This window comes from Fringilla coelebs (assembly GCF_963513975.1).
Source record: "Fringilla coelebs genome assembly, chromosome: 4".
In the NCBI taxonomy this organism is placed as follows: Eukaryota; Metazoa; Chordata; class Aves; order Passeriformes; family Fringillidae; genus Fringilla; species Fringilla coelebs.
Genome location: NC_140032.1, coordinates 56,008,701 through 56,080,581, shown reverse-complemented (window position 1 = coordinate 56,080,581; position 71,881 = coordinate 56,008,701). Strand labels below are relative to the sequence as shown.

General features: G+C 42.6%; 2 protein-coding genes across 3 annotated transcripts in view; both read right to left on the bottom strand.

Moving 5' to 3' along the window:
- The window catches only part of PRKG2 (protein kinase cGMP-dependent 2), a gene marked incomplete at both ends in the record, with an annotated part of 20,302 nt that extends 13,430 nt beyond the window's left edge, over positions 1-6,872 (bottom strand). The window contains 3 exons of the mRNA XM_084204770.1: positions 1,788-1,901; positions 3,485-3,651; positions 6,379-6,872. Of these exons, the coding sequence (XP_084060896.1) occupies positions 1,788-1,901; positions 3,485-3,651; positions 6,379-6,872 (775 nt within the window). The remainder of the gene's footprint in view (positions 1-1,787; positions 1,902-3,484; positions 3,652-6,378) is intronic.
- A 12,991-nt stretch (positions 6,873-19,863) lies between these two features.
- Positions 19,864-47,071, bottom strand: RASGEF1B (RasGEF domain family member 1B). Of its 2 annotated transcripts, none has more exons than XM_084203840.1 (14): positions 46,962-47,071; positions 34,844-35,026; positions 33,243-33,365; positions 32,328-32,465; positions 29,596-29,811; positions 29,423-29,497; positions 28,024-28,119; positions 27,339-27,441; positions 26,549-26,628; positions 26,060-26,155; positions 24,541-24,636; positions 22,721-22,844; positions 22,007-22,079; positions 19,864-20,247 (listed from the first exon to the last, which is right to left on the bottom strand). In XM_084203840.1, the coding sequence occupies exons 2-14, from the start codon at positions 35,018-35,020 to the stop codon at positions 20,109-20,111; spliced, it is 1,536 nt and encodes a 511-aa protein (XP_084059966.1). In that variant the 5' UTR covers positions 35,021-35,026; positions 46,962-47,071; the 3' UTR covers positions 19,864-20,108. The 2 variants fall into 2 exon arrangements, with proteins under 2 accessions (XP_084059966.1, XP_084059967.1); XM_084203841.1 differs by having other exon boundaries at positions 20,104-21,210.
- Positions 47,072-71,881: the final 24,810 nt, after the last annotated feature.

The following is a 71,881-nucleotide window of genomic DNA, read 5'->3' as shown; positions in this document are numbered from 1 at the left end:
TCAGAGAACAAAAATGCCAGGTTTAAAATGAAGCACAGTCATTTCTCATTGTACATAATACACACATATGATCTGCCATCTATCAAAATAGATCAAAAAATATTTTTGGATGCTGGATGGGAGAACAAAGGTGTTACTTTGGTTTTATTTCTCTCCTAGATAACATCTTTCAGTTTACTTTGCACAAAGAAAACATGGCAAGTATCCAGCCTATTGCAAATTGGTATTTCCTGTATATTGCACCTCAACTAAATGAAGCAGTTATAGAGTTAGAAAATCGTCTGCAATCTCAAAGATGAGATTAAAAAAAGAGAGAAATTCAGAAACATTGGGGTAAATCACATTGCCCATTTCAAATACAGCCACTGCCTGTGAAGATGCTGCTGAGCAGCAGCAGCCACTGAGATGCTGTTTGGATGAAATCCTTCACTTGTGAGTTCTCACAGGCTGCAGGAAAAGGGTGTCAGGAGATCCAGCATCAGGAAAGGGCTTCACACGTGTGTTCACTACTCCTGCTCAGGTATGGCATTGTACTGCTCTGCCTCCACAAGGATCACAGGAAAGCTATTGGGGAGGGGTGGATTTCTGCAGTGTTTGCAAGTATTCAAATACCTTTTCTTGTCCATAACTGGACAATTCTTGTCCTACCTCAAAACCAATTAATGCTAGCAAAGGCCTAAAGCAGCTTGACATCTTATTATGTGGAAACACTACTTTATAATGCTAATACTATAGAGCAGGCAAAAAAGAAAAATAGGGAACATATTCAATTAGAACAGCATGTTAGTAAGAAAAATAATCACATTACTGATGCTGTTCTGTTTATCAGGCAGCAACAAAAACAGATTACATGTAATAACTTCCATCTGCAAAGCCAGCAATGATTTAGTGCCTAAACTGGGTGCAGGAAGAAAGACCAAAAGCTTTTACAGCAAACAACTTCTTGTTTTATTCCATTTTCTCCTTTTTAAGTCAACATGAACTCTTCATACTTACTGGTGGTACAAAGTCCCTGCAGATTTAGACAAGAAGAAAAATTAGTCTTCAAACAAAAGTATTATTTATGAAATGGTGGAGAGTGGAAAAATGATGAAGTTAACCATATTTAGTCACTTACTTGTTTTTCACAGAGCAATTACGGCATACTGCAAAGGGAATCGGGGGTATTTAATGGATGTACACCCCGTTTTATTCAGGAAGAGGAATAATTGTACCAGAGCAACACTTAACCACTCCATCCTGGTCAGTCCCCAAACTGCCAGCTGCAAATGGTCTAGGCAAGACTCAGTAACAAAGATGATACAGAACTAAAAGAAGTGCAAAAGCACCTTATTCCTGCACATTTTAAATTGAATTAGAATTGTACCCACTCCACTAAAAACACCATGGCTCTCATATGCTTTCAAACTCACTGCAAATTCATCCTTGGCACTGCATTTGACACAAGAACATAAGAGTCAGAGACCACCACTGCTACTAAAGCATCCACAATTGAAACACAATCCTGCCCTAGTTGTTAGTATGATACAGATCAGGCTAACCAGCACAATTTGGAAGTGCCTAATGGTTTATCAAGGGTTATGCCAGAGATGGAATGACATGGCACAGTATTTGAGTTCCCAATAAGAAAGAACTCAAGGAAGAAATACATGAGTTTACTGTAGATAACAAAGACATGCAAACATCTATTAAATGAAAACTTCAAAGGAAATCTGGGTATAACAGGGATCTCACAAAAATCCACAGGTTTCATTTTGAGCAAGGTTGCTGTATTTAACCTCAGGTACCTTTCACAGAAGCTGTCCGCGTGCAGTTGTATAAAATGGCCAGTTCACCAAATGCTGTCCACACAGGTATTGAGGAGAGTAGTTTATTCTGCTGAAAGACTTCCAGACTGCCCTCTGTCAAAAATCACCAGGATAATAGCTATTAAACTTGTGCTCAGCTGCACAGAGTGAATGGAAAACATATCTATATATTTCTGACTTTGCCACTCCCTGGAGCACAGGAATGGGAGCAACAGTGCAAAAAAGTGCTTTGAAACACACGTGCAAACCAGTAAAGATTTATTTTTTTAAATGTACGGCTAATCTACAGATGTGCTCTGTAAGGAAGGGCCATTCTAAATCCTGATGGATAAACTTCTGCTACAACAAGCCATTCACTTGTGGTTCAGATACTCTAGTGTGGTGTAAAGAAAGAAGTCTCAAAATAATGGTCACAGGAGAAATGACTCATGATTTATCTCTTCATACAGATGTATGAACATGTATATGCAGAATGCAAAGGAGAGGGCAGAAAAAGTAAAAGCACATTAAATCTTCATTCAAGAAGCTGTTCTAGTAAAAGTTAAAGAAAGTCTGAACCTCTTCACAGTTTACAGCCCCAAAAAACCTTCCCTTAAACATGTTATGAAAATTCTGTCCTCTTCTCTCCAAGGCCCACACCATTTCCTCAAGAAAGGTTCTAATGTGCCAGAAAGTTCAAGGTGCACATCTCCTTTATGATATTTCATCTGTTTTCAAAGTGTTATCATTTTGTCTTGTAATAATATGACCACACTGTCACAAATCCTGCCTCCTCTTTTTTCCTGTAACATTTCTGTTTTTCCTAACACAGTTACCATCATTTTTTTCCAACTAATCCATCCATATGAAACCAGAAAATTAGCTTTCCAACATATACCAGATTGCTGGCCTACCTGTTTAAATATTCCCACCTCAACAGAACACACAGTACATATAGTATGAGCTCTAATTCATATGAGTCTCTGAGACTTTTCGTGGTCCCCAGTTGATGAAATATGCAAATTCAACACAATTTTTTTTTTATGGTGAAAAGATGAAAGATCTTATTGCTGATAGGAGCAAATTTCAGGTGTTAAACTATAGCTGAACAGCAATTTGAAGCACAGTAGCAGTCAGCACAAATTATTTCAGACTTGTTGGCCTTATTTTAAGAAAATCTTCTTATCCTAAAGCTTTTTTCTTTTTTTTCCCCCCACAAAAAGCCAAGCAGGTCTTTTTTTTTTAAAAAAAAGCAGCCTCTCAGCTCTGAGAATAATGAATGCAGACCTCATCTTTCCATTTTCCATGCACAGAAAACTGGTGTCTTATGAATGTTGAGAAGAAAGTTCATTTCAGGAGTGGCTTCATGATTGAACAGTTCTCTGTATTTTAAATAATACCTGTTCCTCTGGAGAGGAAAGGGTTGACTACACCTAAAACAGAAAGGAGCTGCTGGCCTCTGGACTTTCAGAAATGGAAAAGGTAATGAAAAAACATTAAATCAAGACTTATGTTTCCAAGGTGCTTTTTATTGCTCTCACTCTGTTTCATAAAAGTCACTGGTAAAACTTGCATTGCCCTCCACAGGGACAAATTATTTAGAGGCACAAACACCCTCACTGTGATTTCCTGCAAAACCTTCCAAACCCCTTTCCTGTTTCTTGCCCTTGTGTGCTGTACAAGTAAGCGATACTCACCCTTGAGCACAAAGATGTGATTTCCTGGCTCTCCCTGTCTGATGACGTAGCTCCCTTGCTGGAACGTCCTCTCGTACATACATTCCACCATGTCTCGTGTCTGGTGAGGCTCCAGCCTCTTCAGGAACTGGTTTTTATTCAGGGCATCTGTGATGAGCTTCTTCTCACTGGTTGCAAACGAAAAACCACAAAGTTTAAAATGCCCAGCATGGCTGGGGTTTGTTATTCACCAAGCATTCAGTTCTCAAGAGGATTCCTCTCATTTCTAACACACTGCTCTGCCTGCCCTGTTTAGACCTTGTGGGATGTTAGCCTGGTTAGTGAGGGAATTGTTGGCGCTGTAGTCACCTAGTGGAACAATCCCATCGAACAATCTTGTTCTCACTGCTCCCTGAGACAGTCTGCATCATTTCCTCTTGCAGTAAATGCATATAAATGGGTGACTTGTAAAGACAAGAACTGTCTGTATTTGAGCTGCTGGTGGCACAGCCCAGTGGTTGGATTTTAAGAAGGAGAAAACATGGAAAATGAAACAATGAATGCATCTGTGGATAAGGGCTAACCAGCCAAAACAAAGCAGGCCATACACAATCTATGGCTTCTGATTGATTTGAGTATGTTCTGGCTCAAAGGCATCCTATAAAGCAGTACCTCAAGTCCTCACCAGAAATGAAAGCAATTAAACAACTTCTGCACTGATGGGGCTTTTATGGCCCTCCTGATAGTTTTCTTTTACTGCTGAAGTGAAGGATAAATTCTGCCTTTGAGTCCCCATGCTCTTAATGTTGACAAAGTCAAAACCCTGACAGATTTCTGAGGTATTTAAGGCCTCCTCTTGTTTTTATTCATAAAGCAATGGGAGGTTGTCATCAAAACTAGGTTATGTGGGAAAAATCTCCCGAGGACAATCCAGGAATGAACAAACCTAGAGCACGTAAATACACTTACATTGTTACTAGTCATGTAATGACTGAAAATAAGTAAAGGTGATGAGATGATGCAGGAAAATAAAACCAAGTAGCTATGGTGAGGACTGTGGTTTAGAAATAGGAATCATAACTTACCTTCTGCTAAAAGCAACAGGGTTAATGGAACATAAGCTCTAACTTAGTTTTCATCTAAAGCCAACCTTGCTAATTTGATTCATCCTGGCCTGGATCATGTGTCCAATACTGCAATAAAATACAGTAATTGCATATAACCTGATACGTGAAATGACGACAAAAGCTTCCAGAACTATGGAAGAGGAGACTATGCTTCTAAACTTTCATTAAAATCATCCATGCTGAGATACTCCAAACAAAAGTATGGCACTCAAACCCCTGCCACATGAATAGCATAAAATTGTGCCATTTGTTTAACAAATATTTCTAAATGGGACTGGTGACACTCTGGAACCAATGCAAATTCAAGAAGCGTGGAGCTTCCCCTCCTTCTGAGGCAGCTCCTTGCACAAGGGGCACTGTAAAGTTACCTTACACAGCAGTGGGGCTGCATTAAGTCCTTTCTCTGTAAAGGGGAAGCATCTACTGGTAGCAGCAACTCCAAACACCTCTACAGACACTGTTAGGCTGAGGGTCAGTATTTGCTAATTACAGCACACAGAATTCTGCAGACATGAAGGTTACACTTGGTCCTTATGAGTCTAAACTGCCTGAACTTGACCTACTACAGTATTTACAGACCAGGTAAGGAAACCAAATGTCTGTGCCTTTCATCATTTGGCTGTTTCAAGAGCAAGGTGATGGGGTCTTTCACAAGTGCATGTGTATCACAGGCTTATATAACTCAGAGACATAGCAATGCCCAGCACTGCAGATTTGTGGGGGGTTTTTTTTGGCTTATGTTTGCTTCCAAAATATTTGGAAGATCAAATAACACCATAACCACTATGACATTAAAAATGACGTGCATTATGTTCGGATTGCTTAAGCTGCAATACTTGCTTTGGCTCTGGCTGCAGAACTTTGCTAATCCATGCCTCTCCTCCTGGCTTTACTCCTCGCTGCTGTTACAATTCTGTCTCTGAAGGCACCTAGAAAACCATGTGGTGGACTGCAGTACAAGGATTGTGCCAAGGAGAAGACAGGTTACAAACAGAACACTCTTAAAACTATGATTTGAGCTACCCAGGTATTTGTGATAAAATATTAATGCAGTTCTCTTACTCTGGAAAAACACTGCCAGCTGAAGTTCTCAGCTCTTTGTGGTGACTCAGGCAGCCTTTCTGATTCATGAGGCAGCCTCCAAGGTGCAGTGCTGGACATGATGGATGAGAAAACATGCCTCATAACTCTCAGGTCTACTATGGTAAAGACTCAGATATGCAATGAATAATAAAGCTCCCCACAAATCTGAAGGCACTAAAGTCACTGGCTGAAGTCCAGGTAGTGTCTGGCTAACACCACGTTAAACAGACTCTCAGGTTATGTCTACACTGCAAGGTAAAAGAGGGTCTAAGTTATACTTAAGGATACCAGTCTGATATCTCTGTCTGCAAGGTCAGCTCTGACCACAGAGGTTTCTGGGTCTGTCAGAATCTAGAAGGTGTAATTGGATTCAAAGAGGAACAAGTAAGATTCAGTTCCAACACCATGATTGTTAGAAGCTGGAGGGAAGGAGGAAGCTGGCAATAAAGCTAAGTCCAAAAAAAACATGTAAGATTCTCATCTGAAACACAGAGGCTGCCCACCACTCTTCATCTGAAGTCTGTGGGACAGAGATGATTCTTGGTTAAAGCTACCCACAAACTCAACCACAGTCCATCACAGCTGCAAAGCCTACATGAAAAGGATGAGTACTTTAATCCTGACTTATCATGAGGAGGGGATATAATTACGATATAAGTAATAACCTTGTAACACAAACAAAGAAGCCCTCTGAAACGAGCTCACCTGGAATCCTTTCGTACTGTAGCTTTTTCAAGGGTAAACATAGTTTTCCTGCTCAAATCACACAGTCCTGTTGTTGGCTCTGCAGATACACCTTCCTTGGCTCCTCTCCTCCTGTCAGCAGAGACTTTAAATGGAGAAGGCTGAAGAGAGTGCTCTCCTTGAGTGCTAACAACATCCTGCAGCTTGTTCAGCTGTATGCACTTGCTCTGAAGCTCCTTGGTGAGTTCTGCTATGACCTTAGTCTGCATAGCCAGCTGTTCCTGAAGCTCAGCAACATGGCTTCGACTCTCTTGCAGCTGCTGATCTTTTCTCTTCAGCTCCTTTTCCAGTTCAAGTACCTTGCTGCAGAGGACATCAGCTGGCCCATTGATCACATTGATGCCTAGGCATGGGTCCATCAGAAACTTGTGGCTGGCAGCACAGCCAATAGCCAGGTTTGCCACGTGCCTATTCGGCTGCCTCAGGTGCTTGGGTTTCACTAATCTGTTCCCCATTTTGTCCAGAGACCTAGGTGGGAAAAAGAAATCTGCAGTTTTCTTTCATTCCCAAAGAAAAAATAAAATTAAGTCATGGAATGTTGAGCAGTGAATTTAGTAATTAGCTGGCAGCTGAATTTGCCATATGCAACTGTAGTAAACACAGCTGATTGCTTTCATCCTCTGCAGTCCTGCAAATCAGCAGAGTAAAGGGCAAGGAGAGGAGGCAGGGAGAGGTGGTAGAAACAAAGCAAAAGATCTCATGGCTACTACTTCATTTTAGTGAGTTGAAGAGATGTGTAAGCTCCTTTCAGCCTAACAAAGACAAAACAAACAGTAGGAAGGAGAAAAGCTTGTGCTTGACTGCCAAAGCAAGAAAATTGTTAGAAGCAAAAAATAATGGGTCACTTTCCCATTGAGAAATAATTATTGTGTAGACTAATTTAATTTAATAGACAGGCTAATTTAACCAGTGGGTGCATACCTGCCTGGCATAAAGGATATGTGATTAGTAAGTATCTGTGTTAACACACAGGCAGCTGGCATCATTTCTGCAGCTCACTTACTCATCTAAAACTGGCTTGTATTTGTTAGTACAACTGCTGTAACAGCTGCTACTGCTGTCAAGGAACAATTATCTTTTTATGGGGAATTACCCCTTTCCATTGGCTACTCATGAAAAGTGACCAGGAAAAAAAAATGGTCCTGGGCTCCTCTCAGAACACACCTATGGCTCAAACAAGCAACTTGTTGCAAACCAGCAGCCTTCAGTAGATTTGCAGTGAAGTGACCCCCCCTTCTTCCTTGGACACAATCTTTGGCATGTTTCATTGGATCACTTCAGGAGGAGCAAGGGATGATGCTGCTGTTGCAGTCAGGCATCAGCAGGCCCAAAGTAGCTGTTTGTCTGCCCCATGGATGAAGGACCCCTTTTTCAGGCTGCACCCTAAGTGATGTGGATTAAGATAATCTCCTTCACCATTTTATTGGAACTGGATAAGAACATGGCCCTGACAAGGTGTGTTGGTCAGATGACAAGGTCCAGCAATTTGCTTTTACTTGTTAGCATAACCATACTTTTAATAGATGCACAGTTCTGTTCTGGTTTACAGCCTTCAATGGGTCAGAACTGAACAGCTGACAAGGTACCTCACATGCCAAATCTGTTTTCTTTAACATCGTCTTTCTTCTCAGCTCAGTCTTGCTTATTGTGACTTTTAATAATATTTTTCTTTTGTGCCAATTTCACAGATGCATTTTGAACAGCTGGTGCTTCAGCCTGTTAACAGGGACACCTCAGTATGTCAGAAAGGAAGGCAAATCTGTACTGCACAGGAGAATTTAAACAAATTGCACATCAGAGTACCAAACCAAATCACTCTGAAGAGGGACCTGTGTGTCACTGCACATAGCTTAACCAAAGACCTTAGCTCAGCATGCAACCATATTTAGAAACCCCAAACAACAATCAACATAAACTAAAAGTTACAATACAGAGAGGAGATTATGGGAAACACATCATCACAGTGTAGCAGTCCTTGCTACTAAAAGCAGTGGCAGTCACTGCATTTCAAATAAAAGATATCCCACACCCTTTAAAATTATGTATGGCAGAGTGACTGCCCCAAGGCACAGAAAAACCTACTGTTTGGATTGTACCCAGAAACAGAACAGGTTTACTGTGTGATGTCTGAGGTTCATAATCTTCCAGCCTCACTGGGGTGACAATGTTAGCAGCTTCTGTCTTCCCATTGTATACGCACAGTTGTCAGTGGACAATGGAACAGGCAGCTGGATCTGACAGATCCCTGTTGCCACATCATGCCCTTAACTGGCCACTTGTGTAGGAAACTCATATATGTGACAGGAATCAATAAAAGACTGACAGGTGATTTTGGTAATTCAGCATTACAGTAGCCAATTCTAGCAGAAAACTTAAAGCCTTGCTCCTCCGAGGTCTGACCAGCTTTACCCACAGCTCCAGAGACAAAAGGCACAACAGGGCATTCACTGCGCTGTGTTTGCCCACAGGGCACCTCACACGCTCCTTCGAGGTCACTGAACAAACGGGGAACAAGCACCGGACAGACCCAAAACCCACCCGGGAGAGACGGAGGTGTCCGCGCCCGCCGCGGGATCCTCGGGGGATCCTCGGGGGATCCTCGGGAGATGCCCGGGGGATGCTCGGGGGATCCAGCGCCAGCCGAACCCGTGTCCGCCGGAGGCCCGCGGGGTGCCGGCGCTCCGGGCCAGAACCCCCCCGGTCCCGCCCCGGGAGGCCGCGGCTGCCCCGGCCCGGCCTGCCCCGGCCCCCGCCCGCCCGGAGCCGCGGGCTGCCCTCACCTGCGTGCCCAGGAGCCGGGGCGGGCTGGCGGCGGGCACGGAGCGCTGCTCCCCGCGGAGCCGGCTGGGCGCCGAGCCGCTCCCCTCACGGCGGCAGGGGCTGCGGCGGGCGGGAGAGGGGCGGCGGGGCCGGCCCGTCCCGCCCTCGGTCCCTCCCTCCCTCGGCCGTGCGGGGCTGAGGGGCTGTCCCCGCCCGGCCGGGCTCGGCAGCGCCGTCCCGATGGGCAGGGAGGAGCCGGGCTGCTGAAGGCAGCTCACCTGGCACAGAGGTAATGCGGGGCCCAGCTCAGGCCGACAGGTGTTTGTCCGGTTTGCTTTCTGCTGCTCGGTGTGCGGGTTCTGGCTGTCGGGCACGCAGCTGCAGAGATGCTGCAGCCCTTGTTCTTGCAAACTGACCCTCAAGCAGCGCTGCACAGCCTGCAAGGAGCTGGCCCATGCCCTAGGATAGATATATCCTCACTCAGGATGGAGCATTACTCATGTTCAGCGTTGACTCTTGGTAGAGTGCAGTGTTTCAAAAGGGCTGTTCTCTCCTAGCACATATCTTTATGTTGATTCAAAACATCTGTCTCCAAGGGTTGTTCACCCAAACAGCCTGACAAATCAGGGATGAAAGGATTTTACAACAGGCAAAGAGCTGCATGCGTACCTCTCCTAGGGATGCTGTCAAGAAAACTTGGTCTAACACCAACCTGTGGCCTCTAGGACACTGGCTCTCCAGTTTTCTTCTCTACAATTACCCTCTCCTTTTGGGACTGCCCACTTATAAATCTTCCTTTGGTTCTGACAGATCTCAGTGCTCCACAACCTCTGTCCATGTCTGGGATGAAGCAGCTCACATAAACTCTAACAGGACTGGCTCCCAAAAGAAAAAATTATTAAAAAATGCTGATCACACACATTTCACTGCTCAATAGCCTCAAACCAGAATTGTTACAGCCCTCAGTGAAGCATGTGATGAGAAAACTTGTCCCAGAGCAACCCCTTACACTCTGCAAGTGTGCTACTCTGGGATGCAGCAATGGCTCCAGCTCCCTGAGGCAGTTTGTCAGCACCCTCTCCTGTTGCAAAGTTCACAAGAAATGCAACCAGGAATCCAGAGCCTGCTCCCTATTTGTGGTGCTCCTATTTGTGGGGTCTTGCTCTCTGCTCTAAGGTGAAAAAGGCAATGGGAACACGGGGAGTTCACCTCCCAGGAGCCTTTGGAGATCAGCATTCCAGACCTGAAAGGACTGAGGTCAGCTGCAGGGCACTGTCTGGAGGGCCTCATACCTGTGTGGGCAGATCCAGCTGTCACACCTCTTCTAAAAATTCCTTAGATATCTTACAGAGCCTTTTTATCCCTTCAGAGCTTGTTTCAGGGTAGCAGTATGTTTGGGAAAAATTAGGGGTGCTTTGGTCAAGATAAATTAGAACTTCATTTGATACAAGCTAGCTTGAAAATTTGGAAAGCTTGCAACTTATTTTGGTGTTATTGTGAAAATAAAAGCTGTGCAATCATATCACACAAGGCCTATATCCCATAATAACCACCATCCTATCTGCAAACTGCAGCAGTAAACCCGTGAAGCACAACAGGGGTGGTCTGCTGTTAATCCTTTCCATTTGTACTGTTGTCTTAGAGAGAAATAGTTGAGACATTTATTGCCACAAAGTATTGAGGAGCAGGAGCTTGAAAACATGGGGATTTAGATTGTACCCTTCTGCTGCTTTCATGTTTTGTAGTAGAATAAAATTGATGGTAAATGTTTTTTGGTTGGTGGTGTTTTGGTTTCTGTTTTTTTTTGGTTTTTTTTTTTTTTTTTTTTTTTTTTTTTAGGTAGAAATCAAACAGGGATTAGAAAATAACAGTGTTTCTGCTTCTTTCATGCCTTGGGAAGTATTTCTTTATTTTAAGAATTTTCCTCTTAATTTTGTGACTAGGCTGTTGAGTCAGTAATCTAGAAGAGGGAGTACAACCTCAAACACAACACAGTCTCACTTGCTCACCATACTTCCAGAAAGAGTGTTTTCTTTGGGGTTGATCCCTTCTTCCCTTCCACCTCAAATAAAAGTTGTTTGGTTTTTTTTTTATTGTGGGTGTGGTGTTCTTGTGGTTTTGGCTCATCTAATAACGTAATTAAAAATCAAACAATCAGAAGAACATTCTTTGAAACCTAAAGCACATCAATAATCTAAGCTCCACTGCTGTCAAGGGAAAAAAAAAAAAAAAAGCAAGCATGTTTTGTTTGCTAAAATGAATAAATAGCAAAAGGTTTTGGTAGTTGTCATGCTGGCTTTGTGAGTTTGCCACCCAGCACCCCTGTCTGCACAGAACTGTAAATAGGTGTCTCAAGTCTGTGAATTGGCCTCTTGCACACTGGGTGAGAGAAGCATTTTTGGGACAACACCCTTGGCAAGAGGTGGTGCTGCAGTCCTGGGTTGAGGCTGGGATCCCAACAGTGGTTGCTCAGAAGGCAGCAGATAACAAGTGAGATCCTGCTTTTCTTTCTGTCCCCATTTGCAAAAAAAAAAATCCTTCTCCTCAGCCTTGTGGGAAAAATAGCTTCTCATCCTGCTAAAATGATCACTGGGCAAAGTTCACCATATTTTACTGCCTCTCTTTACAAGTGATTGACAGGTTGAATGTTGTAGGATGTCTTGAGCAGCCTCTTCATGCAGATATGATAATAAAGATTATGGCATACAAAAGAGGGACTGTGGTATTTTCAGGGTCCCCCGCTGAAGGGAGAAAAGTATGAATCTGACTCCATGTTCCTAGAAGGCTAATTTATTATTTTATGATATATTCTATTCTATTCTATTCTATTCTATTCTATTCTATTCTATTCTATTCTATTCTATTCTATTCTATTCTTCTAAAACTATACTAAAGAATAGAGAAAGGATACTTACAGAAGGCTTGACAAGATAATAATGGAAAACCCATGACTCTCTCCAGAGTCTCGACACAGCCTGACCATGATTGGTCATTAAGTCAAAACAATTCACATGTTGGATAAACAATCTCCAACCACGTTCCAAAGCAGAAAAACACAGGAGAAGCAAATGAGATAATATTGTTTTACTTTTTCTCTGAGGCTTCTCAGCTTTCCAGGAGAGAAATCCTGGCAAAGGGATTTTTCCAGAAAATATGACAGGGATAAGGGACTCTATGAAGGAAATGGCACTGCTTCTTAATTCCCAAACAGAAATCAGTCTTTAGATTACATGGAAGAATAGGTGGTATTAGGATTCAGTTGTGACCTAGCACACTTTGAAAAGCACACTCATTTTTTTCTCATTCAACTATCACATAATGCATTTTGAAGCATCCTGCTTTTTGCTTGCAAACCTCTTCTGGTCTTGACCCAGGTCTCATCCTTACATTGAAAAAGTTCTGTGGGACTGCCCATCAAGTCATAAGTTTGAACAGGCAGGTAAAACAGCCACAGCACTGCTTCCAAGCACTCCCTTTTCCTAAGCACTCTCCAAAGAGATCCATCTCAGCTCAACATCACTGGTGTGGGAATATATTCCTGCACTGTGGAATGAAAGCTCACCAGGAGGGCCTGAATCATCTCTGCCTTAGGGGTGTTGAGGCCTGGAATAAACCCTTACAGCTCCCTTCACACTTTCCCTCCCTGTCACTTTTTGTCTCTTTTCGTTTCTTTTCCCAGCTGCTCATCTCAGTGCTACATTTTGGTTTTCTGTTGGGTGCAGACATCTGGTGGTCGAGCTGGTGATGGCAGCCGAACAAGGGAAGCCAAACAAGGGAGGGCTGCAGGATCTTTTCTTCTTACACTTTGGCCCAGTGATAGGAAAAACAAATTCTGCTGTGCAGCAAGGATTTATGTTCAGTTTTGTTCCCCTTTTACCTTGTCACTCATTTTCTCCCTCGTCAAGCCTCAGGGACTGCTGGCGCTGGGCGTTTAGAAGAAAGAGCAGACTGTGCCCAACAGATTGCAAGTCACTTCTGCAATGCAAGTGTGCTCAGAGCAGGAGAGGAGGCTCTTCCAGCAGCACAAGAGACACCTCCCCGAGCAGTATCTGCTCCACAGATGCTCCACAGTGCAAAGAATGGCTTCAGTCAGCTCTGCCAGCTGCAGAAAACTGCACCCCACTGCTCCCTGAGACAGCCAGGAGCAGTTGGAAGCAGGAATATTTCCAGACAATGTGTGTGGTCCTTTCTGGACCACCTCCATCTGCCTGCAGACTCCAACCCTCTTTTTCTGGGATGCATTTTGTGTATGCTTTGGCTTTGTAGTGCAAGAAGGGAAAAGAGCTACACATCACTTTGTTTTAGAGCATGCTGAAGAACTGCTCACTTAAGACACAGATCCTTCAGGTGACACATCTGGAAGGGTATTCAAGCTCTCTCACTGAGATACAGTGCCATAGGACATATATATTTATTATATAAATTGAAAGAAATATGTAGGATCAGGGACTATTCCTTACTCCATCTGCTAAAGGTGGGATCAACCCTAATTTTACCTTTTCCAGGAAGCACAGCAAAGAGTGAGATCACCTCACCTGAGAGGAGATGAAGTGCTGGAGGTGCCTGGTCCTTTCCAGTGTCTTAAACTACATGTGCAACACCCTGGCTTGTAGGAGTGACATCAGGTGAATCTCTCAGTGTACAAAGCTCTTTTGCCCAAAGAGCCCAAGGCAAATGTAACTTGACACAAAAGACTGGTCTGAAGAACGAACAGATACTCCCCACTACCTCTGTTCAGTGTTTCTTCAAAACTTAGTGTGTTTCCAAGACAAGCAATTTCCTCAACTTCAGACAACTGTTTTAAGGCCATTTTGCTTTCAAATGTTTGCTGCTGGAAAAGCAGGAGCCAGCCTGTTGCCATGAGCTTACCTGCATTATATAATTTGCTCTATAACCAAGTAAATTCCAAATTGTAAACTCGATGACTCGTCTGCTTACAGGAGGTTGCGGAAGCAATGTGATATCAAACTGATAAATGAGTGGACTGAGAACAGCAGCAAGAATGTGATTGAAATCAACATGTGAAAGGCAGCACTTAGAACCAATGTTTTTGCAATTGACCAATGACAAGCCTGGGAGAAAGGGAAGAGATGGAGAATGAATTTATTCATAACCATTTTAATATGCTCATTGGGTTCATTCCCCAAGTATGTGAGTATTTGTTTCCAAAAATTAAATGTGTGCGTGATGGCAGGCTTGTTGCTTTTTTCTTTACAAAACCTAGAGTTCTTTTGGGGGTGTGCATGTCCCCATCTGCAGTTAAGAGGAAAAAAAGGAATTACAAGAATCATTGAATCATATACCACGCATGGCCAATACCAAGAGAAACATTCAATGAGTGCAATCTTGACTCAGTAGGATGTAAAATGACAGGGAGAAAATTCTGATAATGCTTTTCTTTTTTTTCATTCTGCATTTTACTTCATCTCAGTCTCAAAATGCCTGAACACTTTTCAGTTGGGCATTAACCAAAATAACATTGGTGCTGAGTCTCATTTCCTTTACTCCAAAGAAACCAGCTTTCCAGGTGGTTCAAAACAGGATGCAACCTGAATCACTGCTTGCTTTTAGCTTCATTTCAGTTACAAGGTAGCTATTCCAGGGAAAAAGCTGAGAGAAGTGAGGTTGTACAGGAAATGCGCCCCAGTAAAACTCATTATGATGCTTAATTCTCATTGGCTTCACACCATCTGTCGGCAGAAGTTGAAGAGTGTGGAGATAAAGCAGTTGCTGGCTTCTGGGTATGGTCACACTCTAAACACATCTTTTCTTGGGAACCTTCATTCATTTTTCCTCATCCCATCCCACCCGGATCTCTAGATTTGTTTCATTTGTATCACAAGAGGGCACCCTGCATCAGCCTAAAGTTTTCCATCCATATCTTGAAAGGCAGAAGCTGAAACCAGGGAAGTTGGTGGACTGAAAGGGCTTACAGGGAGAGAGAGGGGCACTGAAGGAACAGCCACAGGGACCAGCGGGCTGCACCTGCAATGTCAGTGTCCTCTCCTTGCGTGGGAGGGACAAACACCCACCCTCCTCTCCTCCCACTCAGAAGAGGACCTCTGCAAATTTTAAAACTCAATTCAAAAGTAGCAGACTACAGATAAGGGATTTAAATAGGACAGCCATGTTACTGAAAAGGCTCTCTCAGTCATGTTGGATAACTGGAGTGCCTTCTTCACTTCTTTTTACTGAAAACCAGCTAACTACTGATATACCAACTGGAACTCTTCACAAGACATTGTGCAACTATGACTTCCATGGCAGCTAATAAAAAGGAAGGAGTTTTCTTCTTTGAGAAGAAAAGCAGCATTTAAATAATCCAATCAAGTATGTGACTATTATATGAAATGTAATTTGTATAGAAAAATATATAGACCTAAATAAATTTCCACTTCACTTCTAAAGGTGGTGAATGACTATTTCTTAAGTATAACAAGCAGCTGATAGCACATCAAAAATACTTGTGCTGCGTCCTGAAAATCTGTATTATGAAAGCAACTATCTGGGATAAATCTGAATTTGATTTTGTACAAGGAAAGGAAAATTCTATCTGTTAAAAAGCTAACACTGTGATGCACTGTTCTCATCATACACTTACCTTTTTCTTGAAACTTAATCTACTAAGGACATACTCTGTGAATATTGCTCCAGAATATATTTTCATTAATCTTTTATGAAAAACAGCTCAACAGGTATTGCAATTTTAAGTTCTCACTAAACCTGTTGAAACAGAAATTCACAGATCAGGTCTCCTTAATGCTCAACCCTCCAAATTCAGATTGGATCTTCACATGAGATCTGTCTTCTGTGAGGTTGCTTGAAAGTATGTAATGCTGTAAGCATTTTTATGGGAGGCAAACTGCCTCTGAATTCCAATCCTGCTGGTTATCACATTGAGTCACACAGGGATCAAGGAGCATCACCTGCTGCTTCCTCTAGGCCTGATCCTGAACTGCCAAACAGAAAGAAGTACCACAAGAGTTGTATGTTTGCTCAAACAGAAATTAAGGAGAAACAGTAATGTTCTTCATTGTTAGCATCAGAATAGATTGTTACCTTAGCAACAGCAGTAGGAAGAAACACATTGGACATAGCCAATACTTGTTTTATCTCATGTTTCTACATGCTATTTTTCTAAACTTTTCTTGCTAATTGCTCAATGTTTTTGTAAACTTCTGCTGTCATTCTACTAGGTTACTCTGGCTGGCATTGGATGTTATCTTCTCTCAAGCCTGGTAGCAGATGCAGCACACCTCTGACTCCCTTCACAAGAGAATCACTGTGGGATTTCTGAGTGGAGCTCCTTAGGCAGCAAACCTGAAATTCAACATAGGCAAGTTGAACAAACTACTGTAACTTAAACTTTTATTGCTTGCACTTCCTTCTATCCAATCCTGTTGGCTACAATTATGTGACATGCCTCAGGAAAGGGGTGCCAATTCATTTCTTACCAGATTCTCTTTTCTATTACTCCATAGATCCTCTTCTAACTTTTTTAATGGAAAAGCAGAATTCAACTCCTCTGAACCATCTGGAGGAGAAAAGGACAAGGGAAAGTCTAACTCCTGAAATAATTTTCTCCCAGCCCTAATTATTTCTGACTTCCTACATATTACCTTTCTCCCAAGAAAAACTCATTTAAAAAGCAGTGAGGCATTCCATATGTAAATGCTAGTGAGTTCTCAGACACTAAGGACTTGTTAATGCCAGGAAAGTAATTTAATCTTTTGACCACAGGCCAGACTTGGGGGCCTGCAGAAGATCCTGCTGTAACACCAACAAATATTTTGCTTGGTTTATTGTTTCCTGGAATACACTGGCTCCAGATGCTGCTTTCCCCTGCAGCTGGAAGTCCACCTAAGAACCATTTCCCCTTCCAGCCACTGAGCTTCACACGACAGGGGAGAAAAACACTACAAGAAAGCAGATAATCTGGCCCCACAGAATCACTGGCACTCAGACTTCTTTGGCTACATAAATAGCTGATAAAAACCAGCTGCTTTGTTCACACCATCTTTTGCATTTTTCTTCCTGAAAAGTAATCTCCATGAAAGGAGGACACTGTATTTACTTGGCTTAGAGTGAGATCTCCTTTTGGGTCACACTGTAGCTAAAATTTTCTAATGAAGAAGAAAAAATCCTATTCTACAAGAGCTTCATGCAGCACAGTGTAATGATGATGAAGTGTCAGTGGGTATCAAATGATGACCTTGCTGGCACCAAACCCTCACTGAACTTTATCAGTTCTCGAAGTGTCAGATTAGCACATGCCTTCCCTTTAAGCAAGAAAAATCTGCTACCAAGATTAGACAGAGGAGCTGAGAGAAAAAGCAGACATTGGTGTACTACAAAAGGATCATTCTTCTTTTCCAGCAAAAATACTTCAGGAAGTCCACAAAGGAGCATACTACACACATGTAGTAAGTGTAAGTGCAGTGGTTTTGGTTTGCTAATTGAGATTTTTGGCTAACATACTAATAAATGTAGTGGGTTTAATGCTGGCCAAATGCCAGCGCACTTATTAGAATTATTTTTTTTTTTTTTTTTTGTTTTGAGATAAGAATTAGGAGGAGAGCAAAGCAGGCCTAAAGCTTTAAAGGGTATAAAGAAAACTTTATTAATAGAATTAAAAGACAGAATAATAAGAATTAGAATAAAACTTTTAGAATACTTTTTGTCTCCTATCCTTTTTTAAAATTGATAATGGAAAGAGACAATTTTTGGGACTTTTAATTATTTACTAATTTTAGAATAGTTTTTAAAACATTTAAAAAAAGATTTTAAAGGGGAGAGGGGTGTCTTTTGATATGCTATGGAGACTTTTCTAGAAGAAATAGATTTCTTGTGGTTTTAATGCCATAGCAAATTAGCTGCTAGGAAGAGGAAAAATTGGTTTGCAGTGTGAAAGTTTTTTTAATGCTTTCTAGTTGTCTTATTTGTTTTTATGGGTTATGATAACTTACAGGGTACTATTTTAAGGATGAGCTGTTTTAGCATAAAATTTCTTTTCATCTATCTCTGAGAAACAGAGATTTTCTTTTTTTATTTTTGGGGCAAGGTTTTTTATTTCTTTTTTTTTTTTTTTGTTTAAGCTCCTTGTTAGATCATAATTACTTCAACATCTGCTTGCTTCAGCACTAGTGCTTTTACTTATAGCTGTAGTTAGAATGTTACATCACTCTAAGGCATTTTACGAGTTACAAGAAAAAGAGTTTGATATATCAATTATATTTTTACTATAGTTTTATAAGAGAACTTAGGCTTAAGACTAAGGCATCTTTTCATTTTCTTCTTATCTGGGATTTTGACTTTTGTTATTGACTTCAGTGTTTTTATATTGTTTTCTATGTATTTTTATTTTTTCTTTTTTTCTTATGTACGTAGTAAGGAAAATCTCCCAGAATGACAGGGAATATTCCCTCGAGTAGCAGAAGTCTTGGAAAATGAATGATGCTTTGCCTAGTGGCCTATTTGTCTGTTTTAGTGCTAGATCAAGTAACAGTTTCAGCTCTGTCAAGAACATTTGTTCTGGGAAGGCTGACAAAATGCCCACGTGGATGTAAAGGTTCCTACTTGCTCTTTCAGACATGACAGCTGTAGATAGGCTCTTAAACACTTTTGCATTCATCTGACTGCTCTTTTCATGGTGACACCATGGAGATTTTTCCAACTGGGAGAGCAGGGAAATAGCTGGATAGTAAGGACAGGTATTGCTCTTGTGGGCTTAGCCAGACATCTATAGACTCTTTTGGACCAGCTGGTTCACATGGGTCTGAAAGAGGCAGAGATTTTGTCCCTACACCACAAGAAGAAAGTGCACCACAAAGAAATAAGTAATGTTTGAGCCATTTGGACAGGAGACATCGTTGTTCCCTCTGCCCCCATTAAGCACTGAGCATCTGGCAGCACTGAGCTGGGATTTTCAGTCCTGCCTGAACACTCAGCTTGTGGAGTTAATGAGTTCTTGTGACTCCTCATTTCTGAGAGTCTGTGATGTTTCCTCTGGGAGCTGCTCGACCATGGAAGAATGAGTCCTTTTCTCTCCCATTTGCTATGGACAGGTGTGAATGTCCTTTTACACATCAGTGGTTCAACCAACGGCCTGACACAGCTTGGGATGCTCAAAATTAAAGCCCAGCATGGCTTGGCTGCACCAAACCATGATGGAGCAGAGGGCACAGAGCATGGCAAGGCTCTAACATCAAACACTGAGTTAAATAATGGCTGAAGGAGCAGCTCTGGCCTGCCAGAGGTTTGGGATTTGCATTCCCCTCTCAAGCACCAGCCATAAGCCTCAGCAACAGGGGAGGGATGTAGAGGGGAGGATGGGAAAGACCTCACCTGATGAAAGCTGGCAGGCAAGCCTGTGCACAGCAGAAGCAGTTTTCTCCTTTCCAAGAGAGGTCCTCTTCTTCCTCCTTTACCCCAACATGGGGAATGGGAAAGAAGGAGAGGAAACCTTCTCTGTCAGGGCTTGAAACCCTGGTGAGAAGGGAATTCCTTGTGGAATATATAACTCAGAGACTTTCAGAACCTTGTTTCAGCAAACAGGCAGTAGTTAAGGACAGTATCCCCATTAACAAAGGCTACTTCAACATGTTACTATGGAATTAAAAATAAAAATATATGCCTAAAAAGGTAAAGACAGAACATAAAAACCACCTTACCTGAAAACTCAAGAGATACAGTGCAACAAATAAATATATTTATTCTTACTTTTTTCCTTTTTTTTTTTTAACGACAGCAGCAGAGTAATTGCAAATAGGTTTTTTTTGCCAAGTATGTACTTTGCTTATTGATTTTTGCATCCAGGGTGATCTACAGCTACAGCTTAGTTTTGTATTTCTATTTCAATCAGGTTTCTCCTAGGATAGAGTGACTAAGTATTCAGAGCTACTAAAAACTTATTAGGTGTGTAACACAGTGAACTACTTCACAGTCATAAACATAATCCCTAAAGCAAACACACAGGAAGACTGTTTTGCTCCTAGCTGGAGTTGAGAAGAAGACTTTTTTTCTTTCTGGCATCTTGCTGTTTCAAAGTGGATTGTGTTCTCCACTGTTACCCTTTCAAAAAAAAAACAGTTATAAAAATTACTTAATAAAAACATACTCTCATATTTCAACAGTTTTTATGCCAGTTTCTCAGTGACTATTCTAGAAAAGTCAGTTTGTTCAACCTAATATAAGAAGAAGGTCAAGTATGGAAAATCAAGAGTAAGAAAACCTCACAGTAAAAATAAGTGTGTCTGTAGCATGTAGTGGTTAGTTGTAAAGAAATGAACAAAAGAAAAAGCCTCCCTAGAAGTTGTAGAGCTACATAGCTACTACCTTTTTATAGCAGGTGTATTTTCTACCACAGCTTAGATTTTTATTACTTTATGTTTTTTTAAATAACTTAAAATAATGAGTTTGCCTGCCAGCAGCCAACTCAAAAACACATTGGAAAAAGACAAAAACCCCAGCCACCATTACAGTGGTAGGGAGAAATTCTCCTCAGCAGCCAATTTTTGTGTCCAGTCCTTTCCCTTCTTAGCAATCCCAAACTTCTGGGATATATTCAGCTTATTAGGAATGAGAGTTCTTCAACGCAGACTTGGGTTTCACTGAAAGGAATGGTGAACATTTCCCCTCTGTAGGCTCCTGTGAGTCCTTTTAGCAGGTCTGCAGAATCCTTGTAGCAGCAAGCTGCAGCAAAAGGAAAGGAGAGAATATTCCATCCAGGTGTGAAATGATTCATAGGCAGCATCTGAGATCTTCAAAGGATTCTCAATCAATACTTCAGCCTGAATCCCAGATGAGTGGGCTGTGATTTTATCTCATCTGTCAGATGGGAGAAGCTGCCTGTTTGTTCTTGAATTAACTTCTTTCATCTTTGCTGCCACAATATTGCAACTGACTGCACATCTTTCATCACTCTGAGTGCCACTCAGTGCACAGAAAAATAAACCAAGCCACGGCCCTTGGCAATCCGCGTAACGCAGCAACAGCAGACAGGGTGTGCTCTACACTCTGCCCAGAAGCGCTGACCTGAAAGGCAGAGGGAAATGCAAATGGGTAAAGGCAACCATTAGAATGATGTAAATCTTCTCTGACAGAGCGACTGGGATAAGGAAGCTGTGAAACTGAGGTTCCAGTTGCTACAGGTTTTCATCTTGTCCTGTGCCCTCATGTGAGTAACTCTCTTCCTGTCTTCTCCTTAAAATGAGCGGGATCAGTCAGATGGAACTGTTACATCCCCCACCTCAATGGTTCATGTATCCTTCCACAATCAGTAAAATCAAAGAGCTGCTGAGGCTGCATTCTAATAGCAGTAGAAGAAAAGCCAAAAATATGACTTTGCTGAATATTTTTCCCCAGCCTGAACTCTAAATTGTTAACTGGTTTCATTAATGCATTTGCCCCAGAGCAAAACAGGCAAACCTCAGCCCTGTCTGAAAGGCTGGTGCAGAAAGGGATGCAGAAGCTGTGAAAACATCTGTGTGGAATCCAGAGTGCTCTGTATAGTACTTGTGAGGAAGTGGGGATTTCTTGGGGGTTTAGAAAGTACTTTCTTCCTTCACTGAGCATCACGAGGAATTAAAATACAAAATTACTTATTCTAATTCCCATTTCCTAAGGGAAAGGAGGACTGAGAGGGTTTAAAATAAAGAGTGATTGTTCTGTTTTTTCCAAGAGTCCAAGAGATTGGGGTGGGGAGGAATTTACAACCACGCTGTATCCCATCTGTTGAAACATGTAACACTCCATTTGGTTTTAACTGCTCGATGCTTTCTCTGTATCCCATTCTATTTATTTATTGATCCGGGTAACCTCTGTCACAAACCTTAGTGTCTTCCATCTGTCCTTTTCAATGTGGTTCTCAGGACCTTCACTTTCATAGGAAGCCAAGTAAAGTGCTGCAATCAGAAGCAAATACATTATGTTAGGCCTACTGGCATTTTAAAATTTGCTCTCCCTGCAAAGCAGACTGAGTTAAATGAACTGAGGCATGTATTATCCATCCCTCAGTTTAGGGCTTCAGAATCCCATTAGGAAGTATAGCATTGCTTATAATTGCACCCAGACAATGCTAACAAACTGTGCATGAGAACAAAGACTACCCTGAGGGGGGGAAAAACCAACCAGCGGAAACTCAAAAGCATGAGGAGAAGAAAGCACTCAGGAGAAAATAAACTGAGCCCAGGGACATGGTGCTTTGTAAGCAGCCAGTGAAGTCCCTATTTTCTTCCTTTAGCAGCACCCTTTAGTGCAAAGTATCCTGAAAGTCCACATAAACACATTTCATGTGACATTTACAGGGACCTCATCACATTAGTTCATTCTATTTCAGAACCAATGCTGACTTTCACAGACTAAATGCACATAAAAGAAAAATCTTATCTTCTCTGTCATTTGTAAGGAGGAACATTTTTCACTTGCCAGACAGAGATGTCCTCAGGACAGTCTCTCCTTACTGTCAGGAAGCCACAAAATAACACAGAAAGAGATTAAGCAGTAGTCAGTGACACCATCCCTGCAGAAGTCCAGAGCTCCTTACCATCATCACTGAAGACTGGGACAGAGAGCAAGTACTGCAGAATCTTCCAATCCCTTTCAAAAGGACACTCCACTTGCTTCCATGTCATAAATTCACTGACTTGTTTTGCCAATTCCCAAAATTTCTGTCAGAATACAAGCAGAAGAGGTTGCTATACATTGAACAGCATTGCTTACCCTGAACATTTTTTTAGAAAGAGGGAGAGATCTTGGTTTGGACACCAAGGCTTTGATTGTCCTTGGCTTTTAAGATAGAATTGAACATGACCTGACTCAACACCTCAGCTTCTAACTTTTTTGTTCTTGTTTCAAGCTATGGTAACTTCCTACTCCTTCCCCTTGTTAAAATTGCTGTCGTGAATATAAATATAGTAGATCATGAAGTGCACTTAATTTTTTCTTTCAAGGAGCTGGTAACACTCCTTATGCCCAAATTTTAACTTCATTGATGCTTATGCTTTTTGTTTTGCAATTAAATACATAGTGATTTTCACATCAGATGCTTAATACTGGCATTTCAAAATCCAGATGTTTCCTGTCAGTTAGCAAATATTAAATGCTCTATTTGCTTGCTGGAAATGTATGCCAAAAAAAAACACTCCTCAGGTAGTGTACTGATGCCATTATTTGATAAGCTCTTTCAATTAAAGTTTAACATGCCCCAAGTGCAGGTGGATTCCTTGAGCAAAAGGGCACTGCACAGCCAAGTTCTAGAACCTAGAACCAAGTTCTAGGCTAATTCAGGCCTATGACTACAACTGACATGTACTGCACTTTTGTGTGGATGACCCAGGCTTCCTGAAAACTGAAAGTACCAGGAAACAAATCATTGGGTAACTCACCCTGTGTCAGATAACAAGCATGAAATCAGAGGCAGAAAAACTACTGGAAGTCAAGAGAGTCAAAACTCCCTCACTGCTGCTCTATCACATATTTCTTCAGAGACAATCTGGGACTTACATGCATGCAAATGCTGCCTATATATCTTGATAAAGGAAGAACCTTTTTTTTTATGTGAGGAATTAAAAGATAAAGCCCTAAAATACTAATTTGAATGTCACTGTCATATTTTCTGGAAAAATCTCTTTGCCCAGGATTCGTCTCCTGGGAAGCTGAGAAGCCTCAGAGAAAAATGAAAACAGTAATTATCTGATTTGCTTCTCCTGTGTTTTGCTGCCTTGGAATGTGGTTTGGAGATTGTTTACCCAACAGATGGTTGTTTGATTGGTTTCATGCGAATTGTTTTGACTTAATGACCAACCACAGCCAGGCTGTCGGGCCTCTGGAAGGAGTCACGAGTTCTTCATTATTATCTTTAAGCCTTCTAGCTGTATCCTTTCTCTATTTTATAGTATAGTTTAGTATAGTATTTTAAAATAATATATAATTATAATTATAATTATAATTATAATTATAATATAATATAATATAATATAATAATAAATTAGCCTTCTAAGAATATGGAGTCAGATTCATCATTTCCTCCCTTCGATGGGGAACCCTGAAAATACCACATTTGAACATTTTGTCATTAAATAGAACAAACAAGTGAATTGAAATGTTGAGACAAATTTGAGCATGGGGAAGAAGTCCTGACTTTTCTTACCCCCACTAAAAAAAACGGGAATGTTGAAAGTTTCTATAAACACTCCATCTTCGATAAAACTGCTTTTTCCTGACTACCTCTCAGCTCCCCTGAGAAGTAACAAATATACTCAAATTCCAGTCTATGTTTGCTCTCCCAGAACCCAGTGAAAATTGGACAGTGATCTGCTTAAGGGGCTGAGCCTGCATTAAAACCCCACTCAGTGCTCCCCTTACCTCAAAATTGACGTGACCATTGGGAAGGCGATTGGCACAACCCTCATTGAGGAAGTAAATATCTTTGATCAAGAGGCTGAAGAAAGGTATCACGATCTAGGGAGAGAGCAGCATTATTATCAGTCTGGTCCTGAATCAAGACACAATGGTCTACAGGAGAAAAATGAAAGGAAGTCAGGTGATACAAAAGGTAAGGACAATACAGAAGGACTGAGGATTCTACATCTTTACAAAAAAACTGGGCATTCACTACATCAAAAATACAAGTCTCTCCACAAAGTCCTCCATTTCTATGTCATGTCCTTCTTGTTTTCATTTTTTTCCTTCTTCCTTGCAGATTCCAGAAAATAAATGGTCAGAGGCACGTCCTTCTTACACATAATTCCTGCAGAGTATCTCATAGTGTAGCTTTCCCTCTTTTCAGGACTTGCTCGGTAAATGAGGGGAGAGGCACATTGAAGCATGGCAGGGAATATTGGGGTAGCAGCACTAATGGCTTGAGCTACAATTCCCTGAGCTCATGCAAGTCATGGAACCTTGGTACTGACTGGCTTAAAATTAAGCATTTCCTGCCAACTGAACAAAGTATTTTCTTTGGAGAATGCTGGAGAATTTTACTTTCTTAAAATGGTTCTATTTTAATTTTCATCCTATGGAAGTTTTCACAGCTACACATCCTTGTTACAACTGGGGATAAAACAAATACCACTTATTATTTCCATGGAACACTTCACCATATTTCAATATCTCTAAGTTCTTTCTTTGAAGTCTTAAAACTGACTTTTCTCTGAAAAGAAGCAAGCCTCTTACATTTAGACTACTGGTACTTTGAATGATATGTGAACAGATCCTTAGGACTCAGAAAGACATTCCATGTATAACAACACTATAGATCAGCAGACTGCATGTGGATTTGCTTCATCTGCCTGGTAGTTTATTCCATGAACTCCAAGACAATGTTTATTCAACACAGCATGAAGTCCTAATATCATAAGGAGTTGATGAGCAATTGCTTCCAAGTGGGGAGCAGCTGGGAAGCTATTTGCTTCCTTTCCACAAGAACCACCACTGAGATTCTGCATCTAAAGACTGTACACAGGAAGGGAACACCACAGCTCTGTCTAGATTCGAGGTTTAGAACACCTTTTATGAGTAAGTTTTAAAGCCTTTCCACCTTAAGCCATGAATTACTGGAAGTTTAGCACAAGCAGCAGCTTTAAGAACAAATTACTAGCAACCTCATGTCAGTCCTTAGCCTTTCTGTTTGTGGTATGGGTTTGTGAGACAGAGGTGTCTGTCAATCAGAAAGGAGCTGAGGCAATGTACTTATTTCACTTAAATAATCAAAGTGATCATTTAATGTTCAGACTTTCAGCCAGCACCAAACTGATCTGGCAGCTTTTTATAAGCCCACCAGGGGCAGAGTTGCTAAAAATGAGAATTCCAGGATAAAGGTTTACCATGCAACTTAACAAGCACATTTCCCTTTTGCCCACTGCCAAGTCATTTGCAAACACACCTTCTCTCTGTTGCTGTGAGCTGTCAGGGACCTCTGAGTTGCTCCACGCAGAGCAGTTCGGTAATTGTAAAAATTGCTGGATGGGTCCATCTGATGCTGCAAGGCATGAAAAGATGCAAATAATGAGGTACACACAATCCTTTTTCAACTGAGCAACTCTTAAATAGGAAAAGGTCTTCTGAACAGCCCCACAAATGCAGCTTTGTAGAGGACTGTGGTATCGCTCTGTCTGTTTGTTTGATCAGAAGAGAACCTTATTTTTAAAAATGCCCATTCAGCACAACAAGGGATCCAATACATTCTCTTGGATAAATCACAAACTCATATAGTGCTGCACCTGTGTGATCTTTGACAAAGGTCAGCTGGACAATATCTATTAAGAGCACAAATATACTAAATTAAATGTCATAATGAAGCTAAACTCACATTTTTGAGCAGTTAAAAGTAACATGGTATTAACAGCCTCCTGTCCAAATATTAGCCACTTACCTCAAGAATATCAAATTTGGCTGTCTTCACTTTTGCCCAGGTTTTCTTTAATCGAGACACAGGACTCATGTTCATGCCAGCTTGATATAAGAGAAAGAGATTTTTGGAGTATTTAAAAGAAAAAAAATCTTTCAGGTAGCTTGGACCAGTAAGTGTTTATAAAGCAAAGAATCTATTACGCATAACAAGTATTTTCAATGGAGCTACTCAAGAAATCAGAGTCACTATTTTCTTTAAATTCCAAAATAACCTTGGAAACAAAATCTTCATCTCTTACAGAATGAAAGCTCTAAAAAAATGCTATGACATCATTTAACATGGATTTGATAAAACACATATATACAACAGGAAAGTTCAAATGAGTGTTCTGAACACCATCTCTTACCATAATTCATTGAAAACTGCACCTAACTATGAAGTTTTCACATTTCAAATGAAAAAAAAAAATTCCCAGTATTTTCCTACCAGATATAAAGAGGTGTGGAATTTTTAAACCACTAGGATGTGACAGAAATGATGGAAGATGTTTTCATTCTCCATATTACAGGGAAAGTTACTATTCCAATTTAGCACTGAAGTTGGTTAAAAAAAGTGAGAACTGAGGTCTCTGAAGAGTTGCAAAGAAAACTTTGGTTTATACCAAGTTTATACTACATACATAGCACTACAACAGTGTTGAGCAACTTCATGCTGCTGATCAAGCTCAGCAGTAGACTTCTGTGTGAAGCACTCTGCTTCCTTAATCCAGATTTAAACAGGGATAAAACAATATCTCAGTACACATACTCACAAATAATAGCCATTAAGGAATTGAAGTTGCCAATGTTAAAACATTCCCGTGCCACGTCGATGAAATATTCTATCACTCTTGCTCTGTGCTTCTTCTTCACAGGCTGCAAGAGATGCATTTGTAGGGTTATGCTCAGCAGGAAACAGCACTTGGACACATCCCCAAGAAAATAAGACCCCTGTTAAAAGTCTTTTCTATATGTACCACAGCTTCACACTACCCTTTAGATGCAGAGGAAGTTACACTGTTGTGTTCAAAAGCATTCAGGACAGCAAGGATAAACCAGATCCCAGGCAGGCAGAGAGCAAGGACAACAGGCAAAGAGGCTCTGCCAAGAAGAAGGATATGAAGAACAGCAGAGCAGAGTAGAGGGTCAGCCAGAGGAGAGAATGTGCCTCAATTCACAAGGGCCTTCCAGAGAAGAGAACAGCAGGCCAGACACGCTCGTGTACCGAGAAGGGCTAACCCAGAATAAATCACCACTGTCACACGAACAGGGCTGAGGCACCAGCATAATGCTAAAAACACTGCACTTCTTTCCTCTTCAGACGTGCTCTGACTGCATCCAAATGTCAACAGTTACAGAACCAAGAGAACAGAAAGTCCAAAAGGCACCAAACTTGAAAAGGCTTCCCAGTTTTAGATAACTAAAGAAAACCCTTCAGCACAAGAAATCCTTGCTCACCATACAGATTTCTGTTGCAACCAAGTAACTGAGCCTGTTAAACCACTCCACGTAGGCTTCAAGATTCCGAGTCTTCTTTCGATCTCCGTAGCAGCTCTACAGACAGAAATAAAATAGCAACTTTTAGCACCATTTTTATCTCTTCCCTGGGAGATCTTTTGGCTTTCTGCCTTGCCATTCCAAAACATTGTCAAGTAACCAGGAATAACTCAAATTACCCAAAGTGACAAAAAACCTTAGAGGGAAAGTGGCAGTGGTACTATTCCAGCATGTGTAACTTCCTTCTGAGCTGCTGGCCAGGTAAAACGCTCCAGCAAACATGTGGAATGCTTTAAGTCCTACTGGGATGCTTTAAGGACCTAAGACAGACTTATGCAAACAATCAGGGACAAATATCTGCATAAAGCTCCCTTGAATATGCACACTGTTTCAGTCCTTACTCCTGTCCCTCTGACAGAGTAGATAAAGCATTAGGCTCTCTGCAAGTGCAGCAGGAAAACAGATGTGAAGCACATTATGTTTGGCTGTTGGCGATAAATGGACATACTGCATCCTAAGTTTGGGAGATCAGCTCTACCATTTTGATGGGATTATCCCTTTCCTGAGCAGTGCTATGCTGTATCACCTTGGAATCATTCCCACACCACATCTCAGGGCTGCCTAAAAAGGGGTAGACAGCAGTTTCAGTGATCTCTATCTGGAAAAACAATTTCAGAGATCATGTGACTGAACATCAAGTTGTAAACTTGCATCATTCTATTCTGTTGGTCAGTTTAAAGATAATTCAAGTTTTAATGGACTGACTCTGTCACAGTTTATTTACAGAGGTTAAGTCATCTTGAAAAACATAAAAAATTAAGTCATTTTGAAAACAGCACTCAAAGAGATGCCAACTCCATCATGGCTGGTTAAAAACACTGCATATTTGCCCTCCATCTCACACAGACCTAGAGCCCCCTAGATCTGTGTTTTTGTTATGTCTATTTGCTCTACCTGCAAATTCCCCATGTGCCACTTGGCTACAAAGAGTTCACTTTTCTAAAAAGAAAGAAGAGATGTTGAAAATGAGTAATGCAGAAGGCAAAGTGAAACTCAGCTTCTTCCAGCTGTAGGCCACATAAATGGCCTGGGGAAAACATTCACAGGATCAAATTCTCCCTTAGCTTAAGTCAGAAAACCCAGGAAATGTATTCATTTAAGTCAATTTGTTGGCTGAGTTCTCAAACCTCAGGAGCTGTACTCCAGAAAGAAAAAAAAAAAAATTAACAAAATGTTTAATGGGAATGTTACAGCTTGTTTTCTACTGGTCCTCATTTATTGCCAGACCTCACTCCCAGCTCATGGTGCACCTGATGGTAAATGATGCACTTCAGAGCTGCTCCAGATCTGCTCCCATTACCTTGTCATTATTCAAAGGATCCTTTTGCACAAATGCCTGGATAAATTCTTCTGGTCCAATATAATTGAGTCTCTCCTAAATAAAGCACAGAAGCAGCCAAGTCACATCCCCTGTTAACCCGCACTTCAAAAAGAGGGGAGGGATGAAGTCATGCCGGGGGTGTAACAACTCACGAGCTCTATGTGTGTCAGCTGCTGAGCTAACACATAGGGATCATTGCAGACTGTGATTATGTCCCTCTGCACGGACTGGGGCTTGGTCTTGAGGAGCGTGAGGCGATCTGTGGATGTGGTGGCATCGATTTTGGCAAGCACCTCCTCGTACTGGGCCACCGCGGCCAGCTTGCGCAGCAGGGTCTGCAGGAGCTGCTGCACGCTCTTCCGGTACACCTGCTTCAACATCAGACAGTCAGGAAACACTCCCAAAACGTGAGGAGACAGCATGAAAGTCTGCATGTCACTGCAACAGATGGATACCTGTGTTCTGTTGTCAAGATAAGCTCTATTATGTGGATTTGTAATATCAGACCAAAAGGAGGGTTTAAGCAGTGATTGTCTCACAGGCTCAATATCGACCCAGTCAGCTCAAAGAAAAGATGTGTTCAATACACTTCCTGAAAAGTACCAACCACCCCTGGAGGAAGTACAAGAAATGAAAATACTCCATCTTCTTCTGCTTAAGACCACAGAAAAAAACAAATACGTGGCCATTCAGTGACAAACAAAGGGCCTCCTTCTCTCTGCAGCAAATGACAACCAGTTTCACCAAGGTCAGAGCTCAAACTTGCAGTGAATCTGAGAAAAAGGAGTAGATAATAAAACCAAATCTTTTGCCTTTGCAGGCCTTTCCATGCAGTGATTTAAGTTACTAGGAGTGACAATTTAAAGTAGGAGCAAACTCAACTCTTAAGTGGATAGATATGTGTAACCAAGTTGGTCACTCTTCCAGATTCCACATATCATTCTAAAGCCATTAAACCAAAACCAAAGCAGCTTCAGAAAGGATCATCCAAAAACTATTGTCTGCACACTATAGTATGATCAGTCCAAGGCAGCAATATTTCCTTTATTCTGATGAATCTCCTTTTCTCCAAAGATTTTTTCCAAATATGTTCTTTTAAAGGAGCAATACATTACTGTGGTGAGAGGTTTTGGTTGTACTCTTACTACCAGCTCTTAAAAGAACTGGAGTACAATTATTCAGGAAGTGGAATAAAAAGCTATAAGTAGAACTGTAGTGAACGGGAGTAGGAAACTGCTTCTTTTGTATCCTTTAAGGTAATGACTCACAAAAATCCAAGTGGTCTGTAGAAAGGCAAGGTCAAGGAAGTTGCCATTTACTGTTCCAAGCAGTTCACAATAAAACAAGTCAATTTACTGCAGTGCCTGCTTTAACTTTGTCTTTCTAAAGGAAACATCAAAGTCAAAAAAACCTCAAAGCTACAGCTAGAAAGGATTTATAGTTCTCTGAGTAAGATTGCTCCCTTTGCACAGTTTCTAGCAGCTTTGTACATCTGCCTTTCCCTTCAGTAGACGATTTCACTGTTTAAACTGTCTGTAGTGCCAGAAATTTCATTGCAGACAACCCTTCCCTCTTCTCATTTAATTCTCCCATCCACCAACTCGACTTCCTCCAGGCTAAGCAGCTCTTTTTCTTTGTGCCAGTGAGTACTTTTCAAGTGGGTGTGAGCCTTCAATCACAACTACTTTGCCTGGAACTGAACTTCAATTTCCTACCTTGCTATGAAGAGTATATAGAAACAAAGCAACCCAGCACCCCTGGAGTGAGGGCATGCCTCTTCCCAGTCCAAACCTTCAGCTTGCACATCAAATTGGGTCTCTTTTTCATTTGTATTTCATACCACATCTCACTCTCTTGTCCCATCTTCTTCCGTCCCTCCCCACTTTGACAACATCAAAATGTATTTCAGCTTCCAAGTTCAGTTTAGGTTTCTTCTTTTTCATGCTTGTGTACAGCCTCTCAAGACCCTTCCAGGCCTTTGGCAGCACCCTCAGCTTCTCTGAGTCCAGCTTACCTCCACGCCTGTTAATGTGCTGTTTGCTGCCTCATCCACACCACTACTTAAAAGCTTATGTAAGGAACACTGCTCCCTGAGGAACACTGGAAATACAATGCCATTTAGCAATTGCTACTTGTGTTTATAGCTCTTCCAAATGCCACTCCAGTGTCTTTTGCAATCACAGTATTATGCCAGCTGCACAGGATTTACTTACTGAAACCTTGTTAATTCCCTTCCACTAAGTAAATATAACCTTTGGCTTTTGGCCGAGTTTATTTCAGTACTTAAAAGACAAGCATCAGTTAAGCATCAAAATATTTCATAATACCCATGTGGAACTTCCATCTGAAAAGTGGGATTTTGAGATTTCCTTATGTGCTCCATCCACAGGAAGGAATAGCACAGACTTCATCTGAGATGATACTTTAAGCTCAAGACAATTCCTCCTGGTCCAGTCCTCTTTTGGAAGCTTCTCCCCAAACCTGCTATAACTTTTCCATTGACCTACAGGTCAAAGGCCCAATTCCAACACACCTTACTCAAGAAATGATCAATGCTGATGGGGATTGCTCAGCTACTGTCCTAGCCAGCTTCTTCCAAGTAAAATGATAAATACTAACGTTCACCAAGTTGCGCCTGTCTGCACAAAATGGGATTATGTTATGGGCTTAGAGGTGGAGATAACCTTGCCCATGCTTTGGAGAAGATCTGCTTATGCTGTGTGGTTTCATCCTAGGCTTAGGTACCAGACAGAACTTTTTGCCTACCAGCACCTTGGTTATAAGTTTCCTAAGCACCCAGAGCCACACCATGCTATTAACAGCAATATCAAAGCAGTAATAGGAGTGCCTTTTTATCCAGTAACTTTGTGTGCAGACAACTTACCTCTTCCCCACTGGCTATTCTTTGGGCCAGCTCCTTTAGGTTCCTCATCATTCTTTCATCTCGGAAATCGTAAGGAAAAGTCTCTGTCCACTCAGTCAACAACTGCAGGATTTTTGGTGCAATCTTCTGGGTCCAGTTCTATTTGGAAACAGTGGTGAGGAATGTTACATGTAACAGCAATGCCGGAAATTTTTAGCTCAAAGGAAACAGAACTCTGCTCTGCAGGATACTGTGGAGCATAAGGGTACGAATGTCAGGTAAATTTTAATCTTAACTTCATTCAGCATTGGATTAAAGGCCAGAGCCAATGGCCATGGAAGCCAATGAAGAGACTCTCATTGGCTTAGCTGACCTGGAAATTAGGCTTCAGGTGGGTGGAAATGACTCCCCTCATTATTAGGAGTGCCTCAGTGCAAGGCATTGATTAGTGTTTCCTTAAGTTATGACTAACCCTCAACAAAGAAAGTGGTAAATTTCAGTTGTGCCATGACCTATGCATGCACTACACCTGACAGGCAGAAACCTATAGACAGGGAAGGGCTGGTGAGGAGATGTGGTGGTCAGAGGCTGCCTTGGGCACAGGGACCACGAAATGATTTTTGATTCTCCGTGAAGTAAGGGTGAGGGTCAACAAAACCTCTGCCTTGGTCTTTCAGAGGGCAGATTTTGGTCTGTTCAGGACCCTGTTTCACAGATTCTCTTGGTAAAACAAACAATGCAGCAGAAGCAGCAGCCCTTATGGAGGACAGGCTGAGCAGTGTGGAAATTCCCCATGAATCTCAGTGAATAAAGGGTCTAATTCTAATTGCTTGTGTCAGGTTTTCAGTCTGTTCTACCCCACTGAGGACTCTCCTGAACAGGAGCATTTTGGTTTGGGCAGGGACCTGGGAAGTCCCTGAGAGTGTGGGATCTCACCTTGTCCAGGCCAGGCTCACCGAGTCTCTGCTGCTCAGTGCACAGGTGGCAGACTTTGGCCATGAGCTCGTACGGGTGCATGAAGAGGCGGGAGCTGAGGAGGAAGGTGAAGATGTACGTCCTCTGTGAGCAAGAGGAAGACAGGGAAAGGCATAAATTATCAGCATTTTTTACATTTTCTTGAAACACCTACCTGAAAAATCTGCTATTTGTATTTGTATTTATTTGTATTTGTATTCTATCTACAGAAGAAAACTCTACCTGTGGCTGTGCCAAAAGCAATTACTACAGAGGTAAGCATTTAATTTAACACTTATCATGGCTCCAGAACCACTATTATAAGTTTGTGCTCGAGCCAAGTTATGCAAGATTAAACCAAAACAAGGCAGGGCAAAGGTGGTTTAGCTCTCCTATTGCACACAGCCTTATTGCAAGCTTATTACCTGAAATTACTTGGAATAAAATTTAAACTCATCTTGTCCTGCTCTAGAGTAAACCTTTGTTGCCTGGGTGAAAGCAGAGGGAAGTACATAGCTTAATTTTACAGAATAAAAATCAGTAACTGATTCTGAGGTTACAAGAAGAGGCTCCTTATTTTGCTTTGATTTTCCACGTATCATGATTTGAACTCATTGTGAGATGGATATTCAGAATATCCATTCCACTTTCCACTATGCCAGTAGTTAAGTATCTATGGCACCCACTCTATAAAGACTCCACAATGTTCTGGCTCTAGAGACTTGGAATAAATCATCAAGTTTGACCAACCAGTGTGTAAATTGCTACACATCTGAAGTTTACACTAAGCATTAAGCACTAGCTTAAGTACAGTTCTGTGCAGCTGTTACTTCTGACCCAAGTTAAAACAGATCCTGTCTTGGAAATGTGAACAACTCTATGACAATAACAGAAGCTGAATATATAAGCAGAGTTACGTCTTCAGCAGGAGCATGTTTACAAGCAGAGCTGCAGTTTCATCATCCACCGGTTATCCCCAGCTGCCACCCTTTCCTGCCACCTTTTGATACCATTCTTTTTTATCTTCTTTTCTAAGAATTATAGAAAATGTCTCAATGCCTGGATATGCCCACACAGGTCAGAAAGTCTCAAATGAAAAACCTCCTGTTGTCACATCCAGCCTCTGCTGATCCTAAATAGTGTGGTACTAGTTCAACATTTTGGTTGCTTATTGCAAGTACACGTCGACCTCAGATGAACAATGGGAAATATGCATTAAAAACCACTTGGTTTTGCAATAAATACTTTCATTCTGTCACAATGGTGGTCATGCCTTTCTCTTCAGCTTGCCTGGCAGCATTTTTGAGGGTCAATGGTACACACAGTCCATCAAGCAATAAGCCAGTCTAGGTGTGTGCTTTATAAATGAGTCACCAGGGTTGCTCACCTTACAATGGGAGTAATAAAGCTTTAGACTTCCTAGGCTGGATGAGTTATTGCAGGATGCACTCAGGTAAAGCACAGGTTATCACTGCTGGCCAGCCAGCTGACCCCCTTCCTTAGCCATGGATGTGACACAATCTGCTCTTGCTGCACGTTTCCCTTTGGGAGACACATCAGGCCTGGCCCCACAGTTAACTTACATCGGGATAGTAATCCACATTGGGTACCAGGTGCTGGATCAGAGCTTCCAGAGACCCTGACAGGAGATTGTTGTCGTGGTAATAGAGCCCTCCACAGTTGTCTTCTTTGGCCTGGTACAGGTTCCTGTTGTAGCTGCTGCTGTCAAACATTGCTGCAAAGGGAGGTGTCTGTGGCATCTTGCCCTGAGGAGACACACAGAAGAGATAAGGGATAATTCAGGGAAGGTACAGTGGTAAGGGGTTTTCTATCTTCCAGAGATAATACAGCACTGGAAAAAAAACTCAGTGCCACGCCATGGGTTACTTGCACACAGTAAAGATTGAACTGCTTTCAAGCCTGTGCAGACTCCCCAGGAAAGGGCCAGCACAGGATTTCACCACTGCCTGCCACAATCACCAGGTGCTTCTTTTATATCTTGCTGTTTCTTTATTAAACGACAGATAAGATGCCCAGGCTAAGAGTTAGAAGGAAGTACAAAAATCCTAACAGGCTTTGGGAACTCAGACTTTCTATAAAGCTTTTGGAGATGTGACATAACATTCACTTTGGGCAAATCCTGAGTGCAGCTCCCTAAGAGCAGCACTCTGAAGGTGAAGCAGGGTGTGTCATCCCAGGCTGACACACCTCCCAGTGCCAGTGCAGAAGGAGAGAGACTGAAGTGAAGCCCTGGAAAGGTTATGTGAGAGGACAGTCTCCTTGATGCAACACAACAGCCATGTAACTGCAATCCCAAACCTCCCATTTCCCAACTCCACCCTGTAAATTGGTGCTTGGTTTCCCCAATAACACTGTGACAGGCGTGACCCAGGCTAAAGCCTGATGCTTCAGTGCATCTGCCTCCACCTACTCTCTGAGTGGCTCTACAGAAATTTGGAAAAACTTGCCTGGGCATAGTTGCTTACCACTGTTGTCAGAGTTCACCAATGACATAAAAGATGAGACCAGATTCAGAGTTTTGTTAAACCTTCTCCCCAAATTCTGTGAAAATATCCAGCCCTGTGTTTCCCAGCCTTAGGAAAAATAAAGCAATTACTCATCAGTCTGCATCTCAGTGCCTGTGGAATCAAAATGTCTTTCCAAGGAAAAGATCAGTCAGTGCTGCAGGCTGTTTAGTCACTCAGAGCAGTGGGTAGGCAGCAAGGGGGCCATGACCACTCAAGAGCTCTTCTGGTAATGAAATATCTGAAAAGGCCAAAAGATACAATCTCTGATTGCTTGAGTGTTGAGTTATAAACTCCTTCCTTCTCCCTCCTTGCCTGCTTTCTGGGAGGAGCAGTTCTTGTCAGTTTAAGGAACTTAGGTTTTATAGCCTCGATGGGAAGCTAAGTTTGTGCCCAGTTTTAACCCCAAACATGCCAGTTTTAACTCTACTGCAGCAGTTACTGGTGGGAACCCAGGAAATTCCTCTGGCTGCCCTGGAGGGCTCAAGACCCTGCCAGGGGGCTCAGAGACCTTGACACAGAGCCCAAGATCCCTGTGCCTCTGATTTAGCCCTTGGAAAAAACAATTACCAACCTTTATATGAAGAATTACAAGCCACGACAGTTTAACTAGAACGACAGTGAATTTATCATGGGGTGAAAAATAGATTTTTGGGGTTTTTAGAATGGGGGTTCAGGGGGCAAGAGGGAGGAATCTGGGAGTGTCCAGCCTTTCTCCTTCTTGGCCTCCATCTTCTGCTGTGATGTTGGCACTTTTAGATTGGTTTAGAGTAGAAGCTCACTGTTTAACATAGGTGATAGGTATTGGGAAGTAATTGTAAACATTGTATACACAATTTTTAGTATAAAGACCTAACACCGCCCTGGCGCCCCGGGGCAGGCAGAGTGCCTCTGACTGTCCTGCTGAGCGGACCTCGGCTGGACAGGAGAAAGAATTTTATGGATAACGAACAATAAACAACCTTGAGACCGAGAACTGAAGAGCTCTGACCTCCAGGCTGAGAAAAGAGACTTTCTAACTAATCTTGGGGTCACTCTGACCAGCTAGAGACCCCGAGAGTTACTGGGTGCTGATGGGCATTCAGGGAGAGACAGATGAACTGCAAAAGGGGATGGCACTTTGTTTCTAACCCTACCACAACTTCAAGGCAAGGGAGATCAAACTAAGAAGACAATATCCACAGGCTGCTGTGCTCATGTGTCGACATGTGCACGAGAAAAGCATTAATGCCTCTGAGCCATCATTGTAAGAACAGATGCTGTTTCTTTTCTCTCCATTGTATCAAATCCTATTCGGGAAAAGGCTCTTTAAAGCCACAGACTTCAGTGAACACCAGCCTGTGAAGGCACCCCGTTTTGAGAACAACTAGTGATGTGACAGCCTGGAGATAAATAGAGTGCTGCCATCTGTGTGCTCCCCAGCCCACAATAAAGCACTTTTCAGAGAGAGCTCGGTGGAGATGAGAAGCTATTAAGTTATTAGCCAGATTCCTTAGCTTGGACCTGGAGCACCACACAGACTTGCTGCTGCTGCTGGCAGTGTGTCCAGACAATGGAGACATTCAAACCAGCACAAGCCTGAGTGGTTCAGTAAATAAACTGCAAAAGAAAGCCAAAAACAAAGGCAGAGAAGGACAGCGGAGAGAGCCTCCTGGCCTACATGACCTGTGCTAATTCCACCTTGAGAGGTGCCAAAAGATATCTGCATCAAAATGGGAAAGACTGAAAAGTCTCATAGTCAGAAAAGTGACATCAGACACTCTATGCAGCTGTTCAACCAGCGTTTCAATTCCATTCAGCCCGATGAACTGGGAGAAGAACAAAGTAAACACCCATGCCACAGTGTAAAGCACAGGACTGAACTTAACTGGGCTCCTGCACCAGGGAGCTCAAATTACTGGGCAGGTGAGGTGAACCCTGCCATGGCCATGCTGTGCACCAATAAAGCATCCTGATGCATGAAGACTCCTGGTCTTTCAGGTTCTTTGCAAGGCTAACCCAGTTTAAGGAACAAAACTTTACTGAGGAGCTGACAGGAACCTTCTACAGCATTTCCTAGGTTTTCATATCGTGCATGTAAAGCCACAGACTTCAACCAACTCCAAAATATTCTTCAGCCCACTGACACTGAAAGATGTCCTGTTTGCACCAAAATTCAGATTTTTTTTCAGCTACTGTAGCATGGTCTATTCAGTCAAAATGCAAGTGGTAGTGAACGGTGTATAAACACTGCAACCCACCAAATATATTGCAGCACTGTGGCACCAAGGTATTACTCCACAGGGAAGCGAGAAAGGCTAGTCTGCATCTGCCAAACAACTTGGCACTAATATTAGCACTTGTAAAAAACCAAGGCAAGCAGTTGTTTCAACCCAGATCTCGTACTAACCCAACCAGCCTAATTCAGGGTGAGACTGGAGGGGATTTAGCCAGACTAGCCAGCAATTAGTTTTGATTTTATACAATCCTCACAACACAAATCAGGCAGGTTGAAGACACAGTCTCCCAGAGCCTCATCAACAGGAAAGAAAAAATCATCAGGCCATTAATAGAGGTACTGATTTGTAACCATGAAATAAAATTCTCAAAAGTCTGTCCCAAAGGGTACATATTGTCTCACTTGTCTGGTATCTATTTCTGGAAGCTGCTTGAGAGAGAGGGCTCAGTCCTGCTTCAGTGAGACACCAAGTCGTGGTGATGTTCTGTGTGGTCAGAACTGGGTTTCACCTGGAAGTGAGCAGGACACAGGACACGTTCTCCATGCGATGAAAAGGGCTGATAGCAAAGTGTGACAGAGATAAATATAGCATGGCCAACGGGGTGATTCATACAACACATGTGCTTTTCCAGCATGACTCCTTTATTATCTTGACTTTGACTCCTCTGCTGTATTTTATTTGGAGGTGGAGGCACAAAGCAGCACGCTTAATTCTAATTAGAAGCTTCTTTAGCTAAAGCTTCAGCCGAACCCTGCCTTCAGAATAACTTGAGTGGAACTGAAATTTGGTTACAGAGCAGATAATGGTCCACAAATCCGTGGCATATAGAGCAGAGGTATCTTGGAACCTAAAAATATTGTTGACAAAGCACAGCAGGGCAAGATCTGACAAGCAGGAATTGGGAAAAAAGACAAGAAATATTATTCCAATGAAAAATGTCCTGGGAGTTAAAAACTGGAACTTTTTAACTGGGCTTTGGAAACATTTGGCTAGCAATCACATGGAAACCCATTTATCTCTTCTCTTTTTTTTTTTTTTCCCTAAGAATGAAAAGTGGGATTTTTTTCTGTTTTGCTTTGTTTTTTTTTTGGGTTTTTTTTGTTTTTTTAAATTAAAGATCTGACTTGAAGGAAAGAGCAATGAAATAATTTCCTGGCTTTACTAGTGATGTGCTGCTGTGTCAGAGAAAAGTCAAAAACTCTGCACTGTGGAAAGAGGAATACAACATTATTTTTCTGCATTTAGTATCATTATGAAGAACAGGAGATCTTGGGCACTGAGGTCCATATTCTGGCTGTGAGTAGCCTCTGACAAGAAAGAAGCTTCAACCTTCCCAGTAACAGCACTGTAAATAGGAAGTCCGAGCCAAAGACAATGTGCTCAAACCCACACCATCTCCTGCAGGAGCCAAGTTTCAGTCTGGCAAAACTAAAGGAATCAGACATTGCCAAGTGCTTTTCCAAAACCTTTATGTTAAAAAAAAAAAAAGTCTGCTTTCTACTACAAACAGTGGAAGGTTACACTGGTTTCTTTTAATTTATATTGAAGAGCTCAGGCTGAACATCAGATTCATAAAACAAACCCAATAATATGGGCAGCTGGTGTCCTTCACAGAAGCACCCACTGAAAAGTTCAGTAGTAGGCAGAAAAGGTGCTTTTAAAGCCACTGCCAAACATTTTCAGCTCCTCTGTTAGGTACAGTTTTCTCCCCCACTATATCCCTCCGGCAGAGGAATGGTCTGAGTCCCAAGGCACACCTCCCCTTAAAAGATGCAAACTTCAGAAACCCAATTACATCCCTTCAGAGCTGCTCCCTACACAATCAGAAACCCCAAACCACATTTAGCAGGTGGTTACCATCCACCATTGTTATTAAGGATGCCATCATCCTTGAAAGTGAGATATGGCAAAACAAAAGACTGGATTTCTGCAGGAGCCCAGCTCCAGAGAGGGCCCTCACTATCCCAACTCTTTCTTTTGTTAGCAACAAGCCTACAGGAGCCCTTACTGGTCCTTAGCTCTCTTAACCTCAGGAAGTTAGGGAACTTAGGGAACAATTTCCCCATATTCCTCCACTCTTACACCCCCTCCCCGTCTCCTCAGCCTGTCTTCCATGAAAAGCCAAGATCCTTCCATCCCAATGCTCCAGGAGCCACCACTGATGCCAGGGACATCACACCCATGCAGGCATGTGCATGTCTCTACTCTCCTTGTTTGTTCCCCATGCCATGTGTGTTTGTGTAGAGGCATCTGAGCCAGGCCCTTGATTAAGCTGACTGCAGCAGCTGGAATCCTTCTGCAGAGCTGGGGCATCCACCCAGGCTGCCCAAAACAAAAGCATGCCTGACACAGAGGCCGCCCATGGCATTCCACACAGCCCTTCCTGGTGCGGGTGCTTTGCTCACAAAGATTTTTTTATTTTTTTAGCACTGAAAGGTAAAGGGAAATTTTACAGCTCAAGCTACTGAGAAAATAAGAAACCTGAAAAACTCCCAGATGGGTGTTTCATGTGTCTTACTTGCAGAAATTAAGATCACAGGACTGTCCCAGCTCAAGCCTTCTTGCTTCCACTCTCTGTGATGAACTTGCCATACAATTCTCAGAGCGTGACTTCAGCACCAACCCTGAGTTATAGCTCCTTCCTAGAATTACTTATTAAGTGTATCTTTTAAGAGGCAAAGTATAGAATAATTTTTCATGCTCACATAGGAGATGAAAAGGGGAGTGGTATCAGCTTTTTCCAGACTGAAATCAAGAGGAAGATTAAGAACCCCTCATTAGGAATCCAGCCCAGAGGAAGAGGACCAAAACTATCCATGCTGGACAGCGTCATAGCAGTAGAAAATATATCTTGCACCGTTGCTGATGGGGCAAGAAAAGACCTGAGGTAGATGTAAGAAACCTGAGTGAACCTTAAAGTACTCTTTGGTTTTCACTAAAACAGCAGTGAATGAACAATTTTGCAAAGTTTTCCAAAAATCACCCAGGCAACAATAAGCTGCAAAGGAAAATGAAAAACGCCAGTAAGCAAAGAATAAAACAGGAACTGAATTTCAAGTAGAAGCATTTTCCTCCTGAATGTGCATTTTTCTTGGGTCTATAAATAGACCCAGCTGATGATTTGGGAAGGTCAGATGCGGCACTGCTGACTGATCACTCACGTATGAGAATTTTGGCACAGTAATTAAGTGAATCCTGAATGACTCGCAATTAACCTCCTTGGATACTGAACTGCAAAGGTGTGATGGGTATGAATACATTTGTGGGTTTACTTGGGAGCATTAGGAACATTGTGGGGCACTTAAGAATGGCTTGAATTTCTCCAAATCTGCAAGCACAGAAAAAGGGAAGGAAACAAACAAGTTCCTCTTTGTTGCTGATGTGCTGTAAATCCACGTCCTCTGCTTAAACCCCACAACTCAGCTCCCCTTCCATCCTCTCCCATCATCTTCTTCAGTAGGGCAGGAAGAGAGAGAGAGTCTAATGATGCTGAAAGTGGCTGTGACAGCATTGCTGCAGTGCCAGAGGAGCACATGCAGGCAGACTGCATCACGGCAAAAATCCCAGCTGCAGGAAAATTACTCAGTCCAGGGCGAGGCAGGACATGTGTTCCTCCCAAACAAAACACATGATACAATTTGTCCATGGTACTGGACACACAAAAGCAACAGCCTTGAAACACATGACACTAAAAGGATGCCACACCTATAACATATAATTTCTTAAAGCACTTGTCTCTTACCATGACCCCAGTGCTGCTGAGATTTCTGTCTGTAGGTTAAAAAACTAAAGAGACCACAATTATTGAAAAAGATATGAAGCATGCTTCATTACTGACTGATTAATCTTCTTGCTAAGTTCATTTTTAAGCTATTTTTAATTTTATGGGTAATTTCTTCATCTGGATGCTGTTCTTTTACCATTTGAATGCAAAATAAGGCTTTCCACATATAAGTGTGGGGATTTTGTACCCTGTACATCTTTTTGCTAATCCCAGTTTCAGAAGAGAAGTTTAAAACATGAATAAACAGGATAAGTATATAAGTGACATGATGAATTAGCACAGCAGTAATGAAATGTCAGAAGGCACGAGACATTCTAGAAAAGTTCAGCCCATTGCATTCTCCATAGTGACTCTTTAAAACTTGAGGGATTTACAGAATGAATGAAATGGAAAAAGATGCACAAGAGTCTCAGGCCAGCCCAAACGATTCAATGAAACACTTCCCATGTTAAAAAACAGACAACACAGAAATTTTGTACCAAAATTTCTGAGCAGACAGCTGGACTGAAAGCAAGAATACTAAAGCCTTCCACTTCTTTACCTTACCTGAAGCAGGGTGGGGACTTTAGAAGCAAAGCATTCCCCTTATTGGACCCAGTGAAGCACAGCACAGTTTTGCTATTTGTTCTTAAATACTACAGCCTTAAAACACTAAAATCCCACCTCTCTACTCAGCCAGCTGCAGACTGGTTTGTCAGGGCTGCCATCCACCAGCAAGATGCAGAGCTCCAGAGCCTGGAGGAGTTCACCAGCCTAGCTCCCACACTGCTGAGGGGCAGCTGGGATGCTGCTCCTCACTCAGCTGATGGGTTGCTGCAGTTCTGAGGTCAGGAGTTTGAAGGCAAGTGAGCAGCAGCGATGTTTTATTCCAAAACATCACACTGTAAAACGAGTGATTCAGCAGCTGATTCACGGGGGCTGAGATGTCCAGGAATGGGGTGTGGGGTGGGGTGGACAGATGGGGCCTGTGATGCCACCATGCTATGCTGTCCCCCTAGTGAATCAGAACTCTGACATGGGTCCTGTAGCTCTGTATCTACAGAGCTCTGCACTCTGCATCATTTCTGTAGCATGCTTTGTGCCTCCCGCATGCTTTAAACTGACAAAACTGAAATTTGACGTTTTCAAGAAAAATGGGAGCAATTTCCCCCATGCTACCACCAGAAGAGAATCACAGTGGTATTAGACTTTCACTAACCTTGGGCAGTGTGATCCAATCTATGTGACAGGGATGTGTACCCTGGGATGTGACAGGGATGTAATCCTCACCCCCCAGGTGATCCAAGCCAGAAGATCCACCTTCTCTACCTGCATGGGCAGGAGCTAAGCACGGTTCTGGACCACTTCAGAGTGATAACTGACTTCAGCAAGAGCTCTTCACACATCCATCCACAGAAAACAGAATTATTATGGCATTATTTCAGTGCTTACACCTGGCACCTGGTAGTTTGGATCTGTTTCTGACTCTGCTTCAAGCTCCTCACGTGGCTTTAGTCACTCAGTTTCTCGTTACTGCATTCCTCTGCTTGACAGTACAAAGAGGGATAAGTATGGGGTTATTTCCTTTCATGAAGCATTAAGATCTTTTTTCAAAAGATGCACAGAAGGTGTATCTTATATTACTGCCAGGAGCATGGTACTAGCCTTAAGCATGAAGCTCTCCTGACATGGTTCCTTCATCAAAGCAAGATATCTTCTGAATCCCAAAACTGTTGCTCTTTGCAGACACCCATGCTTGGCCTTTTGGTGCTACCTCCAGTACTCTTCAAGAGAAAACACCTTTCCCTTTTGCAATCATAATAGGCAGCCAAGTTATAATTTACAACAGCAAGCTGTTGTAGTGTTAAATAACAGTACTGAATTTAATTTAACTGTTTCTACCTAAAACCTCATTGCCAAATGTCTCTGCCATTTAGATGATGCAGAAAAATTGCTGGTTTTAGGGCAAACAATTCATATGATCTTTTTTTCCCCCAGTCACTGAGTCCTTAAGTTTCCATGAACAGCACAGAATTTTTACTGACACTTCAATATACAGCAGGTTGAAAGCTTCACACCTTCTGCAACAAAAATACTTCAGTTCAAGTATTAACTGATCACCCCACCATCACAACAACAGCAAAAAAAATACACTTTCCAGTGTCTAGATCGAAGTTAAAAATGGATGGCTGCCCTTTGTCAGCTAAGAGAGGAAGTACAGCTCCGTATCTGCACCAGGTACACTTGCCTCACCCACTGATATCTAGGCTGGGTATCAGCTTCTAGAACAGAGCTGGGTCTGAGGGACAGAGGACTTGTAAACAGTTGTCTGCAATCAGCTTGCCTGACTCCTTGGGAAATCAAAGGGGAGCATCTTACAGCCACAATGACTGCAAAGATCTTTTCCCCAGTCTGGGCAGGGCTATAGCAGACTGGTTTGTGTCAGCCCTTGAGACCAGCAGCAGTTCCCGTGCCCGACTCACGGTGGACCCCCGGGCTTTGCAATCGATGGTCAAACGCTCCCTGCCCTGAAACAATTACAGCTATTGAGTCACCACCCAGCAGGTATGATATTGAGCAAATGTACACCACGCTGGGCCGCGAAAAGATCATTACAAACGTGGCCTGACAGCGTCTGAATCCCTGCAGGATGTTTAAGGGAGGATCAACTCTAGTCCTGATGGACAAGTACTGTCAGTTCAGCACGCTACATTCATGCAGAAAGCACCTGGCCCTGTATCAATGAGAGCAATTACCTCCGAGAATACCCCACTCCCCAGGCTGACTCAAGCCTCTTCACCCTCTGCCTTACTGCTCATGAATCCCAAGGTCTCACAGCTCCCAGGCTCCTCTCTGCAGGTGTGTTACCTGGCATTTCTGGCCCTATTTCCAGGTGTGACAAGAAGCAGGCAGAGTACCTGACCCCATGGGAAGGGCAGGTGACCTGGGGAACATTTTATTCTCCGTGGGAGAAGATGCATTTTGAGGAATCAAACCCAAAATAGCCAGAATGCATGGATCTGAGTCATTCAGTGCTATTCTGGAGCCGCCTAGGGAGAGTGAGCTGGATTGTTGTCATGATCCTGCACATTTTCCATCTAAAAATACAGCCATACTAAATGCCACCCATTCAGGTTCCTCACAGTAGCAATTCAGTTTTTAATATTACTTCTTACAGCAGGAGAAATTAGCAGCAGCTTTCAGCTGGAGTCTTTGCCTCCTGTTTGTAAATTAATGTATTGTCTTGCTGTGGCTGCAAAATGCTATCTGGAAGCTTTGTTTACAAGCTCATTTTCTACCAAAGTGTTTATTAGATGATGCGGCTCAGTCCCTCATAGCCATGCCAAGCAAAGGGCGCTTGTCAGTGCTTGCAGAGTACACCTGTGTGTTTACTAACATTCGGGAAAATGCTCGAGTATGTGCAATCACAGATTGTGCCTCCTCCCCTGAAATGCAGGCAATCTATCCCAAAGAGCCCTTGGGATATGCCAGCAGACCCTCACAGTGATGTACAGCACAGACTGGCAGTGTGATCCACGCACAGCTCCTTCCTGTCTTCACCCCAAGAAAACCTCACTTTTTAACCACGCAGTTAGAAGAGTAAAGCCCCACACTGTCAGCTTCTCATATTCCCTCACTGATCACGCTCCGGGGCTGAGCTGTGCCTGTCCCTTCTGTCACGGTGTGACAGCAGCTCGGAGCAGGCACGGTGACCCGGCACTCCCCGAGGAATGTTTAGGTAACCCGCACAACCAGCAACACACAGAGCTGTCCCCCAAAACCTCGGCAGAAAGAAACCACAAAGAATGTACACCAACAGGCATTCAGCACACCATACAAAAAAAGCCTTTTACTCAGTGCGTGGCACAGCTGTGAGCTTAACCCCGACTAAATCAGTAATTTCTTTCCTCTTTCACAAAGATTTAACAAATCCTACAGTGGCCCGTTTCAGTCCCGCTGTTCCAAGGAGGGATATCCCCACTGCTTATCCAAAATCAGAGCTTGGTCTCAGCTATTAGTTCTCTCCGGGACAGCTCATCAGTTAGCTACTACTCTTGAGTATATTTAGCATTGATTTTCAGCTGATTAACAGCTCCTCTCCAAGGCATCTCGTTGGGAAGCCGTAAGATAAGCCTGAAGAAGCCGTACTTCAAAAAGCTCTTCTCAGCTTTCAAAATAAAGAGACAGCCTGGAGACCCAGTCCTGCCTGCCCAAGTCCCGGTTTCTCACAGATGGCACAGATGACATCTCAGCCCACCAAGGCGCTAATCTCACTGAAAGCAACCCCCTCAACATTCCTGGCTTAGACATAGCCGCCCGAGGTACAGAGCACCTCTTTGTTCCCGGCTCTTTGGATTTTTCAGGCCATTCTTGCCCTTTGAGAGGAGCCAGCCCTCCTCCGCTCCGTTCAGGAGAACTCCTCTGGGAGAGCCCCTCATCCCCCTGTGTTATATTTAGCTTTAGATCGGGAGGCACTGCTTGTTGGGGCGGCCTTAGTTTACAGTCCGGACTGACGCACTGGTCTTGGGTCATTTAACACTGATTTGGGGTCACTTAACAGTCCTTACTCTCTCCTCGTACCCCTGAACTGCTACCACCCCACACAGCGCAGGAGCCTGAAGTTTTATCGCACTTACACTCGGCAGATGCCCAGCGAAAAACACACACACACACACACACCGCCTACGCCCCCATTTTACTCAGCCCTACAAACACAGTCTGGTAAATCAGCGCTTTTTTATCCTTCCCACCCAAGAAAACCAGCAATCGGTAGGACTGACGGCTGTAAAGAAAAACAGGGAAAGCTTCTCCAAGGATTACAGCCACGGGGAAAAAAAAGCGCACACATCGCGCAGTTTTAGGACTCTGTTCTATCTTACTACAGGGAAGGGGACAAGGAGAAGGGGACAAGGAGAAGGACCCATCACTGCTGAGTTGAAGACCCTCCCTTCCCCAGTACGCCGATACCCCCCAAAAAGTAGCTCTGTCCGTCCAGAAGTGAGTGGCCAGGAAGGAGATTAAACACCAGCAGGAATGAGACCGTCCTGCTGCCGGGGCTGGCAAAGAAGACAGAGATGGATGGATGGATGGATGGATGGATGGATGGATGGATGGATGGATGGATGGATGGATGGATGGATGGATGGATGGACGGATGGACCGACAAGACGCACCGCAGACTCGCGGACTGTACCTGGAAGTGGCAGGCGCTCCCGGCCCCAGACGCTGCCTTATGGCTCTCACGCACTCATCATCCACGGCACGGCACGGCACAGCACAGCACGGCTCGGCTCGGCTCGGCTCCCCACGGACTGTGCCGGCGGCGGGCGGAGCGCCGGGAAGCGCTGGGAAGCGCCGCTCCCGCCCCGCCCCGCCCGGCGCAGCGCCGGTGCCGCGGGAGGCGGAGCGCGGTACGGTCCGCCCGCCCTCGGAGGCACCGCGGGCAGCGGGCAGCCCCGGGAAGGTGTTCCCAGTGATGCTGCCAGCCCCGGGAAGGTGTTCCCAGTGATGCTGCCAGCCCTGGCCTCAGCTGGTGTGCCGCTGGCCCGGCACCGTTCCGCTGGCAGCGGTGGGGAGAAAGTCGTTCTTATAGATGGGCCGGAACGGGACATACACACGCACACACACGCACACACACACACACACACACACACACAGAGACACACGTGGAATGCCTCCTCTGAGTCTCCCAGGTTGTATTTCCAACAGAGGATTTCTTTCCTCAGCCCGGTGCTGTTTCTTCTCTCTCCTCAGTTCTCATCCAGTTCCCTGTGCAGCTCATACACGGTTATCTTCAAAAAGGTCTTGCACAGGTCCGCTACAACTCCTCACCCACCGCCCTTCGTTGTTTCTGCAACTCGGTTTACAAGCTTGGATCTGGTGCCCCGTTGCTCTTGGATGGAGTGACAAACACTTTGCTTCTTTGTGTTCTCTCCAGAGCACTCTGGGTTTTCTCCAGTTCTTGCACAGCACTCTCAGTCAGCACTTTCCCAGGATGAAAAGTCCAGGGTCCAAATCTTGGACAAGCCTTGTTATCCTCCACCAGTGTTTTTGCAGTGCCTCTAAACCTTCTGAGATGAGGGAAATGGAGCTGCATCTGCACAGTTCAAGGTGCAACTGAACCTCAGATTTAGGCAGCAATGCTCCAACTTTCCCTGCTCTCTACCCCCTTCCTAACATTTATTGATCCATGCTCAATTTGCTTTTTTTGACCCCTCAGAACATCCAGCCAAGGTCTTCCTAGGGAGTGGCAGCAGCCAGGTCAGATCCTGCACTGGACAAGTGAGCCTAACTACATGCATCAGATATTTCACTTATTGAAGGAAAATAAGTGATAGTTAAAGGCTTGAGAGACAGAGATGTCTCTAGCTACTATTTCTACATTCAAGAGCAGTAGGAGCTTGAATAAACCTCACACCCTGTGGCCAGGATGATTTTGAAGGCAATCATGCAATCCTGCCTACCTGCCTTCCTATTTCTTTAAATAGAAGCTATAGAAAGAAATACCTGTAAAAACTAGTTTAAAGGCAGTTGTGCTGTCTATGTAACTAATAGTAAAAGGCACCCCAACACAAAAGGCCTTTTGTGCATGCAGCTTTCTCTCTCTGGAATTAGGACTTACACACCCACGTGGTCTCACTGTGGATTCTAGAAATTACTTGCAAGTCTTTCTGTTCTGGATTCACACAAAAGCCTGCTCTGTCCCTTTGGACAGTGTCACATATAATGTGAAATAAAACAAAATGACATTGCAATGGTATTTCTGAAAGAAGATGACATCCTGCCAAGTCATGGGTCCCAGCACTTGCACACATATCCTGGTACTTTTCCCATTTTGGTGAATATGTCAGTGAATGGTGCTATCCGAGGATGGTGATGTATTTTCTTCAGGCTCTGCTTTGTGGTGGTTCTGCCTCCAATTCTTCTCTGTGACAGGTTTATCAATGCAGTAGACTTTCTTGATTCCTGTTTACCCCTACAATTCCCTTCTTCAGACAGCCCTTGTTGCTATACATACAAGAAATCTTCTAAAAAAGATTTAGACTTCATCCAGGTAAAGAAGCTTCCATTTTATTTTCTATTTTCTTGCCCCTCTCAGATGCAAGGGCAAACATTGCTTTCCACTCCCCTTGTCTCCTGTGTTCTCAGACAACACGTTTGATTAAAGTGGAAATATTTTACTGAAGTCATTGCAAGTACAGGCACGTTTATTCTGCTTTGTTTTGGTGCAGGCTGTCAAGAGTGAAGGCAGCCCTTGGGCTCCCTGGCAGGGAGGAAAATCCCAGGGAAGTGACTCTGTGTGGTGCTGCTCAGGCCTCCTTTGCATAGTGCAGGTGGTTATGAGTCACTTGGCCAGGGTTGAGAGGAGATCAAAACTTGGAAGGAGTAAAGAATTACAGTTATGAGTCAACACTGCAAGCGCAGAACATGCCTGGTTGGTGCTGCTCAGATGTTTTGCTTGTTTATTTTCCCATTTTGATACGGTGCTCCTCATAACAGCAATGCAGATTAAGGGAATTAAGCACAAATAAAGCCTAAAAAACAACACGGGGTATGATTAAACCAATTCAACCAATTCTTGCCAAAGAAGTTCTCCTAAAATCCAGGCCTAGTCCTCATGGATCTGCCAGTATGAAACCCAGCATCTAGGCTGGGCTTTAATGTGAGACCATCCACCATGGCAGAAATATGGGCTGCAGCCCTGGACTGCAAACCAGGTCTCTGCTTTGTCCGTGGATTTGGGCTGTGGAAAATGTCATCCACAGCCCCACCTGATCTCTATTATTACTATAAAACATCAGCATGTGAGAACAGAATGTGTTACTTAAAAAAAAAAAAAAAAAAGATTTTAGGAGGGAAGAGTACTTCTCTGTGTCGTAGACATCCCTGGGCAAGCAAACTACAATTCTGGCTGATTGTGACCAGGCTTCTGGCTTTTTAGACCCATTCCAGAAAAGGTGAGTTTGACAGCAATGCCCATATCAACTGCTGAAGGAGTGAGTGCTTTAAAGTTTTGGTACTTTCATAGAATAAAAATGCATTTTTTCAAGATATTTCTGTTTACTTTTCTGGTGTCTAATAAGTGAGTTAATATGCTTCAAATCAGCATATTCAGACTATTCCATCTCTCTTTCAGACACAAGAGCTACAAGTTATAAAGAACGGAGAGTAGGGGGAAAGCAAATTTAATGGTGTCATAAATAACTTGAGGAAATGCAGCTTTAGAAAACCCACCAAGCCTGGACATAGTGAAAATAGAGTTGTTATTATATATGTACACATATGTACATATATATATATATGTATATATATGTGTGTGTGTGTATATATCTATGTATATATGTATATATACACATATAAAAATATATATGTGTATATATGTATATTATATATATATTATATATATAAAAATATACATATACATATACATATACATATACATATACACACACATATATATAATATACATACACACACACACACACACACACACACACATATATATATATATATATATATAACTCTCTGGAACTTGTGTTGTGGCCTAACTTCTGTTACATGGTTGAAAATCTGTGTACTGGTAAAACAACCTGCACCCTCCCCATCTCCAGATTTATCCTGACCTCTGTTGTAATGACACTTTGATTTTAGCTGTTTCCAGCTTTGTCAGAATTTAAGCAATTGGGGCTCAAAGTGTTGGTGGCAAGTTCCTGCTTCAGGCAAGGACAAAATTCAGAAAATACTGCTTGTGTTATGTGCCCCAGCCCAACACTGATCATTTCCAAGTGACAAATCAGAAACCATGTCCCTCAGTTTGTCCAGCAATCATTTGCTGGCCAAGCAAGCATGGTAAAACAGTTAAATGACAGTGAACTTTAAACATCAAGAGAGAACATTCTCTCTTGTTTCAGCAAGTAACTGTCTGGACAGTTCTCTGTCAGAGCAATGTAAAACAATTGGCCAAACTAGCTGCTGTCTGCCTCCTGTGACTCCAAAAGGTCACCCAAGAGTAATAATTAAGAGAAAACAGCCAGTACCCATCCAGTACCCATATTTTTTTTTTTTTCATTTTAGGACTTGTTGCTGTGCAAATAAATCAGCCCTTACCCTGTGGTTTGTAGCAGTTCCCTACACAAAGCAGAAAGACATCAGGTTTCATTTTAGCCCTATGTTTATTCAGCTTGAACTTGAACTAGGATCATATTAAAAACAGATTACAAACCATTTAAGAGCTCTTAATGCTTGCCAAAACTAGCCTGTGGTTTTAAATGAGATGCAAGGCAAAGTAAATGAAAAGTAGTATTGAAGTCACTGTGGAGAAGTCATGTTACCTAAAACATGCACAACATATTTGGCATTTCAAAAAGTACTCAGCAGAACTCTGTACACAAAGAGTACTCTTGTGCAAATGGATGGAAGGGAAGGATTTAGAATGTGAAGTCAATTGTTTGAAATTCAAAAGTAAGCAATTGTCTGAAATTCAAAAGCCTGACAACACTAGTACACGTTTAAACCTGTGCACAGAACTGCTGAAATCATTGGGACACCTGCAGAATTTCACACATCTGTTAAATTTCATGCAGACTCAGATACCAAAGCTCTTGACCACTCCGAATCTTCAAAAAACCGCTGCAATTCACTCTGTAAAAATGCAGAGCAGATGAATCAGTCTAGCAGATCACTTAATCTTTGCCTTGGTTTCAGGTTTGAAACGAAGTGTGAAGATACAGGAATTCAGGCAACATTCTCCAGTGTTTAGATGCAGTAGTGTGGCAGTGCAGGGGTTGGTTGTGTGTGGGCACTAGAGATGTAAAAGCACTCAGGGCACTTGAATGCTGGGCATACAGCAGTCCCTGTAGCAGATCTGTTGTAATGACACTTTGATTTTAGCTGTTTACAGCTTTGGCAGAATTTAAGCAATTGGAGCTCAAAGTGTTGGTGGCAAGTTCCTGCTCCAGGCTAGGACAAAATTCAGAAAATATTATTTATGCTCTTCTGAAAAGGTGGTGGACAAAAATCTGTTGTTATTGCTCATCTTACTGTATTGACTATAGCTTCCTGATTTCTTTCTGTTACCTACTGAAGGAAAATCTGTGCAAAACTTTGGACAGGGTCTTGAAATTTGGAAGAATACAGTCCCTCTAATTTTCCTTACATGTTTTGCCTTTAATGCAAGAACTGCCCAAATTCAGACAAGCTCTGTGCCTGCCCTGTGAGCACATGTAACAATTTGTCAGCATGATTCTCACAGACCTTCTCATGATGGACAAAATCAGTCACACGTTTTAGGGGCTGAGCTGGACTTGCACTGCAGTGATCCCCTTCAGTGCAGTGGGCAGCAGAGCTGAGGAGATAGAGAGACTCTTATATTCTCTGTACTCTCCATGTTAGCACCAAGACAGTCTGAAAGGGAGGGGGAAAGTTGATCCTGGCTCAGTGTGGCTTAATCCCAGTTTTTATCACTAAAAGATGCTGGTTTTAATTGCAATCACTTGCATTATCAGCGACCTCTATTTAATTGTCCCAATGGAATAAATTGTCCAGGATGAAATAATTAAGTCTCCCTTTTATTTCTACAAAAGTTCCCCAAAGTGTCTCAATTAATGAGTCTGCAAATTTGAAAAATATTCCAGCTTGTTTTACAGACAAAGAAATGGGGGCGTTTTCAGAGGCAGATGATGCAGCATGTGCACACCTAACACTGAAAACAGAATCCTGATCCCCAGGTCCTTTGTGGCTTGGGAGGTCAGAACCTCGTGGACTGGGACATGTGCCTAAAAGCAGATTATCTAGAAGAAATAACATACTTTGCACAATCATGGCCTTTAATTATGGATAAACCCACTCGTTTAGGACCTCGCCTCTTTTTATACACATGATGTACAAATTTGGGAGAAAGGGGAGTACCACTAAATATAATCCATCTTCTTTCCTGATGGAGAAGTGGAAATGCTTCCAAACGTGTCAATGCCATCTGCCCCAAGCTTTAGAAGACCTAAACTGCTCCTTTAGTAGCATTATCCCAAAGCTGGATGTTGGGATCTTTTTTGCTGTTTAAATGTTGATTCGCCATGGCTGTCGCTGGAAGCTTCTCCCTCGCTTCCTCAAGACCGGGAAACATTTGCAGTTTCTCCTGCCTCCCCATCCTCTCCTCTTTCAGTCTGGCATCCTGTCACCTGCTGACAGCAATCACACTGTGAATGGCAAGTCATTTGCTTATTGACAGCCTCCCATTTACTGTGACACCTGCCAGCAGTCTCTGACCCCTGAATAAACATTAAGACATTAACAACCTGACACAGGTTCAAGGGTTTGAATAATAATGTCCTGCAGACTCACTACACTCACACAGGCAGCCAAAAAAACCCCCTTTGCACTAAAGTTTGCCATCCTGGGTGCTGGGGGAGGCTTGCTGGAGGAGTGGCTGCAGCCACAGAGTGCCTGCATGGATGAGCAGACGCACTTTGCTATTCCAGACAGCGAGACCTCATCTCTGGCCAGTGAAGCTTTGAACGTCTTTGCCTCTGCTGCAGTATTGGGATCTGGGCTATAAAAACGGACTCAATGGTTTAGGGAAACAACAGGATAGAGTAAAGAGGAGAAAAGGATGTCTGCAGGAAAAAACTCTCAAAACAAAACAAAAGCAACACCACTACCCTATCCCTCAAAAGCAAACCTCGAATTAAAACAAATAAACCACCTCCTCCCATACCCACAGCCAATCCTTCCTCTGAATTTTGGGATGTTCATAAACCCTTGCTGAACTGCTCTGGAACTGAAGGGCTCTGAACTGCTTTTGGAGCGCAGAGTCTTGTGCTGCAAGGGTCATGAGGATGAAACTGTGTCCATTTCAATGGATTATCAAACGGAGAAAGTGATCCCACTATGTTTGTTTTCAGTTTTTACTAGCGCTGGGTTTGTTTCTCCTGTGTGTCTGCCTGGCACGTGGTCAGTCTGGGACTCTGCTATAATGGATGCTCTATTAGCTTGAAAGACATTCTCTTCTGTCACTTCCAGCCATCCCAACCGTGTCCCAGTAAGTCAGGGAGGAAATGAATCCTTTCAACTTGTGACAGCCACGGCTCTTAGGAGCTGTAATTGCAAACCTCAAAGCCCTGGTTAGAAGGAAGAAGCTTCTGTACCGAATGACTTGCAGGAAACCTGGTCTGACTCCCAGATGTTTAATAAACTTAGCAGTGCCCTCTCAAAATCTCTGGCTAGAGTTCAATCGTCTCTGCCCACAACCAGTGCACAAAGGATTCAAAGGCTTTGTAAACCACAGCTTTTGTTTTGAAGAATGGGTAAAGTCTGCTCGCACATTTCCCTGGGCATGCTGTTTGGTGAGGGAAGCTGGGATGTTTTCCACCTTTGTGTGCAACAAAATGGACTCTTGCACTTCAACAGAAAAGATGCTGAAGAAAAACGTAGAAAATTAAGACTTTATTACATGTAAGGTGTTAGTTCAGCTGCTGGTCAGTGCAGAAAAAGGACGATCTATTCCTAATGAAAGCAATTTGACAGTCTAAGTGAAAGGAATTTGGTGGGTAACCTCTGTCAAGTGCAGGGAATGGATTTATATTTTCCAAACTCTTACCACAGCATCTAGCAGCTATGTGGGGAATGGCTTTTGTATTCCCTAAGTATTTGTAAGATACTGAAAATCCCTCCCAAATCAGAACATAAGTATGAAATCACCCCAAAAATCTCATGTTCATGAGCCAACAGTCCTGGAAATATTTCAGACTGAAATTTCTATTTATATAGTTTTTAAATGTGTAAATTTCAAGTTTAAATTTTAGCATTATTTAAGATCTTGTTTAAGTGTGAAAAAAAAAGGTTGGCTTGGGAAAAAAAAATCCCCGCTTTTTAATATTCAGAAATAACTAAGTAGAAGAAAAGAAGCTCAGATGTTTTCCAATTCTGTCCCTGAAAGAAGGCTATCAGTTGTTTTTGCAGGAACTACCTTTTTTTTGTTTTTCCCCCCCCTTTTTTTTTTTTTTTTTTTTAAATAACAGTGTTCAGTTTTGCAAATTTGTCTGGTCAAGAGGGGGAAAATCTGTCAGTGGAAAATTTCTTACTCTTTCCACTTAATTGAAAGGTTGCCTGCTGTGTCCCCAGCTGTCCCCTTCCAGCTTCCAATGAAGAGGGGGATTACAAAGCTCTGAAGAATAAAACCTTCCTGGAGCTGCCCCCCTGCCCCCAACAGAGCAGCCACTACTCCTAAAGCAAGAAAAATAGCTGGCACTCAGCCTTCCCCCCCTTTATTTAGCATGGTGTGTATCATCTCCCAGAAAGCTGGGAGCTGCTGTTCCTGAGCTCATAGACTGCAGGGCAGGACATCCAAGGCAGAAAACAAAGCTGAGCAAAGCTCATCTTCTCCAGCTACAGGCAGAAGTATCTGTCTGGGTAGGTGTCTCTTCCTGCACAAATCTGCTCAGATTTTCCTTTCCTAAAAAATAAACCCAGCAGTGGTGGGGGAGAAAATAGAAACTGTTATTATTGATGCTTTTTCTGTTGTTATTCTCAGTAAATTTAAAGACTTGCATTCAGTCAATACTTTTGGTGGGCAGCAAAAGTCTGGAAGGAAACAACAGAGGCTTCACTGACATCGTTTGACTTTTCAGTTTTTTATTCTATTAAGCAAGCAACAGTAATTTGAAAACTGTTCACATGTAACAGAAATGGCTTCAAAACTGCCATTCTTGAAGCAGAATAAATAGTGACTGCTTCAGTTCTTGTCTAAATATGGTTTAGGATGGTTTTACACCCATTATGGGCTGCGGCTCTCTGCTGTCAGTTCACTCCTTCTCCCCGGCAGTTTGCTTTTCCCCCTCTTCCAGTGTCATAGAAAGGAAAGGCACTCTGCCAGAAACCAAGATTCAGACTCTGCAAACTGTTCTGCACGCACTCAACATTAATAAGAGCTGACCTGAGGTAGAGTCTCACTAAACATTTAAACTGTGCTTCAAATGGAGCCCATCAATGCAGGTATGTAGGACACAGGCTGAAAAGAAGGAGGTTTACATTTAAAACTGCTGTTTCTTCCTCAGATTTACAGTAATGTTTAAATATTATTGCTTTGTTGTCATCTCTACTTAGCAGAGCTGTGCTACTTAATAAGAGCATAACCTCAGCCAAGTGAGATGCTTCTCATCACCTCTGACTTCATTGTTGGGATGAACATCACTGCACAGCAGGCAAATTCATCAGAAGACTAATTTTAAAGCAAGAGAGGGTCTGAATCGAATTATTATTATTATTATTTTAAAATAAATCCCTACCTCTTTCTTGTACTTAAACAATAATACAACCATGGTGTCAGAATTCAGAAACATGACAGTAGCTAAATATAGGAAGCATTTTTATGAAAGCATCTGAAAACGAGACTCCAGAAACCAGAAGTGCCACATTTTCAATTTTGCTGGAGTTCTGGGATAACTCTGTTCTCACCTTTCATAATGCAACAAAAGCTAGAATTGTCCCTCCATTTTTGAGCAATTCAGTTCAATTTCCCAACCTCAAGGGTTTTAGCAGAAGGGTTGTGGCTTGAAATTTTTTTCTTTCTTGCATTGAAAGAAATTTTATTAAGCAAAAATCTAACATTTCCTCCATCTGGTTTTATCTAAGCTTCATAGTTTTTGGATGAAGCCTGTATATATGACCAAAATATACATTTAAAGCTCAAAAAGGCGCACAAAAAGAACCCTATTTTTGCATCAAGGTATTCCAGCTCATTTGTCAATTTTTGGTGAGAATTTGGAGGCAGAGGTTCTAGGTGTTATCCACTTCACCCTCCTCACAACCTATACAGTAGGCCTTGTTTTAGACATAGGAAAGTGCAGCTGGCAAAACACATCTGCTCTGGTTTTTTTTGGATGGTGTAGCTTTTATTTTTAAAGCTATTTCTATTTAATATTTCAAAGAAAATGAAATATTTTCACAAAACAATTTCCATTTGTTTCTAGATAAAGAGGTTTAATATACATTGATTTTTTAGCCATTAGTCAAATAACCAATTCTATATCAGCATAGTTCTCTATTTATGAAGAATATGCATTACTTATTGCACTGATCTAGAGCCTGGTCTATACCTTCCCTTTTCCAGCACAGGGAAGAAATAAGAAGTTTAGAAATATGTACAGATTGCTGAGGAAAATCTCTGTAAGACAGTATTTCCTCCTTCAAAATTACTCACCAGTCTTTGAGGACAGGATTAATTTAAGAGTAGGCTTAGATGCAATTCATAATGCTAAATGAGCAGGTGGCATTCTAAATAGTCAGGCAGAAGTTTCTCCCTCTCTTGGCAAACACAAATGTTTGATGTGAACAAAGCCAAATGGGTTTTGTTTTTTGCTGAACACTCCACTCTGGCTCCCATTTCCAAGGTTTCCTTCCCTTGGGACATATGGGCCTTCAGTTACTCACTCACTCACTCACTCACACAGATTAGAGGTTATCCTTAAAAGTGTTCTGACTAAGGTAGCACAAGGCTCTAAGGGTTTCCACTGCTTAAGAAATGCCCTCAAATATTATGCTTCCAAAAAGGGAAGGAGGGAGGGCCTTTGGATAAACAGGGGGGACTGGCTGAAAGAGGAGTCCAACCACAAAAGTAACAACCAAACTCCAGGATGCAGAAAATAATTAAGGAGGATTGTAGTTCCTAAGAGGAAATCAGAGATCACTATGTACAACTTTCACTAAACCCTTTTATTGCAGTTTAAGCTCTGTGCAGCTGTGCTGTAACCAAACAGGAGGAGCACCAGCAAGGAACAGTGTGAAATCCATGTGCATAAAAATCTCCTAAAACCCTTTGGTTCACCAACATGGAAAAGGACCAAGCCTGTACTGAGCAGCTTCAGAAGCACAGGCAGGTAGATGATAACATGCTGTTTTCCAAGAGTATATAACAGATTACTGGATTTCAGGGTTTTTTTTCACAAGCTTTGTCCACTCTGCAGAAGATATCAAAACAGAACTGCAGAAAACCACCGCCACATGGTGTGTGTCTGTCAGGAAACACGGTGAAAGGAAAGGATGCTTCACTAAACCTTGGGGACAGTGTTGCCAACGCATCCTGATGAACCAGAGCAAGGTGGGAAGTCCTCTCCCTGCCCACAATGCTTCCTACAGCTGTATGTGCATCATTTCCCTTCTATGCCCATTCCCCTTTTCCAGTTTCCTGCAGGATAAGCCTTTCAGTGCAAAACCAGCTTATTTCTGTGTAGCTGGGCAATCCACAATTCCACAGTAAGGGGCATCATCATGCAGACAGAGTTTGGTGTGCTTTCAAATATAGAACCAGAAATCAAAACCATCTCCTGAGGCAGTTTTTAACAGTTAGCAGAATGTTCATGAGCATCCTTTGTAAATGCAGCCACCACACTTCACTGCATCACATGGGCTGCACAGTACCAGCAGGACACAAGCTCTTGAAATAAAAACAATGCTGGCAAAGTGGTGTGGTGTTATATCATCAGTGAATAATTATCATGATAGTTTTAAATAAGTTGAAGAAGGAATTTACTCTGGATTCTGTCATTCTTCAGTTTTGTGGAGTTTGAGGTGAAAATCCCAGAATTCCTATTTCAATGAACATCATGGAGAATAATTACTGTCATAAAACAAACCTCCTGGCTTGATTTCTGTGGCATTTCTTTTCAGAAACATTTACCAACAGGTCTCTCCCGCACTCTACAGAAGAGATTCTGTTTTCATCTGCCTGCACATGTCCTCTGCTACAACACTGACAGTTTTCCCATCCTCACCCTTGAAATCTTGCAGATGATGCATATAAAGGGAATCAGAGCTTGTTCTTGTGTTGCTGAATGACATAATATGGGCTAATTTGGGCTGAGAGATCAGTCACTGAAGGGTGAACTTTAGTCTCATTTTAAAGAAGCCTCAGGTGTGAAGAATTCCAATATCTTATAAGCTAGAACCAGTAGTAAGATGTGAAGAGGTTCAACTGGTGTTAAAACTGATAAAACAACTGGGTCCTGGGGGCTGAAGGAATATTCTCTCCTCTTCTCCCTTCCATAGTTCTAGTACTACCACTGCCCTGAGTGGAAGAGAAACTGCAATCTTGAAAACATTGTTTACTGGAAGTCTTTTGTTGTAGGAGCTCGTAACTTTAACTGTCTGCCAGTGCTGCAGCAGATCCCCCATCTGCAGTGCTGCTGATATAAAAATTAGTTCAGAGAGCCGACATGTTGGCTAGAGGCGCTATTTAATGTGGTTGCCAGAAATCCCTTCATAAAAATTCATGACTCCAGCAGCTGGTCCTGGTTGCCATGAGACTTCTTGTGTGTTCTTCCTCGGAAGGCAGAGAAACCAAAACCATTCTCCATGTCTCTGCAAAGATCTGCGCCTGATCTTAGCTGAACTGAACAAGGAAAGGCTCCCATCACCACCCATTACAGAGATGGCTTTTCCATCACCTGACAGCTCAGAGCATCTTTACAGTCTGCCCTACTCTTCATCAGATCAGGCAGCAATGAGCTTTGAACATAATGATCAGGCCCAGCAGAAATAACCCAGAAAGGTTTAGAGGTTTTGCTGTGCTCACCCAAAGGGGCACTGCTATTCTTATTCATGTCTTAACAAAGCACAAGTCTTTATCAGGGAATATTAAAATCATGTCCTGATAGTTCCCTTCTGGTCAAGGCCTTACAAACATTTCTTTTTGTACCCTTCTGAAGCTGTCAAGTTGATCTGTTTTGAAGGAGAGGTATTCCAGCTTGTGTGAAGCAGAGGAATATAATTTCCCAAATTGCCCTACTCAAACAATGAGAAATAGGTGATAAAATTTATTTAGTTTCATCCAGCACATTGATAAGACTTCATCTCCAAACACTCTTTAGAGATTACAACTCACTGTTAACAGTCAGAAACGAATAATCTGTGGGGAATGAAGCCTATGGCTTCCACATCCTTCTGGCTTGGGTCCCTATGAGAGTTTACCACACTGCCTGGGATAACAGGATTCCCTGCATGCACTTCCCTGTCCCTCCTTCCTTCACCACTATGTGCTAGCACTGCAGAGCTCTGGAATTGCTCAGCTTCTGTTTCAGAAACAGAAGAAATCTCATTGTTCTGCAGAAAATGCACAGACCTATAATGTGTGGAGTTCCTATGGAGTTATTAATTGAAACACAATAACTCATTCAAAATCAACTTTTAAAAAAATTGCATTTTAAAAATTACCTGCTGGCTCAGATTGTTCAAAGGTTTCTTTAACTGTCTGTACCTATGACCACTTTCATTTGCAGTGTTTTTTCTTGGTGGAAATGGTATTAAGGACAATGAAATTTCAAGTTACATAGATGTTTCTGAGCCCAAAATTGTGCAGCACCGGAAGGAATTATGCTATTCTGATTGCTCAAGAATAACAGAAGCAACTTTGAAAACTGCAGTCTTTTCCTTTGTGGTACTTTTCTGTGGCTCTAAATGGAGCTGATTTCCTGTAGTATATGCAGTGAGGCAAAGGGATGTGCAGGGGCTTGTAAAACAAAGTATTCTTTAGGATGTGTTTTTATTAATATAACCTAATGTGCTGAAGTTTGGCCACTGATCCACCAAGTATCAAGACAGTGAGTTAGGTAATATTTTCTGGGAATGCTCCACAGGGAGAGCAGAGTGTCAGCCCTTTTCTGTCTCTTGCCTTGCAAGGCCCTTACTGCTTTTGCAGAGCAGACAAACAAACCATTCCTTAAGCATAAAAAATTGGGGGTGAATGTTCTGAAGCTTCCTCAAGAAGTTAGATCACCTTATAAAACTCTAAGGTACTCTGCCACAGGACACTGAGTCCTTCACATGTATCCAAGGAGGGAGCCCTGGAATTCCTGCCTACAACTGAAGCATGGAACAGAAAAGGTGATTTCTCTGCTTCTAACAGGATCAGCCTTCCAGCCATTTCCTAAGACCATGTGTAGTCCAGAGGAGAAAAAAACAAGGAGAAGCAGCCACAGGAAGCAGCTGAATCCTGACTAGAAGTGAGGCCACATTCTGTTATCAGTTATCTTTTCCCAGCTAGTGACCTTTAGGCTAATGAACACACTGGGGGAGGCTTCTGGCTAAGGGATGATAGGAAGGCTTCAGAGCACTTAGATCCTAGAGAGATGGAGCTGAATTCCTGCTTCGGGGGCTGAGGATCTGTGTGAAAGACATGCTGGATCTCCCTAATGCTCTATCTGCCCACATTTAAGCAGATTTCTTTCTCTTGCTCTTTGTTGTGACATGTGGATCCAATAAGTGTCCTCTTCCCTTCTGGATATCACATACTTGCTGTGCCTGAGTTTTACCACCCCAGCCCAGACTTCCTTCGAAAGCCTGCCTTCCTCTTCATCTCTCACTTCCTTCAGCTGAATAGCTCCCAAACTTCATCTGTGTTCTGGGCACAAAGGTTACTCCTGCAACCCCAGTCTGGACTGCAGAGCACTCTCTCTTTGCCACAGCAATGCTGCAGCTTTGATTGGCTCTGAGGATGTGAGACAGGGCGAGGCTTAATGGCTCTAAGTCAATTAATGCTTTCCAGACTTTACCCTCAACCTTAGTACTGCAGCTAAGGCTGGTTTATTCTGTAGTGCCAAAGAGCTGGTCTGGACAAGCAGGAAGAGGGGCAACATCTGGGAGAAGAACCTCCTTTTTTAGTCATGGCCTGAGCCATGAGCATGGATGGGTTGTGTTTTGCTCAGCCAGTACACCTTCCAGCCCTGCTTGGGGCTGGCCATGGCTAGCTGCTTTCTTAGTGCACATGTGTACTTTCCCCTGAGGTACTGACTCCATTTCTTTTCAGTCTTCCATCAGGGATTGCCCCCCAATAACCCCTGTAAGTCCCATGCCAGCTGCCTTCAGCACAAGTAGCTGCTGCTGCTGTGCACAGCAGAAAGAAGAAGTGGTGAAATGGTAACTGATTACAAAATGCATTTACTCCATAGAAAGCAATGGGAAAATTTACTCGACAGAAAAAAGGCAACCTTCAGCAATTTAGTGAGCAAAGAGTCCCCCCCATCCCAACAACCTCATTTCCCCTCTTGAACTTAAAGCTGCATCTGCCAACATATGGGCTGGGTACAGATTGTCAGTGTAGGCTTAAGGTGTTTTAGCGAGTTCTCCAGCTAGGAACAGGTGTGTCTTTTGAATGCCCTTTCAGTAACATATGGACTTCAGAGAAAATCCAGCAGGGTTTTCAGATCTCACTCTCCTAGCTCTGTCTGGTCAGACACTGTTGGGAAACCCATCTGTGCCAGCTCTCAAGCTCCTTTGTTCTGTGCTGCCACTCCTGTTGTGACAGTAACTACCACAGTGCAGATCAGAGCTCCTATTTTGATGTTTATGTAGGCTCATCTGTGCCTGAGACTTATTACACAGAGAGTAAATTCAGGAGTTAAGTGCTTTGCATACACCCAAAACTTCCCAGTGCTGTTAGGGACTGAAGCACAACAGCAAGTTACCACACCCTTTACTCCTCACCTGGTTTTTCAGAGTTCAACTCTGACAGCTAATTGGATTTAGCAAAAGTGTGCATTGGCGTCTAAATCTGGTGTGAACTGATGTCACTTGGATTATGGATTCTCGCCTTCCAAGGAAGAATTTCAAACTGGGAGAGAGCAACCTGATGAATGAAACTCAGGCCTGCAGACTGTCTGATCCTGGTAGATCCATCTAGCTTGCAGGCATGCAAATCCAGGGATAAAATTAAAAATACAGAGCCTAGAGAGATTATGCTTTGGTTCTCATTCCTGCTATACACCTGCTTGTGGTTCCCAGACTCTCCTTCCTAGCACATCTGCTGGGCAGGTAGGCTGTTTCATCTGTCTGTTATTCCAAAGGCAGGTACCACTTTTCCTGCCTTTGAAAGGAAAAGAGACGTGAGTCTTGTTTTTCTTACCTCCAAGCAGAGACCAGTAAATTGATTGCAAATAATGCGAAATTTATCAGAAAATTAAACTTAAACTGAGAGGCCTAAGTTCCCAAATAAACTAAGTTATATAACTTTAAAAAATTGCATCCTCAGCCACAGGCATGTTTTTGTCTTTTTCTCATGCCTTAAGTGCTGACATTCTTTCCATTACCACTGTCATCAGAGAGCTTCTCTATGTATTCAGTCCCTTGCTGTGTTTTTGTCTTTTTCTCATGCCTTAAGTGCTGACATTCTTTCCATTACTACTGTCATCAGAGAGCTTCTCTATGTATTCAGTCCCTTGCTGTCCATATTTCCCTTCTTGAGTAGATCCAGGTGAGTCCAGTGATCAGAAAGTTCATCAGAGTGAGTTCTCTCCAGTAATTTCAGGGGTTAAAGTCCTGTCTGTCGTCTGCTGTACATTGAACAACCACATAAAAGACAGCACTGAAAGAACTTTGACTCTGTGCCTCATATCACCAATTACAGCTTGGAGGGAAAACATCTTACTCATGAGTGGAGAGGAGCTGGAGTCAAGAAGAATGTCTCAAGAGAAGAACTGCTGGCAGACAGAGTCTCTGTGGGCCTGTGCTCACATGTCACAGGTGGCAGGAGAAGCCCCTCCTTGCCTTCCCTTGCCTTCCTCCATGCCTCTGTACACAGGAATGAGGATTTGCTCATTTGGAAGGCCACTCAGAGGATGATGTGACGATGGTCCAGCTGCACCAGAGGTGCTCTGAAGGCCAGAATGGCCAGCCCTTTGTGTCAAGATATCTCTACAAGGAAGGAAAGGTGGGTTATAGCTGTAGGTGACTCCCTTCTGAGGGGAGCAGAGGGTCCTGCCTGCCAGACAGACACTCCTGTTAGGGATCTCTGCTGCCTCCCTGGGGTCTGGCTTTAGGACAGTGGTAGGAAACTTCTTAGCCTGGTCCAAGGGACCTTGCAGTATTGCCCATTCATATGGGTGATAATAAAGCTGTGAAGAGTAGTCCAAGGACAATTAAATAATACTTCATGGCCCTGAGGTGGTTGGTAAGCAAATCTGGAGCAGAGATAATTTTTTATTTTTCTTCTTTCTGGACACACCCTAACACCTTGATGTCTTTCTGGTGTTGTGGTGCCCCAAACTGCACACACTGCTTGAGGTGAGGCTGTAGCAGTGCAAAGTAGAGCGGGACAGTCACCTCCTCCAGCCAGCTGGTGATGTGTTGTGCTTGATGCACCCCAAGACACGAGTTGGCACAAGATCATTCAGTGACACTGCTTTGGAAATGTCAGACTCGCCAGTAATTTCATAGCCTAGTTCTTGCAATGTATGCCCCACTTAGCTGCTGAACTGTGAGTCACAACTTGAACACGGGAAGGGAAAAAATGTTGCTCTTACTTTTGCTGCAAGTAGGTGCAGAGACAGGACAATGAACTCACTCCTATCACTCAAATTCTGCTTTCAGTTCTGTCACTGAAAATCAGCAGAGATAAAATTTAGAGTGGTATCAATTGAAAGCTATTTTTTGCCATTTTGATCCTTTTGCGTAAACATGGAGTTGATCAATCAATCAATCAATCAATCAATCAGTCTGAGGGTGGATGAGGCTCACAAATTCTGTTTCAAGGGTGTTCCTGAAAAAGACTGCCACATGGAAAAGGGTGATGTTCTCTGCTTCCAGTCAAGTCTGGTGTTCAGATTTTGCTAAGGTCTTGTAAGTCACCTCACTTCATAACCTCTGAACCTGATGCTGATGGTGGGGAAACCTCAGAGCAGAACTTTTAAGAATCAAGGCACTGGAAATCTTTTGTCAGTTATTCACATTTCTGGCACTTTTAAATGGAAAAAGAAGTCACCCTCCTGGTTTAATAGTATATCCTTTACCTTTCAGTGCACCACCAGAATTACAACTCTTCACATGACTATTGGAATATCTATTACTGAATTTCCTTATAAGATTTTATTAATTATACTCTCCAAGGACAGAATTTAGTAGGCCCTTTCCCATGGCTGAAATGAAGGAAAGTGTTCCAAAGGCATCAGTGAATTTGCCCCCAAGCAGCTAAAACCTCTGTTGCCAGCTCTTATGGAACAGGGCCATGATATGTTTTTTTTGCTTCAAAGAGATGCTGAATGTTTACCAAAAAGTTCAAATATGTTTTGAATATGATAACATCTAGAACTGTAATGCAAGAGATAAAGAACCTCTGTCAAACAATCTTCAGATTGCTCAGAGCAACATCCTTGGAATATACACACTTGTGCATGCTTGAGGGGAACTGAGTAGCACTGAGTTAAACAGCCTGCAGAGTTGTTTCACAATATTGCTTGTTGACAAAAAGTAAGAAGCTTTACAACAAACCACATGCTTGGGAGGTTTTGGAGAGCAGAATTTAGGAATGGGAGTGCTTGCACAAAAACCCTCAGGTTTGGAAAATCCTTGGAGGATCAAAAGCCAAAGTTAGCTCTATAATACTGATCATGAGCAGGTCCTGCTGCTGAAATCCTGACTCTGAGAGGCACTCATTTTTTATTGCCACAACTGATATTGCTAATGCATTTTCCTAACCAGGCTTATGGAGGTTTTTCTGATGGCAGGATGACTGAAATATAAATATGGCGAGGCCTGGCAGACTGACTCTGTCACGCTCCCACAAACTCCCAGGGTCTTTTTTCCCCTCAGGTAGGAAAGGCAGAGGAATTTCTGTATTATGGACTGAAAATAGAATTACTTACAATATGAAAAGGAATAATGATAAACCATTGTAATTATTTACTCAAATAGGCAAAAATAATTTTCACTGAAGAAAGCTGGCTTGGTGCCATTCTGTTTCTCCACGTCAGTGTCCAGCCCACCTCCATCTCTTTTCTTCTGCCTTTATTAACACAGAGACAGGTTCTGTCCTGAGCTTTAATTCAGGCATAGGAAAAGCTCCTTTGGAACTAATCTATTACCCTTCTTTAAACCCACCTCAAAACTCTTCTTTGGAGTGATGAGTAAAGGAAATTCTGAAGTGAACTGGCCACTGATGTGCCCTGACATGCCCAGACTCTCGCAGCTGGAGCTGACTGTACTGGTTGCTCCAAAACCTGAGTCTTCCTTTTCTGGGCATATCAGTTTACCCTTCATCAATCCAGGTAATAAGTTCCCTTATGATATAAGAATTCTCTTCTTGTTTTATGCTCATGTGGTGCTAAGTACCATTGTGTCATCAACTCTGATACATAGAAGTGCAAAAAATAAGGTTCTGGTTAATTACAAAAACAACGACTTTACCTGAAGAAATCTGAAGCAATACAAGAAATTAGAAGAAATGAAGGCTTCTGTGTGGCTGGAAATGAAGACTTGCATGGGCTGCCCAGCAGCTAAACATTTCTAAAACTGGATATCCCTCATGTGATAGGCAGTTCTGTCACATAGCAAAGACAAAATTTAAATGGCTTCTGACATATTGCTTCAAACCACCAAACTTCTGTTTGCTGATTTGTTCTGTATTTTTACTACAACAACTCTCTAAACAAGCAGCACTAATTTTTCATTTTATGAGACATTAAAGTTATGATTTTGCCCTATGTTAGGAAAAATACTAATAAAAGGTTCTTGAACTACTGCTGAAATAGTTGATGGATCTTGAGTGCTCTGCTCGTTCCACTGAGGAGCTGCTGCCACGACATGGAGTAATTGTGTGTTTTCCTAGGGGAAGAAAACCCTTCCTTGTCTTATGATTCTGTCATCAAGTATTAAAAAAAATCCCTCTGGTTAGGTCAAACTGATGACAACTTTTGCAACAGGTTGCTCGTGATCTTGAATTTCTGCAGATGCCTCCTGTGTTAGCAGCAGAACATTCTAGAGGCTGTTCCCCTGCCAAACAACTGCCCTGGATAAAGTGAGAGATATACTGAGTATATTGGGAATATTTACTTGCAACAGAGTCACTGCCTTAAATAACAGCAATCTCCAGGTTGCTTTACCTTCTGCTCTAAATCCAAAGCTTGAGGATTGGAATGCATTATCCCTTTTCCCCTAATCCACCAGGCTCCACTGGGGACACATGCAAGCGTGCAAGTCCCAGGATGCTGAGGTCACCTGCTAGCCTAAGAAAAGTGCAATTGCAAAATGTCATGGTAGCACTTGCACTTTCAGAACTTCTAACTAAATAAGATATTGATATTGAATAAGATATTGAATTTCGTACACCATTGGACCAGAAAGGTTTTCAGGAGCACGCTGTCTGTCCCAAAACATGTCCCACTCAATTATTGTAATCTGAGTGCTGAACTTCATGTCTGGTATAACTTAAATCAAAGATTTTTGAGATCTCATAGTCAAAGCAAGCAAGCAAGCAAACAAACAACCAACCAAACCCTCCATACAATAAACAATAACAAACACGAACCCCTCAAATAGCTAATGCAACTGGTGAATTTACAAGAGTTGTTAGCAGCTGCTAAATAAGTTCAATTTCACTTTCCAGACATTGAGCCATGTCTTCAGCTAGTTTAAATTCACAGAAATTCATCAAAGTTCTAATTACTATTCCATGTATACAATGTACCAAAAATGCAGAGGATTTAGAAGACTATTCATAAATCAAAACATGACTGCCTACACCCCTGCCCTGCATCTCAGCTTCCCAGTCACCTTCTCCTGGCCACAAAAACATGCCTGGACCTCAGGATCTCCTATCAAAGAGCTTATAATACTACATGCCTCAAAATGTTTTTGGGAGAGAGGTCTTTCAGCTGATTTCCTAACTATTTTGCAAGCAGCTAAGACTCTGTTCTGACAAATCCCCAGTGAGTTAAAACAAAACTGAAAAGAAAAGCCGATTCTGGTAAGTGAAAAATCATCACGGGTTGAGACCTATGATAAACTGTTTGTGAAACAGCAGTGCTTCAGAGAAAGAGAGCTAAAAACAGACTAAATGGTCCTCAATACAAGAAAGCTAGAACTAAAGCAACATTTTACCTTTAACAAGTCAAAAATAATAATGAAGATTCCCAAGGTGGAGAAGTTGGAACCTGATTGGAGAAAAAAAGTCTTATTTCTTTTGCTTACTAATCCCTTTTTAAAGAATATATCCAGTAATCTTTGTGGTTTTGAGGTTTCCTAGCTAATAGTTTGGAGACTTTAAAAGTCTTTCCCGCTTCAGACAAACAAAACCAACATGTAAAGTAAATTCAAATTGAAGTCAAGAGAACCTGCATGGCCTTAACATCAAGGCAAAGAACTCCATTCCTGCAGCAGCAGCTCTCCTCCATCCTGCCAGGCTCTTTAGGATACCCATCCCTTGGCAGCTGCCCCAGCCATCCCTTCAGCAGACACAGGGACAGACATTCCCTCTGTTCCCCTCCCCAGTCCCAGGGTTCTGTTGCTCAGACGAACACACAGGAGAAGTTGGCGCAAAAGAACCACCAGGCAAGGCTCTTTTAAATACTTCTTGCCTCATATCAGGTGGGCAAGGCTTACAAAAATTAATCCACTGCTGCTGACAGGGGTCCCTACCTAATAAAGCCAGCAGATTTTGGGCAGGAGAGTGTCAGCTAGGCAGGAGTTAACACAGAATCACACTGCCCCTTAAAATCTGTGGCCTTAGTCTGAATCAGCTCAGACCCTATTAATCTGCCAATTTTCAGGAAGCATGCACAGATGTTGGGGAAAACTATTGAAGTTTTTCTGCTTTTTCCAGAAAGCATAACATAAACACGCTTATTAATGGAGTGGGAAAAAATGCACATCTCTGCTACTTATCATTCTTTGGTTATTTTCACCAATCAAATTTATTTTTTCCTTTTTGGCAGACATGCTATTTTTATGTTGGGAAGCTTGTCTGTATTTCAAAGGGAAGGAATTTCTTTGACAACATGAAAGAGAAGCAAACAAACTGGCAGAGAAAACATGTGGGTCACTTGGACCAATGCTGACATAAGCCTTCAAAAAAACTTTGTCCCAGGTTTGTTTTATCGTTTATACAAGAAATTAAGTTCTATTTTTCAAAATGTGCCTTTGGGCAACTACACAAATCCTGTTCCATTAGTGTAATTGTACTAATTTTAATCACAAGCAGCTTGTAATCACTGAAATACCTTCTGACTAAAACTATTAAAGCATTTGACAGTGATCCATGCAAAACAGCATCCTGTGATTAGGTTGTATCATTAGTGGGAGATGTTTCAGCTCATATGATTAAATCTTCCTGACATTTGCAATGGCTGTTTGATCATGCACTCGCACACATGACAACAAATCTGTGCTCATTCAGATAAGGTCAGCACAGAAATGCTGTAAACAGTGTAACAAGCAGCCTTGTATTTGCCCACGTGGAACAGAAAGAAATAATCTGTCTTCTTGAAATTCTTGAAATATCCCAATCCTGCGCTGCTGCGGTCAATTTTCTCAGTGCAAGAACTGGTTTAAAGAAATTTTTCCCCTAACAGCTCATTCCTAGCTCATCCTTGGCCTGCAGTTGTACCAGCACATCTTGGACATGGAAAAGAACTGACAGGAAAACTTCTGTGTCAGTCTCCCGGTGCATTTCACGCTTTTTCGCTTTTTTTCTCACTAACTACTGTAAAACTGAAGATGAAAATCTGGCCTGATGTTAAAGAAAGTTTCCTGTCTGACCACTCTGGCAGCCACACTCCCAGCCCCCAGGAGCTCGCTCGTTGGGACTGAAGCCCCTTGGCAGTGGGGGGATTCTGGTGACCCGATGGTTGCCCACATCCACACAGTCAGACAAGTTTCCCTCACTGGTGGAGCCCGGATTTCCCAAAGCAGAGTCCCAGAAGTCAGCATCCTTCCCACTGTTTAATTGTGCTGCAGTAACAGCTGAACAGAAACAGCTCCCACTGGTACCTCTGAGGAGGGACACAGGGAAAAAGGAAACCCGTGGCTTTCTGTCCCCTCACAGTTTAAGTGTGCCACAGTCTCGGTACTGTATTTGTTGGGAATGCCCTGATGGAGGCAGGAATGATGCATCTGACTCCATGTTCTCAGAAGGCTAATTTATTACTTTATTATACTGTATTATATTAAAGAACACTAAACTATACTAAAGAATACAGAAAAGATACTGAATGCTAAAAAGATAATAATGGAAACTCGTGACTCTTTCCAGAGTCCCCACCCAGCTTGGCCCCAGTTGGCCAAAGAGTCAAACAACTCACACCAGAATCCAATCAGGCAATCACCTGTGGGTAAACAATCTCCAAACACATTCCACACCAGCAAAACACAGGAGAAGCAAATGAGATAAGAATTGTTTTCCTTTTCTCTGAGGCTTCCCAGGAGAAAAACCTGGGCCAAGGGATTTTATCAGAGAATGTGAATGCCACATCTGGGGTCTTCCTGCTGAACCACTGGGTCCTGTTGGTCCTGAGTGCCTGGTCACCTGCTGGAGCTGCAGGTCCCTGTGCCCTTTGTGGTGGGAAGAGCTGGTGTCACCTCATGGCTCCTCACCTGGGCTCCATCCTTTCCCCTAGCCAGGATCAACCTGCAGCTCCCATGCAGCTGCTCCCTGAGCCACTGGCACTATGTGTATTCCTCGAGCCTGAAGCCAGTTCAGCTGGCAGAGCCCCTGGGAGCTCCAGAGCTGCATTCCTTTTGGCAGCAGTGTGTACAACCACACCACTTTAAGGTGGCCGCTTCAGTGTGGGTTTAAAATTAAAGCGTTGGGTTCTGCTTCAAATAATGCCATGGATGTGGGGACAAACTGTTCTGAGTGTGTTCTCTTTGATACCCCATGAGCTGCACACTGCTGTTTCCATCTCCCTAAAGTCTGGCCAGCATCCTGGTGCAGATGGCTGTTGTACATGTCTCTGCCAGGACAGCCAAACTGCCAAGGCTCTGTGGCGCTGATATCCTCGCTCAGCCAGGGAGAAACCTTTATTTAGGCACACTTACACTGGCAGAAGATGAGTTTTGGCAGCACAGACTGCACTGGCACAGGATGAAATGAACAGAATTTGTTCAAAGCACAGATTTGCTTTCCGTGAACGTCCCAGTCTTATCAAAGCACTTTTGTTAAATTCCCACTGCACGGACGGAGCACAATTCCAACAGGACCAGGATTTACCTCTCAAAACCATAAGCTGTCTCATGAGGAACTGCTAAGTTCATTCCCACTGGGAGACAACTGTGATTTGAGAAACCTTTCAAATCATCAATTTATTTTGAGGATGTTATACAGACAAAAAGTCTCTGCAGGCAGCTCCGCTGCACGTGCTGGCCCAAGATTGAAAAGCTGTAATTTTGGAGAATGTTGTGAAGAGGTAGATCACAAATATATTCTGTTTATTTGCTCACAGAGGAAACTTTCAGCTGTATGTATCATCCCAGAACCTTCTCCTTTTTCCTTTATTTTTTTTCAGGAGTAGCTCCTTACCAGAAGCATGCAACTGACAATGAACCAAAGGCACATTTTGGTCTTAGGGGTCTGATTAGAAGTGAAAAGTACCATGACCACTACAAGCATTCCTGAATTAGAGGTAATCAAGATCCTGAGAAGATCACTAGAGGCGGGTCAGTCTCCTTAAACCCTTTGTCATCTTCAAGCAATCAGTTCCAATTTCATTTGCTTTCAGTCAGAAGACAGCCTTCAGCTAAAAGCATTTATTCAATGAAGACATTTACACTGAGTCTGTTGAAGTCCAGGCTGGCAATGTTTACTTACCCAGAAATGTCTACCTCAGTTTCACTCTCTGGCACTCTTCTGTCCATTTCTTATATTTTTTTTTAACAGGAAAAGCAAAGAGCCAAGCAGGGTGAATCAGCTCGTTAAAGGATTGGATGAGCACCAGAGCCAAAGCCATGGAATCAGGCAGAGTGGTTAAACTGAGGTGGCCTTTGTCACTACTCAGAGAGAAGGAATACTCGTGGGACAAGATTTTGGTTTGACCTTTCATTCTTTTTACTCAAGGGGTGATAGGAGATGGTACCACAATAGTATTTCATTATTATTCCCCAGCAGAAAATTCCTGGTAAATTGCCAAATTAAATGCCCAGGACGTAGACAGGAACTTAACAAAAAACTAGGTGTTTTTTGCTACACACTGTAGTTCTGCTGTAACCTCAAAATTTAGTACAGATTCAATGAAATCACCTCAAAATCCAATCCCAATTACACGTGAACTTTTACTGAGTTTCAGATGAGCCTTAGTTTAATGTTTTTGGCCAGAAACCGTGGGAAATATGTTAACTTCATATGATCAAACCACAAAAAGGATG

Excerpts from the sequence above, each read along its gene's own strand:
- RASGEF1B (XM_084203840.1), bottom strand. The coding sequence starts at position 35,020 with ATGCCACAGACACCTCCCTTTGCAGCAATGTTTGACAGCAGCAGCTAC. Across the intron at positions 22,845-24,540 it reads ATGGTCACGTCAATTTTGAG|AAATTTTGGGAATTGGCAAA; the intron begins GTAAGGGGAGCA and ends GTATTCTGACAG. Across the intron at positions 22,080-22,720 it reads CCCAGTCTTCAGTGATGATG|CACTTTACTTGGCTTCCTAT; the intron begins GTAAGGAGCTCT and ends TTCTGATTGCAG.